The following is a 71,547-nucleotide window of genomic DNA, read 5'->3' on the forward strand; positions in this document are numbered from 1 at the left end:
TCCTGATCCATGCGGAATTTCAGCAGGCAGCCGGGCACTCCAGGCCGCAAGGCCCTGGACATGAATCATGGTCTTTCTCCAGAGAAACGAATGTCACCGGGTCAGGTTCCTGATGTCAGTTTGCAGGAGGCACATGGCACTGTCAAACCAGCCACAGTTGCCTGTGGGGGCAACTTGCATCTGGGAGGTATCCTCAACCGTGTGAAATTTCAGCAGGCAGCCGGCCACTCCGGGCTGACGGGCCCCGGACAAGAACGATGGCCTTTCCCCAGAGAAACAAAACTTACCCGGCCAGGTTCCTGATGTCAGTTTGCAGGAGGCACTTGGCACTGTCAAACCAGCCACAGTTGCCTATGGTTTTAGTTTCGGTGTGGGAGGTATCCTGATCCGTTCGGAATTTCAGCAGGCTGCTGGCCACTACGGGCCACCAGGCCTCGGAAAAAAATGATGGCCTTTCCCCAGAGAAACAAAAGTCACCAGGCCAGGTTCCTGATGTCAGTTTGCAGGAGGCACTTGGCACTGTCAAACCAGCCACAATTGCCTGTGGGGGCACTTTTCATCTGGGAGGCATCCTGATCCAAGCGGAATTTCAGCAGGCAGCCGGCCACTCCGGGCCACCAGGCCGTGGACATGAACTATGGTCTTTCCCCAGAGAAACAAAAGTCACCAGGCCAGGTTCTTGATGTCAGTTTGCAGGAGGCACTTGGCACTGTCAAACCAGCCACAGGTGCCTGTGGGGGCGCTTTTCATCTGGGAGGCATCGTGATCCATGCGGAATTTCAGCAGGCGGCCGGCCACTCCGGGCCACCAGGCCCTGGACAAGAACCACGGCTTTTCCCTAGGGAAACAAAAGTCACCCGGCCAGGTTCCTGATGTCAGTTTGCAGGAGGCACTTGGCACTGTCAAACCAGCCACAGTTGCCTCTGGGGGCACTTTCCATCTGGGAGGCATCCCGATCCATGCGGAATTTCAGCAGGCAGCCGGGCACTCCAGGCCGCAAGGCCCTGGACATGAATCATGGTCTTTCCCCAGAGAAAGGAAAGTCACAAGGCCAGGTTCCTGATGTCATTTTGCAGGAGGCACATGGCACTGTCAAACCAGCCACAGTTGCCTGTGGGGGCACCTTGCATCTGGGAGGTATCCTTAACCGTGTGGAATTTCAGCAGGCAGCCGGCCACTCCGGGCCGGCGGGCCCCGGACAAGAACGATTGCCTTTCCCCAGAGAAACAAAACTTACCAGGCCAGGTTCCTGATGTCAGTTTGCAGGAGGCACTTGGCACTGTCAAACCAGCCACAGCGGCCTATGATTTTAGTTTCGGTCTGGGAGGTATCCTGATCCGTGCGGAATTTCAGCAGGCTGCCGGCCACTCCGGGCCACCAGGCCGTGGTCATGAACCATGGCCTTTCCCCAGAGAAACAAAAGTCACCAGGCCAGGTTCCTGATGTCAGTTTGCAGGAGGCACTTGGCACTGTCAAACCAGCCACAGGTGCCTGTGGGGGCACGTTGCATCTCAGCGGCATCCTGATCCATGCAGAATTCCAGCAGGCAGCCGGCCACTCCAGGACTACGGGTCCAGGATATAAACCATGGCCTTTCCCCAGAGAAACAAAAGTCACCAGGCCAGGTTCCTGATGTCTGATTGCAGGAGGCACTTGGCACTGTCAAACCAGCCACAGTTGCCTGTGGGGGCTCCTTTCATCTGGGAGCTATCCTGATCTGTGCGGAATTTCAGCAGGCATCCGGCCACTCCGGGACAGCGGGCCCTGGACATGAACCATGGCCTTTCCCCAGAGAAACAAAAGTCACCAGGCCAGGTTCCTGATGTCAGTTTGCAGGAGGCACTTGGCACTGTCAAACCAGCCACAGTTGCCTGTGGCGGCACCTTGAACCTGGGAGGTATCCTGATCCATGCGGAATTTCAGCAGGCAGCCGGCCACTCCGAGCCACCGGGCTCTGAACAAGAATAATAACCTTTCCCCAGAGAAACAAAAGTCACCAGGCCAGGTTCCTGAAGTCAATTTGCAGGACGCACTTGGCACTCTCAAACCAGCCAAAGTTGCCTGTGGGGGCACCTTGCATCTGGGAGGTATCCGGATCCGTGTGGAATTACAGCAGGCAGCAGGCAACTGTGAGCCACCGGGCCCTGGACGTGAACCATGGCCTTTCCCCTGAGAAAGAAAATCACCAGGCCAGGTTTCTGATGTCAGTTTGCAGGAAGCACTTGGCACTGTCAAACCAGCCACAGTGCCTCTGGGGGCACCTTGCATCTTGGCGGCATCCTGGTCCGTCCAGAATTTTAGCAGGCCGACGGCCACTCCAGGACACCAGGCTAAGGATACCAACCATGGCCTTTCCCCAGAGAAACAAAAGTCACCAGGCCAGGTTCTTGATGTCAGTTTGCAGGAGGCACTTGGCACTGTCAAACCAGCCACAGTTTCCCGTGGGGCACCTTGCATCTGGGAGGAATCCTGACCCGTGCGGAATTTCAGCAGGCAGCGGGCCACTCTGGTCCACAGTTTGTAAAATATGAACCATGGCCTTTCCCCAGAGAAACAAAAATCACCAGGCCAGGTTCCTGATGTCAGTTTGCAGGAGGCACTTGGCACTGTCAAACCAGCCACAGTTGCCTGTGGTGGCACCTTGCATCTGGGAGGTATCCTGATCCGTGCGGAATTTCAGCAGGCAGCCGGCCACGCTGGGCCACAGTTTGTAGTATATGAACCATGGCCTTTCCCCAGAGAAACAAAAGTCACCAGGCCAGGTTCCTGATGTCAGTTTGCAGGAGGCACTTGGCACTGTCAAACCAGCCACAGGTGCCTGTGGGGGCACCTTGCATCTCGGCTGCATCCTGATCCATGCAGAATTCCAGCAAGCAGCCGGCCACTCCGGGCCACTAGGCCTTGGACACGTACAATGGCCTTTCCCCAGAGAAATAAATGTCACCAGGCCAGGTTCCTGATGTCAGTTTGCAGGAGGCACTTGGCACTGTCAAACCAGCCACAATTGCCTCTGGGGGCACTTTGCATCTGGGAGGCATCCTGATCCGTTCGGAATTTCAGCAGGCAGCCGGCCACTCCGGGACTACGGGTCCAGGATATGAACCATGGCCTTTCCCCAGAGAAACAAAAGTGACCTGGCCAGGTTCCTGATGACAGTTTGCAGGAGGCACATGGCACTGTCAAACCTGCCACAGTTGCCTGTGGGGGCGCCTTGCATCTGGGAGGTAGCCTCAACCTTGTGGAATTTCAGCAGACAGCCGGCCACTCCGGGCCGGCGGGCCCCGGACAAGAACGATGGCCTTTCCCCAGAGAAACAAAAGTCACCCGGCCAGGTTCCTGATGTCAGTTTGCAGGAGGCACTTGGCACTGTCAAACCAGCCACAGGTGCCTGTGGTGGCACCTTGCATCTGGGAGGTATCCTGATCCGTGCGGAATTTCAGCAGGCAGCCGGCCACGCTGGGCCACAGTTTGTAGTATATGAACCATGGCCTTTCCCCAGAGAAACAAAAGTCACCAGGCCAGGTTGCTGATGTCAGTTTGCAGGAGGCACTTGGCACTGTCAAACCAGCCACAGGTGCCTGTGGGGGCACCTTGCATCTCGGCGGCATCCTGATCCATGCAGAATTCCAGCAAGCAGCCGGCCACTCCGGGCCACTAGGCCTTGGACACGTACAATGGCCTTTCCCCAGAGAAATAAATGTCACCAGGCCAGGTTCCTGATGTCAGTTTGCAGGAGGCACTTGGCACTGTCAAACCAGCCACAGTTGCCTGTGGTGGCACCTTGCATCTGGGAGGTATCCTGATCCGTGCGGAATTTCAGCAGGCAGTCGGCCGCTCCGGGCCAGGGGGCACTGGACATCATCTATGGCCTTTCCCCAGAGAAACAAAAGTCACCAGGCCAGGTTCCTGATGTCAGTTTGCAGGAGGCACTTGGCACTGTCAAACCAGCCACAGTTGGCTGTGGGGGCACTTTCCATCTGGGAGGCATCCTGATCCATGCGGAATTTCAGCAGGCAGCCGGGCACTCCAGGCCGCAAGGCCCTGGACATGAATCATGGTCTTTCTCCAGAGAAACGAATGTCACCGGGTCAGGTTCCTGATGTCAGTTTGCAGGAGGCACATGGCACTGTCAAACCAGCCACAGTTGCCTGTGGGGGCAACTTGCATCTGGGAGGTATCCTCAACCGTGTGAAATTTCAGCAGGCAGCCAGCCACTCCGGGCTGACGGGCCCCGGACAAGAACGATGGCCTTTCCCCAGAGAAACAAAACTTACCCGGCCAGGTTCCTGATGTCAGTTTGCAGGAGGCACTTGGCCCTGTCAAACCAGCCACAGTTGCCTATGGTTTTAGTTTCGGTGTGGGAGGTATCCTGATCCGTTCGGAATTTCAGCAGGCTGCTGGCCACTACGGGCCACCAGGCCTCGGAAAAAAATGATGGCCTTTCCCCAGAGAAACAAAAGTCACCAGGCCAGGTTCCTGATGTCAGTTTGCAGGAGGCACTTGGCACTGTCAAACCAGCCACAATTGCCTGTGGGGGCACTTTTCATCTGGGAGGCATCCTGATCCAAGCGGAATTTCAGCAGGCAGCCGGCCACTCCGGGCCACCAGGCCGTGGACATGAACTATGGTCTTTCCCCAGAGAAACAAAAGTCACCAGGCCAGGTTCTTGATGTCAGTTTGCAGGAGGCACTTGGCACTGTCAAACCAGCCACAGGTGCCTGTGGGGGCGCTTTTCATCTGGGAGGCATCGTGATCCATGCGGAATTTCAGCAGGCGGCCGGCCACTCCGGGCCACCAGGCCCTGGACAAGAAGCACGGCTTTTCCCTAGGGAAACAAAAGTCACCCGGCCAGGTTCCTGATGTCAGTTTGCAGGAGGCACTTGGCACTGTCAAACCAGCCACAGTTGCCTCTGGGGGCACTTTCCATCTGGGAGGCATCCCGATCCATGCGGAATTTCAGCAGGCAGCCGGGCACTCCAGGCCGCAAGGCCCTGGACATGAATCATGGTCTTTCCCCAGAGAAAGGAAAGTCACAAGGCCAGGTTCCTGATGTCATTTTGCAGGAGGCACATGGCACTGTCAAACCAGCCACAGTTGCCTGTGGGGGCACCTTGCATCTGGGAGGTATCCTTAACCGTGTGGAATTTCAGCAGGCAGCCGGCCACTCCGGGCCGGCGGGCCCCGGACAAGAACGATTGCCTTTCCCCAGAGAAACAAAACTTACCAGGCCAGGTTCCTGATGTCAGTTTGCAGGAGGCACTTGGCACTGTCAAACCAGCCACAGCGGCCTATGATTTTAGTTTCGGTCTGGGAGGTATCCTGATCCGTGCGGAATTTCAGCAGGCTGCCGGCCACTCCGGGCCACCAGGCCGTGGTCATGAACCATGGCCTTTCCCCAGAGAAACAAAAGTCACCAGGCCAGGTTCCTGATGTCAGTTTGCAGGAGGCACTTGGCACTGTCAAACCAGCCACAGGTGCCTGTGGGGGCACGTTGCATCTCAGCGGCATCCTGATCCATGCAGAATTCCAGCAGGCAGCCGGCCACTCCAGGACTACGGGTCCAGGATATAAACCATGGCCTTTCCCCAGAGAAACAAAAGTCACCAGGCCAGGTTCCTGATGTCTGATTGCAGGAGGCACTTGGCACTGTCAAACCAGCCACAGTTGCCTGTGGGGGCTCCTTTCATCTGGGAGCTATCCTGATCTGTGCGGAATTTCAGCAGGCATCCGGCCACTCCGGGACAGCGGGCCCTGGACATGAACCATGGCCTTTCCCCAGAGAAACAAAAGTCACCAGGCCAGGTTGCTGATGTCAGTTTGCAGGAGGCACTTGGCACTGTCAAACCAGCCACAGTTGCCTGTGGCGGCACCTTGAACCTGGGAGGTATCCTGATCCATGCGGAATTTCAGCAGGCAGCCGGCCACTCCGAGCCACCGGGCTCTGAACAAGAATAATAACCTTTCCCCAGAGAAACAAAAGTCACCAGGCCAGGTTCCTGAAGTCAATTTGCAGGACGCACTTAGCACTCTCAAACCAGCCAAAGTTGCCTGTGGGGGCACCTTGCATCTGGGAGGTATCCGGATCCGTGTGGAATTACAGCAGGCAGCAGGCAACTGTGAGCCACCGGGCCCTGGACGTGAACCATGGCCTTTCCCCTGAGAAAGAAAATCACCAGGCCAGGTTTCTGATGTCAGTTTGCAGGAAGCACTTGGCACTGTCAAACCAGCCACAGTGCCTCTGGGGGCACCTTGCATCTTGGCGGCATCCTGGTCCGTCCAGAATTTTAGCAGGCCGACGGCCACTCCAGGACACCAGGCTAAGGATACCAACCATGGCCTTTCCCCAGAGAAACAAAAGTCACCAGGCCAGGTTCTTGATGTCAGTTTGCAGGAGGCACTTGGCACTGTCAAACCAGCCACAGTTTCCCGTGGGGCACCTTGCATCTGGGAGGAATCCTGACCCGTGCGGAATTTCAGCAGGCAGCGGGCCACTCTGGTCCACAGTTTGTAGTATATGAACCATGGCCTTTCCCCAGAGAAACAAAAATCACCAGGCCAGGTTCCTGATGTCAGTTTGCAGGAGGCACTTGGCACTGTCAAACCAGCCACAGTTGCCTGTGGTGGCACCTTGCATCTGGGAGGTATCCTGATCCGTGCGGAATTTCAGCAGGCAGCCGGCCACGCTGGGCCACAGTTTGTAGTATATGAACCATGGCCTTTCCCCAGAGAAACAAAAGTCACCAGGCCAGGTTGCTGATGTCAGTTTGCAGGAGGCACTTGGCACTGTCAAACCAGCCACAGGTGCCTGTGGGGGCACCTTGCATCTCGGCGGCATCCTGATCCATGCAGAATTCCAGCAAGCAGCCGGCCACTCCGGGCCACTAGGCCTTGGACACGTACAATGGCCTTTCCCCAGAGAAATAAATGTCACCAGGCCAGGTTCCTGATGTCAGTTTGCAGGAGGCACTTGGCACTGTCAAACCAGCCACAATTGCCTCTGGGGGCACTTTGCATCTGGGAGGCATCCTGATCCGTTCGGAATTTCAGCAGGCAGCCGGCCACTCCGGGACTACGGGTCCAGGATATGAACCATGGCCTTTCCCCAGAGAAACAAAAGTGACCTGGCCAGGTTCCTGATGACAGTTTGCAGGAGGCACATGGCACTGTCAAACCTGCCACAGTTGCCTGTGGGGGCGCCTTGCATCTGGGAGGTAGCCTCAACCTTGTGGAATTTCAGCAGACAGCCGGCCACTCCGGGCCGGCGGGCCCCGGACAAGAACGATGGCCTTTCCCCAGAGAAACAAAAGTCACCCGGCCAGGTTCCTGATGTCAGTTTGCAGGAGGCACTTGGCACTGTCAAACCAGCCACAGTTGCCTGTGGTGGCACCTTGCATCTGGGAGGTATCCTGATCCGTGCGGAATTTCAGCAGGCAGCCGGCCACGCTGGGCCACAGTTTGTAGTATATGAACCATGGCCTTTCCCCAGAGAAACAAAAGTCACCAGGCCAGGTTGCTGATGTCAGTTTGCAGGAGGCACTTGGCACTGTCAAACCAGCCACAGGTGCCTGTGGGGGCACCTTGCATCTCGGCGGCATCCTGATCCATGCAGAATTCCAGCAAGCAGCCGGCCACTCCGGGCCACTAGGCCTTGGACACGTACAATGGCCTTTCCCCAGAGAAATAAATGTCACCAGGCCAGGTTCCTGATGTCAGTTTGCAGGAGGCACTTGGCACTGTCAAACCAGCCACAGTTGCCTGTGGTGGCACCTTGCATCTGGGAGGTATCCTGATCCGTGCGGAATTTCAGCAGGCAGTCGGCCGCTCCGGGCCAGGGGGCACTGGACATCATCTATGGCCTTTCCCCAGAGAAACAAAAGTGACCTGGCCAGGTTCCTGATGTCAGTTTGCAGGAGGCACTTGGCACTGTCAAACCAGCCACAGTTGGCTGTGGGGGCACTTTCCATCTGGGAGGCATCCTGATCCATGCGGAATTTCAGCAGGCAGCCGGGCACTCCAGGCCGCAAGGCCCTGGACATGAATCATGGTCTTTCTCCAGAGAAACGAATGTCACCGGGTCAGGTTCCTGATGTCAGTTTGCAGGAGGCACATGGCACTGTCAAACCAGCCACAGTTGCCTGTGGGGGCAACTTGCATCTGGGAGGTATCCTCAACCGTGTGAAATTTCAGCAGGCAGCCGGCCACTCCGGGCTGACGGGCCCCGGACAAGAACGATGGCCTTTCCCCAGAGAAACAAAACTTACCCGGCCAGGTTCCTGATGTCAGTTTGCAGGAGGCACTTGGCACTGTCAAACCAGCCACAGTTGCCTATGGTTTTAGTTTCGGTGTGGGAGGTATCCTGATCCGTTCGGAATTTCAGCAGGCTGCTGGCCACTACGGGCCACCAGGCCTCGGAAAAAAATGATGGCCTTTCCCCAGAGAAACAAAAGTCACCAGGCCAGGTTCCTGATGTCAGTTTGCAGGAGGCACTTGGCACTGTCAAACCAGCCACAATTGCCTGTGGGGGCACTTTTCATCTGGGAGGCATCCTGATCCAAGCGGAATTTCAGCAGGCAGCCGGCCACTCCGGGCCACCAGGCCGTGGACATGAACTATGGTCTTTCCCCAGAGAAACAAAAGTCACCAGGCCAGGTTCTTGATGTCAGTTTGCAGGAGGCACTTGGCACTGTCAAACCAGCCACAGGTGCCTGTGGGGGCGCTTTTCATCTGGGAGGCATCGTGATCCATGCGGAATTTCAGCAGGCGGCCGGCCACTCCGGGCCACCAGGCCCTGGACAAGAACCACGGCTTTTCCCTAGGGAAACAAAAGTCACCCGGCCAGGTTCCTGATGTCAGTTTGCAGGAGGCACTTGGCACTGTCAAACCAGCCACAGTTGCCTCTGGGGGCACTTTCCATCTGGGAGGCATCCCGATCCATACGGAATTTCAGCAGGCAGCCGGGCACTCCAGGCCGCAAGGCCCTGGACATGAATCATGGTCTTTCCCCAGAGAAAGGAAAGTCACAAGGCCAGGTTCCTGATGTCATTTTGCAGGAGGCACATGGCACTGTCAAACCAGCCACAGTTGCCTGTGGTGGCACCTTGCATCTGGGAGGTATCCTTAACCGTGTGGAATTTCAGCAGGCAGCCGGCCACTCCGGGCCGGCGGGCCCCGGACAAGAACGATTGCCTTTCCCCAGAGAAACAAAACTTACCAGGCCAGGTTCCTGATGTCAGTTTGCAGGAGGCACTTGGCACTGTCAAACCAGCCACAGCGGCCTATGGTTTTAGTTTCGGTGTGGGAGGTATCCTGATCCGTGCGGAATTTCAGCAGGCTGCCGGCCACTCCGGGCCACCAGGCCGTGGTCATGAACCATGGCCTTTCCCCAGAGAAACAAAAGTCACCAGGCCAGGTTCCTGATGTCAGTTTGCAGGAGGCACTTGGCACTGTCAAACCAGCCACAGGTGCCTGTGGGGGCACGTTGCATCTCAGCGGCATCCTGATCCATGCAGAATTCCAGCAGGCAGCCGGCCACTCCAGGACTACGGGTCCAGGATATAAACCATGGCCTTTCCCCAGAGAAACAAAAGTCACCAGGCCAGGTTCCTGATGTCTGATTGCAGGAGGCACTTGGCACTGTCAAACCAGCCACAGGTGCCTGTGGGGGCACGTTGCATCTCAGCGGCATCCTGATCCATGCAGAATTCCAGCAGGCAGCCGGCCACTCCAGGACTACGGGTCCAGGATATAAACCATGGCCTTTCCCCAGAGAAACAAAAGTCACCAGGCCAGGTTCCTGATGTCAGTTTGCAGGAGGCACTTGGCACTGTCAAACCAGCCACAGTTGCCTGTGGCGGCACCTTGAACCTGGGAGGTATCCTGATCCATGCGGAATTTCAGCAGGCAGCCGGCCACTCCGAGCCACCGGGCTCTGAACAAGAATAATAACCTTTCCCCAGAGAAACAAAAGTCACCAGGCCAGGTTCCTGAAGTCAATTTGCAGGACGCACTTGGCACTCTCAAACCAGCCAAAGTTGCCTGTGGGGGCACCTTGCATCTGGGAGGTATCCGGATCCGTGTGGAATTACAGCAGGCAGCAGGCAACTGTGAGCCACCGGGCCCTGGACGTGAACCATGGCCTTTCCCCTGAGAAAGAAAATCACCAGGCCAGGTTTCTGATGTCAGTTTGCAGGAAGCACTTGGCACTGTCAAACCAGCCACAGTGCCTCTGGGGGCACCTTGCATCTTGGCGGCATCCTGGTCCGTCCAGAATTTTAGCAGGCCGACGGCCACTCCAGGACACCAGGCTAAGGATACCAACCATGGCCTTTCCCCAGAGAAACAAAAGTCACCAGGCCAGGTTCTTGATGTCAGTTTGCAGGAGGCACTTGGCACTGTCAAACCAGCCACAGTTTCCCGTGGGGCACCTTGCATCTGGGAGGAATCCTGACCCGTGCGGAATTTCAGCAGGCAGCGGGCCACTCTGGTCCACAGTTTGTAGTATATGAACCATGGCCTTTCCCCAGAGAAACAAAAGTCACCAGGCCAGGTTGCTGATGTCAGTTTGCAGGAGGCACTTGGCACTGTCAAACCAGCCACAGGTGCCTGTGGGGGCACCTTGCATCTCGGCGGCATCCTGATCCATGCAGAATTCCAGCAAGCAGCCGGCCACTCCGGGCCACTAGGCCTTGGACACGTACAATGGCGTTTCCCCAGAGAAATAAATGTCACCAGGCCAGGTTCCTGATGTCAGTTTGCAGGAGGCACTTGGCACTGTCAAACCAGCCACAATTGCCTCTGGGGGCACTTTGCATCTGGGAGGCATCCTGATCCGTTCGGAATTTCAGCAGGCAGCCGGCCACTCCGGGACTACGGGTCCAGGATATGAACCATGGCCTTTCCCCAGAGAAACAAAAGTGACCTGGCCAGGTTCCTGATGACAGTTTGCAGGAGGCACATGGCACTGTCAAACCTGCCACAGTTGCCTGTGGGGGCGCCTTGCATCTGGGAGGTAGCCTCAACCTTGTGGAATTTCAGCAGACAGCCGGCCACTCCGGGCCGGCGGGCCCCGGACAAGAACGATGGCCTTTCCCCAGAGAAACAAAAGTCACCCGGCCAGGTTCCTGATGTCAGTTTGCAGGAGGCACTTGGCACTGTCAAACCAGCCACAGTTGCCTGTGGTGGCACCTTGCATCTGGGAGGTATCCTGATCCGTGCGGAATTTCAGCAGGCAGCCGGCCACGCTGGGCCACAGTTTGTAGTATATGAACCATGGCCTTTCCCCAGAGAAACAAAAGTCACCAGGCCAGGTTGCTGATGTCAGTTTGCAGGAGGCACTTGGCACTGTCAAACCAGCCACAGGTGCCTGTGGGGGCACCTTGCATCTCGGCGGCATCCTGATCCATGCAGAATTCCAGCAAGCAGCCGGCCACTCCGGGCCACTAGGCCTTGGACACGTACAATGGCCTTTCCCCAGAGAAATAAATGTCACCAGGCCAGGTTCCTGATGTCAGTTTGCAGGAGGCACTTGGCACTGTCAAACCAGCCACAGTTGCCTGTGGTGGCACCTTGCATCTGGGAGGTATCCTGATCCGTGCGGAATTTCAGCAGGCAGTCGGCCGCTCCGGGCCAGGGGGCACTGGACATCATCTATGGCCTTTCCCCAGAGAAACAAAAGTCACCAGGCCAGGTTCCTGATGTCAGTTTGCAGGAGGCACTTGGCACTGTCAAACCAGCCACAGTTGGCTGTGGGGGCACTTTCCATCTGGGAGGCATCCTGATCCATGCGGAATTTCAGCAGGCAGCCGGGCACTCCAGGCCGCAAGGCCCTGGACATGAATCATGGTCTTTCTCCAGAGAAACGAATGTCACCGGGTCAGGTTCCTGATGTCAGTTTGCAGGAGGCACATGGCACTGTCAAACCAGCCACAGTTGCCTGTGGGGGCAACTTGCATCTGGGAGGTATCCTCAACCGTGTGAAATTTCAGCAGGCAGCCGGCCACTCCGGGCTGACGGGCCCCGGACAAGAACGATGGCCTTTCCCCAGAGAAACAAAACTTACCCGGCCAGGTTCCTGATGTCAGTTTGCAGGAGGCACTTGGCACTGTCAAACCAGCCACAGTTGCCTATGGTTTTAGTTTCGGTGTGGGAGGTATCCTGATCCGTTCGGAATTTCAGCAGGCTGCTGGCCACTACGGGCCACCAGGCCTCGGAAAAAAATGATGGCCTTTCCCCAGAGAAACAAAAGTCACCAGGCCAGGTTCCTGATGTCAGTTTGCAGGAGGCACTTGGCACTGTCAAACCAGCCACAATTGCCTGTGGGGGCACTTTTCATCTGGGAGGCATCCTGATCCAAGCGGAATTTCAGCAGGCAGCCGGCCACTCCGGGCCACCAGGCCGTGGACATGAACTATGGTCTTTCCCCAGAGAAACAAAAGTCACCAGGCCAGGTTCTTGATGTCAGTTTGCAGGAGGCACTTGGCACTGTCAAACCAGCCACAGGTGCCTGTGGGGGCGCTTTTCATCTGGGAGGCATCGTGATCCATGCGGAATTTCAGCAGGCGGCCGGCCACTCCGGGCCACCAGGCCCTGGACAAGAACCACGGCTTTTCCCTAGGGAAACAAAAGTCACCCGGCCAGGTTCCTGATGTCAGTTTGCAGGAGGCACTTGGCACTGTCAAACCAGCCACAGTTGCCTCTGGGGGCACTTTCCATCTGGGAGGCATCCCGATCCATGCGGAATTTCAGCAGGCAGCCGGGCACTCCAGGCCGCAAGGCCCTGGACATGAATCATGGTCTTTCCCCAGAGAAAGGAAAGTCACAAGGCCAGGTTCCTGATGTCATTTTGCAGGAGGCACATGGCACTGTCAAACCAGCCACAGTTGCCTGTGGGGGCACCTTGCATCTGGGAGGTATCCTTAACCGTGTGGAATTTCAGCAGGCAGCCGGCCACTCCGGGCCGGCGGGCCCCGGACAAGAACGATTGCCTTTCCCCAGAGAAACAAAACTTACCAGGCCAGGTTCCTGATGTCAGTTTGCAGGAGGCACTTGGCACTGTCAAACCAGCCACAGCGGCCTATGATTTTAGTTTCGGTCTGGGAGGTATCCTGATCCGTGCGGAATTTCAGCAGGCTGCCGGCCACTCCGGGCCACCAGGCCGTGGTCATGAACCATGGCCTTTCCCCAGAGAAACAAAAGTCACCAGGCCAGGTTCCTGATGTCAGTTTGCAGGAGGCACTTGGCACTGTCAAACCAGCCACAGGTGCCTGTGGGGGCACGTTGCATCTCAGCGGCATCCTGATCCATGCAGAATTCCAGCAGGCAGCCGGCCACTCCAGGACTACGGGTCCAGGATATAAACCATGGCCTTTCCCCAGAGAAACAAAAGTCACCAGGCCAGGTTCCTGATGTCTGATTGCAGGAGGCACTTGGCACTGTCAAACCAGCCACAGTTGCCTGTGGGGGCTCCTTTCATCTGGGAGCTATCCTGATCTGTGCGGAATTTCAGCAGGCATCCGGCCACTCCGGGACAGCGGGCCCTGGACATGAACCATGGCCTTTCCCCAGAGAAACAAAAGTCACCAGGCCAGGTTCCTGATGTCAGTTTGCAGGAGGCACTTGGCACTGTCAAACCAGCCACAGTTGCCTGTGGCGGCACCTTGAACCTGGGAGGTATCCTGATCCATGCGGAATTTCAGCAGGCAGCCGGCCACTCCGAGCCACCGGGCTCTGAACAAGAATAATAACCTTTCCCCAGAGAAACAAAAGTCACCAGGCCAGGTTCCTGAAGTCAATTTGCAGGACGCACTTGGCACTCTCAAACCAGCCAAAGTTGCCTGTGGGGGCACCTTGCATCTGGGAGGTATCCGGATCCGTGTGGAATTACAGCAGGCAGCAGGCAACTGTGAGCCACCGGGCCCTGGACGTGAACCATGGCCTTTCCCCTGAGAAAGAAAATCACCAGGCCAGGTTTCTGATGTCAGTTTGCAGGAAGCACTTGGCACTGTCAAACCAGCCACAGTGCCTCTGGGGGCACCTTGCATCTTGGCGGCATCCTGGTCCGTCCAGAATTTTAGCAGGCCGACGGCCACTCCAGGACACCAGGCTAAGGATACCAACCATGGCCTTTCCCCAGAGAAACAAAAGTCACCAGGCCAGGTTCTTGATGTCAGTTTGCAGGAGGCACTTGGCACTGTCAAACCAGCCACAGTTTCCCGTGGGGCACCTTGCATCTGGGAGGAATCCTGACCCGTGCGGAATTTCAGCAGGCAGCGGGCCACTCTGGTCCACAGTTTGTAAAATATGAACCATGGCCTTTCCCCAGAGAAACAAAAATCACCAGGCCAGGTTCCTGATGTCAGTTTGCAGGAGGCACTTGGCACTGTCAAACCAGCCACAGTTGCCTGTGGTGGCACCTTGCATCTGGGAGGTATCCTGATCCGTGCGGAATTTCAGCAGGCAGCCGGCCACGCTGGGCCACAGTTTGTAGTATATGAACCATGGCCTTTCCCCAGAGAAACAAAAGTCACCAGGCCAGGTTCCTGATGTCAGTTTGCAGGAGGCACTTGGCACTGTCAAACCAGCCACAGGTGCCTGTGGGGGCACCTTGCATCTCGGCGGCATCCTGATCCATGCAGAATTCCAGCAAGCAGCCGGCCACTCCGGGCCACTAGGCCTTGGACACGTACAATGGCCTTTCCCCAGAGAAATAAATGTCACCAGGCCAGGTTCCTGATGTCAGTTTGCAGGAGGCACTTGGCACTGTCAAACCAGCCACAATTGCCTCTGGGGGCACTTTGCATCTGGGAGGCATCCTGATCCGTTCGGAATTTCAGCAGGCAGCCGGCCACTCCGGGACTACGGGTCCAGGATATGAACCATGGCCTTTCCCCAGAGAAACAAAAGTGACCTGGCCAGGTTCCTGATGACAGTTTGCAGGAGGCACATGGCACTGTCAAACCTGCCACAGTTGCCTGTGGGGGCGCCTTGCATCTGGGAGGTAGCCTCAACCTTGTGGAATTTCAGCAGACAGCCGGCCACTCCGGGCCGGCGTGCCCCGGACAAGAACGATGGCCTTTCCCCAGAGAAACAAAAGTCACCCGGCCAGGTTCCTGATGTCAGTTTGCAGGAGGCACTTGGCACTGTCAAACCAGCCACAGTTGCCTGTGGTGGCACCTTGCATCTGGGAGGTATCCTGATCCGTGCGGAATTTCAGCAGGCAGCCGGCCACGCTGGGCCACAGTTTGTAGTATATGAACCATGGCCTTTCCCCAGAGAAACAAAAGTCACCAGGCCAGGTTCCTGATGTCAGTTTGCAGGAGGCACTTGGCACAGTCAAACCAGCCACAGGTGCCTGTGGGGGCACCTTGCATCTCGGCGGCATCCTGATCCATGCAGAATTCCAGCAAGCAGCCGGCCACTCCGGGCCACTAGGCCTTGGACACGTACAATGGCCTTTCCCCAGAGAAATAAATGTCACCAGGCCAGGTTCCTGATGTCAGTTTGCAGGAGGCACTTGGCACTGTCAAACCAGCCACAGTTGCCTGTGGTGGCACCTTGCATCTGGGAGGTATCCTGATCCGTGCGGAATTTCAGCAGGCAGTCGGCCGCTCCGGGCCAGGGGGCACTGGACATCATCTATGGCCTTTCCCCAGAGAAACAAAAGTCACCAGGCCAGGTTCCTGATGTCAGTTTGCAGGAGGCACTTGGCACTGTCAAACCAGCCACAGTTGGCTGTGGGGGCACTTTCCATCTGGGAGGCATCCTGATCCATGCGGAATTTCAGCAGGCAGCCGGGCACTCCAGGCCGCAAGGCCCTGGACATGAATCATGGTCTTTCTCCAGAGAAACGAATGTCACCGGGTCAGGTTCCTGATGTCAGTTTGCAGGAGGCACATGGCACTGTCAAACCAGCCACAGTTGCCTGTGGGGGCAACTTGCATCTGGGAGGTATCCTCAACCGTGTGAAATTTCAGCAGGCAGCCGGCCACTCCGGGCTGACGGGCCCCGGACAAGAACGATGGCCTTTCCCCAGAGAAACAAAACTTACCCGGCCAGGTTCCTGATGTCAGTTTGCAGGAGGCACTTGGCACTGTCAAACCAGCCACAGTTGCCTATGGTTTTAGTTTCGGTGTGGGAGGTATCCTGATCCGTTCGGAATTTCAGCAGGCTGCTGGCCACTACGGGCCACCAGGCCTCGGAAAAAAATGATGGCCTTTCCCCAGAGAAACAAAAGTCACCTGGCCAGGTTCCTGATGTCAGTTTGCAGGAGGCACTTGGCACTGTCAAACCAGCCACAATTGCCTGTGGGGGCACTTTTCATCTGGGAGGCATCCTGATCCAAGCGGAATTTCAGCAGGCAGCCGGCCACTCCGGGCCACCAGGCCGTGGACATGAACTATGGTCTTTCCCCAGAGAAACAAAAGTCACCAGGCCAGGTTCTTGATGTCAGTTTGCAGGAGGCACTTGGCACTGTCAAACCAGCCACAGGTGCCTGTGGGGGCGCTTTTCATCTGGGAGGCATCGTGATCCATGCGGAATTTCAGCAGGCGGCCGGCCACTCCGGGCCACCAGGCCCTGGACAAGAACCACGGCTTTTCCCTAGGGAAACAAAAGTCACCCGGCCAGGTTCCTGATGTCAGTTTGCAGGAGGCACTTGGCACTGTCAAACCAGCCACAGTTGCCTCTGGGGGCACTTTCCATCTGGGAGGCATCCCGATCCATGCGGAATTTCAGCAGGCAGCCGGGCACTCCAGGCCGCAAGGCCCTGGACATGAATCATGGTCTTTCCCCAGAGAAAGGAAAGTCACAAGGCCAGGTTCCTGATGTCATTTTGCAGGAGGCACATGGCACTGTCAAACCAGCCACAGTTGCCTGTGGGGGCACCTTGCATCTGGGAGGTATCCTTAACCGTGTGGAATTTCAGCAGGCAGCCGGCCACTCCGGGCCGGCGGGCCCCGGACAAGAACGATTGCCTTTCCCCAGAGAAACAAAACTTACCAGGCCAGGTTCCTGATGTCAGTTTGCAGGAGGCACTTGGCACTGTCAAACCAGCCACAGCGGCCTATGATTTTAGTTTCGGTCTGGGAGGTATCCTGATCCGTGCGGAATTTCAGCAGGCTGCCGGCCACTCCGGGCCACCAGGCCGTGGTCATGAACCATGGCCTTTCCCCAGAGAAACAAAAGTCACCAGGCCAGGTTCCTGATGTCAGTTTGCAGGAGGCACTTGGCACTGTCAAACCAGCCACAGGTGCCTGTGGGGGCACCTTGCATCTCGGCGGCATCCTGATCCATGCAGAATTCCAGCAAGCAGCCGGCCACTCCGGGCCACTAGGCCTTGGACACGTACAATGGCCTTTCCCCAGAGAAATAAATGTCACCAGGCCAGGTTCCTGATGTCAGTTTGCAGGAGGCACTTGGCACTGTCAAACCAGCCACAGTTGCCTGTGGTGGCACCTTGCATCTGGGAGGTATCCTGATCCGTGCGGAATTTCAGCAGGCAGTCGGCCGCTCCGGGCCAGGGGGCACTGGACATCATCTATGGCCTTTCCCCAGAGAAACAAAAGTCACCAGGCCAGGTTCCTGATGTCAGTTTGCAGGAGGCACTTGGCACTGTCAAACCAGCCACAGTTGCCTCTGGGGGCACTTTCCATCTGGGAGGCATCCTGATCCATGCGGAATTTCAGCAGGCAGCCGGGCACTCCAGGCCGCAAGGCCCTGGACATGAATCATGGTCTTTCTCCAGAGAAACGAATGTCACCGGGTCAGGTTCCTGATGTAAGTTTGCAGGAGGCACATGGCACTGTCAAACCAGCCACAGTTGCCTGTGGGGGCAACTTGCATCTGGGAGGTATCCTCAACCGTGTGAAATTTCAGCAGGCAGCCGGCCACTCCGGGCTGACGGGCCCCGGACAAGAACGATGGCCTTTCCCCAGAGAAACAAAACTTACCAGGCCAGGTTCCTGATGTCAGTTTGCAGGAGGCACTTGGCACTGTCAAACCAGCCACAATTGCCTGTGGGGGCACTTTTCATCTGGGAGGCATCCTGATCCAAGCGGAATTTCAGCAGGCAGCCGGCCACTCCGGGCCACCAGGCCGTGGACATGAACTATGGTCTTTCCCCAGAGAAACAAAAGTCACCAGGCCAGGTTCCTGATGTCAGTTTGCAGGAGGCACTTGGCACTGTCAAACCAGCCACAGGTGCCTGTGGGGGCGCTTTTCATCTGGGAGGCATCGTGATCCATGCGGAATTTCAGCAGGCGGCCGGCCACTCCGGGCCACCAGGCCCTGGACAAGAACCACGGCTTTTCCCTAGGGAAACAAAAGTCACCCGGCCAGGTTCCTGATGTCAGTTTGCAGGAGGCACTTGGCACTGTCAAACCAGCCACAGTTGCCTCTGGGGGCACTTTCCATCTGGGAGGCATCCCGATCCATGCGGAATTTCAGCAGGCAGCCGGGCACTCCAGGCCGCAAGGCCCTGGACATGAATCATGGTCTTTCCCCAGAGAAAGGAAAGTCACAAGGCCAGGTTCCTGATGTCATTTTGCAGGAGGCACATGGCACTGTCAAACCAGCCACAGTTGCCTGTGGGGGCACCTTGCATCTGGGAGGTATCCTTAACCGTGTGGAATTTCAGCAGGCAGCCGGCCACTCCGGGCCGGCGGGCCCCGGACAAGAACGATTGCCTTTCCCCAGAGAAACAAAACTTACCAGGCCAGGTTCCTGATGTCAGTTTGCAGGAGGCACTTGGCACTGTCAAACCAGCCACAGCGGCCTATGATTTTAGTTTCGGTCTGGGAGGTATCCTGATCCGTGCGGAATTTCAGCAGGCTGCCGGCCACTCCGGGCCACCAGGCCGTGGTCATGAACCATGGCCTTTCCCCAGAGAAACAAAAGTCACCAGGCCAGGTTCCTGATGTCAGTTTGCAGGAGGCACTTGGCACTGTCAAACCAGCCACAGGTGCCTGTGGGGGCACGTTGCATCTCAGCGGCATCCTGATCCATGCAGAATTCCAGCAGGCAGCCGGCCACTCCAGGACTACGGGTCCAGGATATAAACCATGGCCTTTCCCCAGAGAAACAAAAGTCACCAGGCCAGGTTCCTGATGTCTGATTGCAGGAGGCACTTGGCACTGTCAAACCAGCCACAGTTGCCTGTGGGGGCTCCTTTCATCTGGGAGCTATCCTGATCTGTGCGGAATTTCAGCAGGCATCCGGCCACTCCGGGACAGCGGGCCCTGGACATGAACCATGGCCTTTCCCCAGAGAAACAAAAGTCACCAGGCCAGGTTCCTGATGTCAGTTTGCAGGAGGCACTTGGCACTGTCAAACCAGCCACAGTTGCCTGTGGCGGCACCTTGAACCTGGGAGGTATCCTGATCCATGCGGAATTTCAGCAGGCAGCCGGCCACTCCGAGCCACCGGGCTCTGAACAAGAATAATAACCTTTCCCCAGAGAAACAAAAGTCACCAGGCCAGGTTCCTGAAGTCAATTTGCAGGACGCACTTGGCACTCTCAAACCAGCCAAAGTTGCCTGTGGGGGCACCTTGCATCTGGGAGGTATCCGGATCCGTGTGGAATTACAGCAGGCAGCAGGCAACTGTGAGCCACCGGGCCCTGGACGTGAACCATGGCCTTTCCCCTGAGAAAGAAAATCACCAGGCCAGGTTTCTGATGTCAGTTTGCAGGAAGCACTTGGCACTGTCAAACCAGCCACAGTGCCTCTGGGGGCACCTTGCATCTTGGCGGCATCCTGGTCCGTCCAGAATTTTAGCAGGCCGACGGCCACTCCAGGACACCAGGCTAAGGATACCAACCATGGCCTTTCCCCAGAGAAACAAAAGTCACCAGGCCAGGTTCTTGATGTCAGTTTGCAGGAGGCACTTGGCACTGTCAAACCAGCCACAGTTTCCCGTGGGGCACCTTGCATCTGGGAGGAATCCTGACCCGTGCGGAATTTCAGCAGGCAGCGGGCCACTCTGGTCCACAGTTTGTAAAATATGAACCATGGCCTTTCCCCAGAGAAACAAAAATCACCAGGCCAGGTTCCTGATGTCAGTTTGCAGGAGGCACTTGGCACTGTCAAACCAGCCACAGTTGCCTGTGGTGGCACCTTGCATCTGGGAGGTATCCTGATCCGTGCGGAATTTCAGCAGGCAGCCGGCCACGCTGGGCCACAGTTTGTAGTATATGAACCATGGCCTTTCCCCAGAGAAACAAAAGTCACCAGGCCAGGTTGCTGATGTCAGTTTGCAGGAGGCACTTGGCACTGTCAAACCAGCCACAGGTGCCTGTGGGGGCACCTTGCATCTCGGCGGCATCCTGATCCATGCAGAATTCCAGCAAGCAGCCGGCCACTCCGGGCCACTAGGCCTTGGACACGTACAATGGCCTTTCCCCAGAGAAATAAATGTCACCAGGCCAGGTTCCTGATGTCAGTTTGCAGGAGGCACTTGGCACTGTCAAACCAGCCACAATTGCCTCTGGGGGCACTTTGCATCTGGGAGGCATCCTGATCCGTTCGGAATTTCAGCAGGCAGCCGGCCACTCCGGGACTACGGGTCCAGGATATGAACCATGGCCTTTCCCCAGAGAAACAAAAGTGACCTGGCCAGGTTCCTGATGACAGTTTGCAGGAGGCACATGGCACTGTCAAACCTGCCACAGTTGCCTGTGGGGGCGCCTTGCATCTGGGAGGTAGCCTCAACCTTGTGGAATTTCAGCAGACAGCCGGCCACTCCGGGCCGGCGGGCCCCGGACAAGAACGATGGCCTTTCCCCAGAGAAACAAAAGTCACCCGGCCAGGTTCCTGATGTCAGTTTGCAGGAGGCACTTGGCACTGTCAAACCAGCCACAGTTGCCTGTGGTGGCACCTTGCATCTGGGAGGTATCCTGATCCGTGCGGAATTTCAGCAGGCAGCCGGCCACGCTGGGCCACAGTTTGTAGTATATGAACCATGGCCTTTCCCCAGAGAAACAAAAGTCACCAGGCCAGGTTGCTGATGTCAGTTTGCAGGAGGCACTTGGCACTGTCAAACCAGCCACAGGTGCCTGTGGGGGCACCTTGCATCTCGGCGGCATCCTGATCCATGCAGAATTCCAGCAAGCAGCCGGCCACTCCGGGCCACTAGGCCTTGGACACGTACAATGGCCTTTCCCCAGAGAAATAAATGTCACCAGGCCAGGTTCCTGATGTCAGTTTGCAGGAGGCACTTGGCACTGTCAAACCAGCCACAGTTGCCTGTGGTGGCACCTTGCATCTGGGAGGTATCCTGATCCGTGCGGAATTTCAGCAGGCAGTCGGCCGCTCCGGGCCAGGGGGCACTGGACATCATCTATGGCCTTTCCCCAGAGAAACAAAAGTCACCAGGCCAGGTTCCTGATGTCAGTTTGCAGGAGGCACTTGGCACTGTCAAACCAGCCACAGTTGGCTGTGGGGGCACTTTCCATCTGGGAGGCATCCTGATCCGTTCGGAATTTCAGCAGGCAGCCGGGCACTCCAGGCCGCAAGGCCCTGGACATGAATCATGGTCTTTCTCCAGAGAAACGAATGTCACCGGGTCAGGTTCCTGATGTCAGTTTGCAGGAGGCACATGGCACTGTCAAACCAGCCACAGTTGCCTGTGGGGGCAACTTGCATCTGGGAGGTATCCTCAACCGTGTGAAATTTCAGCAGGCAGCCGGCCACTCCGGGCTGACGGGCCCCGGACAAGAACGATGGCCTTTCCCCAGAGAAACAAAACTTACCCGGCCAGGTTCCTGATGTCAGTTTGCAGGAGGCACTTGGCACTGTCAAACCAGCCACAGTTGCCTATGGTTTTAGTTTCGGTGTGGGAGGTATCCTGATCCGTTCGGAATTTCAGCAGGCTGCTGGCCACTACGGGCCACCAGGCCTCGGAAAAAAATGATGGCCTTTCCCCAGAGAAACAAAAGTCACCAGGCCAGGTTCCTGATGTCAGTTTGCAGGAGGCACTTGGCACTGTCAAACCAGCCACAATTGCCTGTGGGGGCACTTTTCATCTGGGAGGCATCCTGATCCAAGCGGAATTTCAGCAGGCAGCCGGCCACTCCGGGCCACCAGGCCGTGGACATGAACTATGGTCTTTCCCCAGAGAAACAAAAGTCACCAGGCCAGGTTCCTGATGTCAGTTTGCAGGAGGCACTTGGCACTGTCAAACCAGCCACAGGTGCCTGTGGGGGCGCTTTTCATCTGGGAGGCATCGTGATCCATGCGGAATTTCAGCAGGCGGCCGGCCACTCCGGGCCACCAGGCCCTGGACAAGAACCACGGCTTTTCCCTAGGGAAACAAAAGTCACCCGGCCAGGTTCCTGATGTCAGTTTGCAGGAGGCACTTGGCACTGTCAAACCAGCCACAGTTGCCTCTGGGGGCACTTTCCATTTGGGAGGCATCCCGATCCATGCGGAATTTCAGCAGGCAGCCGGGCACTCCAGGCCGCAAGGCCCTGGACATGAATCATGGTCTTTCCCCAGAGAAAGGAAAGTCACAAGGCCAGGTTCCTGATGTCATTTTGCAGGAGGCACATGGCACTGTCAAACCAGCCACAGTTGCCTGTGGGGGCACCTTGCATCTGGGAGGTATCCTTAACCGTGTGGAATTTCAGCAGGCAGCCGGCCACTCCGGGCCGGCGGGCCCCGGACAAGAACGATTGCCTTTCCCCAGAGAAACAAAACTTACCAGGCCAGGTTCCTGATGTCAGTTTGCAGGAGGCACTTGGCACTGTCAAACCAGCCACAGCGGCCTATGATTTTAGTTTCGGTCTGGGAGGTATCCTGATCCGTGCGGAATTTCAGCAGGCTGCCGGCCACTCCGGGCCACCAGGCCGTGGTCATGAACCATGGCCTTTCCCCAGAGAAACAAAAGTCACCAGGCCAGGTTCCTGATGTCAGTTTGCAGGAGGCACTTGGCACTGTCAAACCAGCCACAGGTGCCTGTGGGGGCACGTTGCATCTCAGCGGCATCCTGATCCATGCAGAATTCCAGCAGGCAGCCGGCCACTCCAGGACTACGGGTCCAGGATATAAACCATGGCCTTTCCCCAGAGAAACAAAAGTCACCAGGCCAGGTTCCTGATGTCTGATTGCAGGAGGCACTTGGCACTGTCAAACCAGCCACAGTTGCCTGTGGGGGCTCCTTTCATCTGGGAGCTATCCTGATCTGTGCGGAATTTCAGCAGGCATCCGGCCACTCCGGGACAGCGGGCCCTGGACATGAACCATGGCCTTTCCCCAGAGAAACAAAAGTCACCAGGCCAGGTTCCTGATGTCAGTTTGCAGGAGGCACTTGGCACTGTCAAACCAGCCACAGTTGCCTGTGGCGGCACCTTGAACCTGGGAGGTATCCTGATCCATGCGGAATTTCAGCAGGCAGCCGGCCACTCCGAGCCACCGGGCTCTGAACAAGAATAATAACCTTTCCCCAGAGAAACAAAAGTCACCAGGCCAGGTTCCTGAAGTCAATTTGCAGGACGCACTTGGCACTCTCAAACCAGCCAAAGTTGCCTGTGGGGGCACCTTGCATCTGGGAGGTATCCGGATCCGTGTGGAATTACAGCAGGCAGCAGGCAACTGTGAGCCACCGGGCCCTGGACGTGAACCATGGCCTTTCCCCTGAGAAAGAAAATCACCAGGCCAGGTTTCTGATGTCAGTTTGCAGGAAGCACTTGGCACTGTCAAACCAGCCACAGTGCCTCTGGGGGCACCTTGCATCTTGGCGGCATCCTGGTCCGTCCAGAATTTTAGCAGGCCGACGGCCACTCCAGGACACCAGGCTAAGGATACCAACCATGGCCTTTCCCCAGAGAAACAAAAGTCACCAGGCCAGGTTCTTGATGTCAGTTTGCAGGAGGCACTTGGCACTGTCAAACCAGCCACAGTTTCCCGTGGGGCACCTTGCATCTGGGAGGAATCCTGACCCGTGCGGAATTTCAGCAGGCAGCGGGCCACTCTGGTCCACAGTTTGTAAAATATGAACCATGGCCTTTCCCCAGAGAAACAAAAATCACCAGGCCAGGTTCCTGATGTCAGTTTGCAGGAGGCACTTGGCACTGTCAAACCAGCCACAGTTGCCTGTGGTGGCACCTTGCATCTGGGAGGTATCCTGATCCGTGCGGAATTTCAGCAGGCAGCCGGCCACGCTGGGCCACAGTTTGTAGTATATGAACCATGGCCTTTCCCCAGAGAAACAAAAGTCACCAGGCCAGGTTGCTGATGTCAGTTTGCAGGAGGCACTTGGCACTGTCAAACCAGCCACAGGTGCCTGTGGGGGCACCTTGCATCTCGGCGGCATCCTGATCCATGCAGAATTCCAGCAAGCAGCCGGCCACTCCGGGCCACTAGGCCTTGGACACGTACAATGGCCTTTCCCCAGAGAAATAAATGTCACCAGGCCAGGTTCCTGATGTCAGTTTGCAGGAGGCACTTGGCACTGTCAAACCAGCCACAATTGCCTCTGGGGGCACTTTGCATCTGGGAGGCATCCTGATCCGTTCGGAATTTCAGCAGGCAGCCGGCCACTCCGGGACTACGGGTCCAGGATATGAACCATGGCCTTTCCCCAGAGAAACAAAAGTGACCTGGCCAGGTTCCTGATGACAGTTTGCAGGAGGCACATGGCACTGTCAAACCTGCCACAGTTGCCTGTGGGGGCGCCTTGCATCTGGGAGGTAGCCTCAACCTTGTGGAATTTCAGCAGACAGCCGGCCACTCCGGGCCGGCGGGCCCCGGACAAGAACGATGGCCTTTCCCCAGAGAAACAAAAGTCACCCGGCCAGGTTCCTGATGTCAGTTTGCAGGAGGCACTTGGCACTGTCAAACCAGCCACAGTTGCCTGTGGTGGCACCTTGCATCTGGGAGGTATCCTGATCCGTGCGGAATTTCAGCAGGCAGCCGGCCACGCTGGGCCACAGTTTGTAGTATATGAACCATGGCCTTTCCCCAGAGAAACAAAAGTCACCAGGCCAGGTTCCTGATGTCAGTTTGCAGGAGGCACTTGGCACTGTCAAACCAGCCACAGGTGCCTGTGGGGGCACCTTGCATCTCGGCGGCATCCTGATCCATGCAGAATTCCAGCAAGCAGCCGGCCACTCCGGGCCACTAGGCCTTGGACACGTACAATGGCCTTTCCCCAGAGAAATAAATGTCACCAGGCCAGGTTCCTGATGTCAGTTTGCAGGAGGCACTTGGCACTGTCAAACCAGCCACAGTTGCCTGTGGTGGCACCTTGCATCTGGGAGGTATCCTGATCCGTGCGGAATTTCAGCAGGCAGTCGGCCGCTCCGGGCCAGGGGGCACTGGACATCATCTATGGCCTTTCCCCAGAGAAACAAAAGTCACCAGGCCAGGTTCCTGATGTCAGTTTGCAGGAGGCACTTGGCACTGTCAAACCAGCCACAGTTGGCTGTGGGGGCACTTTCCATCTGGGAGGCATCCTGATCCGTTCGGAATTTCAGCAGGCAGCCGGGCACTCCAGGCCGCAAGGCCCTGGACATGAATCATGGTCTTTCTCCAGAGAAACGAATGTCACCGGGTCAGGTTCCTGATGTCAGTTTGCAGGAGGCACATGGCACTGTCAAACCAGCCACAGTTGCCTGTGGGGGCAACTTGCATCTGGGAGGTATCCTCAACCGTGTGAAATTTCAGCAGGCAGCCGGCCACTCCGGGCTGACGGGCCCCGGACAAGAACGATGGCCTTTCCCCAGAGAAACAAAACTTACCCGGCCAGGTTCCTGATGTCAGTTTGCAGGAGGCACTTGGCACTGTCAAACCAGCCACAGTTGCCTATGGTTTTAGTTTCGGTGTGGGAGGTATCCTGATCCGTTCGGAATTTCAGCAGGCTGCTGGCCACTACGGGCCACCAGGCCTCGGAAAAAAATGATGGCCTTTCCCCAGAGAAACAAAAGTCACCAGGCCAGGTTCCTGATGTCAGTTTGCAGGAGGCACTTGGCACTGTCAAACCAGCCACAATTGCCTGTGGGGGCACTTTTCATCTGGGAGGCATCCTGATCCAAGCGGAATTTCAGCAGGCAGCCGGCCACTCCGGGCCACCAGGCCGTGGACATGAACTATGGTCTTTCCCCAGAGAAACAAAAGTCACCAGGCCAGGTTCTTGATGTCAGTTTGCAGGAGGCACTTGGCACTGTCAAACCAGCCACAGGTGCCTGTGGGGGCGCTTTTCATCTGGGAGGCATCGTGATCCATGCGGAATTTCAGCAGGCGGCCGGCCACTCCGGGCCACCAGGCCCTGGACAAGAACCACGGCTTTTCCCTAGGGAAACAAAAGTCACCCGGCCAGGTTCCTGATGTCAGTTTGCAGGAGGCACTTGGCACTGTCAAACCAGCCACAGTTGCCTCTGGGGGCACTTTCCATCTGGGAGGCATCCCGATCCATGCGGAATTTCAGCAGGCAGCCGGGCACTCCAGGCCGCAAGGCCCTGGACATGAATCATGGTCTTTCCCCAGAGAAAGGAAAGTCACAAGGCCAGGTTCCTGATGTCATTTTGCAGGAGGCACATGGCACTGTCAAACCAGCCACAGTTGCCTGTGGGGGCACCTTGCATCTGGGAGGTATCCTTAACCGTGTGGAATTTCAGCAGGCAGCCGGCCACTCCGGGCCGGCGGGCCCCGGACAAGAACGATTGCCTTTCCCCAGAGAAACAAAACTTACCAGGCCAGGTTCCTGATGTCAGTTTGCAGGAGGCACTTGGCACTGTCAAACCAGCCACAGCGGCCTATGATTTTAGTTTCGGTCTGGGAGGTATCCTGATCCGTGCGGAATTTCAGCAGGCTGCCGGCCACTCCGGGCCACCAGGCCGTGGTCATGAACCATGGCCTTTCCCCAGAGAAACAAAAGTCACCAGGCCAGGTTCCTGATGTCAGTTTGCAGGAGGCACTTGGCACTGTCAAACCAGCCACAGGTGCCTGTGGGGGCACCTTGCATCTCGGCGGCATCCTGATCCATGCAGAATTCCAGCAAGCAGCCGGCCACTCCGGGCCACTAGGCCTTGGACACGTACAATGGCCTTTCCCCAGAGAAATAAATGTCACCAGGCCAGGTTCCTGATGTCAGTTTGCAGGAGGCACTTGGCACTGTCAAACCAGCCACAGTTGCCTGTGGTGGCACCTTGCATCTGGGAGGTATCCTGATCCGTGCGGAATTTCAGCAGGCAGTCGGCCGCTCCGGGCCAGGGGGCACTGGACATCATCTATGGCCTTTCCCCAGAGAAACAAAAGTCACCAGGCCAGGTTCCTGATGTCAGTTTGCAGGAGGCACTTGGCACTGTCAAACCAGCCACAGTTGCCTCTGGGGGCACTTTCCATCTGGGAGGCATCCTGATCCATGCGGAATTTCAGCAGGCAGCCGGGCACTCCAGGCCGCAAGGCCCTGGACATGAATCATGGTCTTTCTCCAGAGAAACGAATGTCACCGGGTCAGGTTCCTGATGTCAGTTTGCAGGAGGCACATGGCACTGTCAAACCAGCCACAGTTGCCTGTGGGGGCAACTTGCATCTGGGAGGTATCCTCAACCGTGTGAAATTTCAGCAGGCAGCCGGCCACTCCGGGCTGACGGGCCCCGGACAAGAACGATGGCCTTTCCCCAGAGAAACAAAACTTACCAGGCCAGGTTCCTGATGTCAGTTTGCAGGAGGCACTTGGCACTGTCAAACCAGCCACAGTTGCCTATGGTTTTAGTTTCGGTGTGGGAGGTATCCTGATCCGTTCGGAATTTCAGCAGGCTGCTGGCCACTACGGGCCACCAGGCCTCGGAAAAAAATGATGGCCTTTCCCCAGAGAAACAAAAGTCACCAGGCCAGGTTCCTGATGTCAGTTTGCAGGAGGCACTTGGCACTGTCAAACCAGCCACAATTGCCTGTGGGGGCACTTTTCATCTGGGAGGCATCCTGATCCAAGCGGAATTTCAGCAGGCAGCCGGCCACTCCGGGCCACCAGGCCGTGGACATGAACTATGGTCTTTCCCCAGAGAAACAAAAGTCACCAGGCCAGGTTCTTGATGTCAGTTTGCAGGAGGCACTTGGCACTGTCAAACCAGCCACAGGTGCCTGTGGGGGCGCTTTTCATCTGGGAGGCATCGTGATCCATGCGGAATTTCAGCAGGCGGCCGGCCACTCCGGGCCACCAGGCCCTGGACAAGAAGCACGGCTTTTCCCTAGGGAAACAAAAGTCACCCGGCCAGGTTCCTGATGTCAGTTTGCAGGAGGCACTTGGCACTGTCAAACCAGCCACAGTTGCCTCTGGGGGCACTTTCCATTTGGGAGGCATCCCGATCCATGCGGAATTTCAGCAGGCAGCCGGGCACTCCAGGCCGCAAGGCCCTGGACATGAATCATGGTCTTTCCCCAGAGAAAGGAAAGTCACAAGGCCAGGTTCCTGATGTCATTTTGCAGGAGGCACATGGCACTGTCAAACCAGCCACAGTTGCCTGTGGGGGCACCTTGCATCTGGGAGGTATCCTTAACCGTGTGGAATTTCAGCAGGCAGCCGGCCACGCTGGGCCACAGTTTGTAGTATATGAACCATGGCCTTTCCCCAGAGAAACAAAAGTCACCAGGCCAGGTTCCTGATGTCAGTTTGCAGGAGGCACTTGGCACTGTCAAACCAGCCACAGTTGCCTGTGGTGGCACCTTGCATCTGGGAGGTATCCTGATCCGTGCGGAATTTCAGCAGGCAGCCGGCCACGCTGGGCCACAGTTTGTAGTATATGAACCATGGCCTTTCCCCAGAGAAACAAAAGTCACCAGGCCAGGTTCCTGATGTCAGTTTGCAGGAGGCACTTGGCACTGTCAAACCAGCCACAGGTGCCTGTGGGGGCACCTTGCATCTCGGTGGCATCCTGATCCATGCAGAATTCCAGCAAGCAGCCGGCCACTCCGGGCCACTAGGCCTTGGACACGTACAATGGCCTTTCCCCAGAGAAATAAATGTCACCAGGCCAGGTTCCTGATGTCAGTTTGCAGGAGGCACTTGGCACTGTCAAACCAGCCACAATTGCCTCTGGGGGCACTTTGCATCTGGGAGGCATCCTGATCCGTTCGGAATTTCAGCAGGCAGCCGGCCACTCCGGGACTACGGGTCCAGGATATGAACCATGGCCTTTCCCCAGAGAAACAAAAGTGACCTGGCCAGGTTCCTGATGACAGTTTGCAGGAGGCACATGGCACTGTCAAACCTGCCACAGTTGCCTGTGGGGGCGCCTTGCATCTGGGAGGTAGCCTCAACCTTGTGGAATTTCAGCAGACAGCCGGCCACTCCGGGCCGGCGGGCCCCGGACAAGAACGATGGCCTTTCCCCAGAGAAACAAAAGTCACCCGGCCAGGTTCCTGATGTCAGTTTGCAGGAGGCACTTGGCACTGTCAAACCAGCCACAGTTGCCTGTGGTGGCACCTTGCATCTGGGAGGTATCCTGATCCGTGCGGAATTTCAGCAGGCAGCCGGCCACGCTGGGCCACAGTTTGTAGTATATGAACCATGGCCTTTCCCCAGAGAAACAAAAGTCACCAGGCCAGGTTGCTGATGTCAGTTTGCAGGAGGCACTTGGCACTGTCAAACCAGCCACAGGTGCCTGTGGGGGCACCTTGCATCTCGGCGGCATCCTGATCCATGCAGAATTCCAGCAAGCAGCCGGCCACTCCGGGCCACTAGGCCTTGGACACGTACAATGGCCTTTCCCCAGAGAAATAAATGTCACCAGGCCAGGTTCCTGATGTCAGTTTGCAGGAGGCACTTGGCACTGTCAAACCAGCCACAGTTGCCTGTGGTGGCACCTTGCATCTGGGAGGTATCCTGATCCGTGCGGAATTTCAGCAGGCAGTCGGCCGCTCCGGGCCAGGGGGCACTGGACATCATCTATGGCCTTTCCCCAGAGAAACAAAAGTCACCAGGCCAGGTTCCTGATGTCAGTTTGCAGGAGGCACTTGGCACTGTCAAACCAGCCACAGTTGGCTGTGGGGGCACTTTCCATCTGGGAGGCATCCTGATCCATGCGGAATTTCAGCAGGCAGCCGGGCACTCCAGGCCGCAAGGCCCTGGACATGAATCATGGTCTTTCTCCAGAGAAACGAATGTCACCGGGTCAGGTTCCTGATGTCAGTTTGCAGGAGGCACATGGCACTGTCAAACCAGCCACAGTTGCCTGTGGGGGCAACTTGCATCTGGGAGGTATCCTCAACCGTGTGAAATTTCAGCAGGCAGCCGGCCACTCCGGGCTGACGGGCCCCGGACAAGAACGATGGCCTTTCCCCAGAGAAACAAAACTTACCCGGCCAGGTTCCTGATGTCAGTTTGCAGGAGGCACTTGGCACTGTCAAACCAGCCACAGTTGCCTATGGTTTTAGTTTCGGTGTGGGAGGTATCCTGATCCGTTCGGAATTTCAGCAGGCTGCTGGCCACTACGGGCCACCAGGCCTCGGAAAAAAATGATGGCCTTTCCCCAGAGAAACAAAAGTCACCAGGCCAGGTTCCTGATGTCAGTTTGCAGGAGGCACTTGGCACTGTCAAACCAGCCACAATTGCCTGTGGGGGCACTTTTCATCTGGGAGGCATCCTGATCCAAGCGGAATTTCAGCAGGCAGCCGGCCACTCCGGGCCACCAGGCCGTGGACATGAACTATGGTCTTTCCCCAGAGAAACAAAAGTCACCAGGCCAGGTTCTTGATGTCAGTTTGCAGGAGGCACTTGGCACTGTCAAACCAGCCACAGGTGCCTGTGGGGGCGCTTTTCATCTGGGAGGCATCGTGATCCATGCGGAATTTCAGCAGGCGGCCGGCCACTCCGGGCCACCAGGCCCTGGACAAGAACCACGGCTTTTCCCTAGGGAAACAAAAGTCACCCGGCCAGGTTCCTGATGTCAGTTTGCAGGAGGCACTTGGCACTGTCAAACCAGCCACAGTTGCCTCTGGGGGCACTTTCCATCTGGGAGGCATCCCGATCCATGCGGAATTTCAGCAGGCAGCCGGGCACTCCAGGCCGCAAGGCCCTGGACATGAATCATGGTCTTTCCCCAGAGAAAGGAAAGTCACAAGGCCAGGTTCCTGATGTCATTTTGCAGGAGGCACATGGCACTGTCAAACCAGCCACAGTTGCCTGTGGGGGCACCTTGCATCTGGGAGGTATCCTTAACCGTGTGGAATTTCAGCAGGCAGCCGGCCACTCCGGGCCGGCGGGCCCCGGACAAGAACGATTGCCTTTCCCCAGAGAAACAAAACTTACCAGGCCAGGTTCCTGATGTCAGTTTGCAGGAGGCACTTGGCACTGTCAAACCAGCCACAGCGGCCTATGATTTTAGTTTCGGTCTGGGAGGTATCCTGATCCGTGCGGAATTTCAGCAGGCTGCCGGCCACTCCGGGCCACCAGGCCGTGGTCATGAACCATGGCCTTTCCCCAGAGAAACAAAAGTCACCAGGCCAGGTTCCTGATGTCAGTTTGCAGGAGGCACTTGGCACTGTCAAACCAGCCACAGGTGCCTGTGGGGGCACGTTGCATCTCAGCGGCATCCTGATCCATGCAGAATTCCAGCAGGCAGCCGGCCACTCCAGGACTACGGGTCCAGGATATAAACCATGGCCTTTCCCCAGAGAAACAAAAGTCACCAGGCCAGGTTCCTGATGTCTGATTGCAGGAGGCACTTGGCACTGTCAAACCAGCCACAGTTGCCTGTGGGGGCTCCTTTCATCTGGGAGCTATCCTGATCTGTGCGGAATTTCAGCAGGCATCCGGCCACTCCGGGACAGCGGGCCCTGGACATGAACCATGGCCTTTCCCCAGAGAAACAAAAGTCACCAGGCCAGGTTCCTGATGTCAGTTTGCAGGAGGCACTTGGCACTGTCAAACCAGCCACAGTTGCCTGTGGCGGCACCTTGAACCTGGGAGGTATCCTGATCCATGCGGAATTTCAGCAGGCAGCCGGCCACTCCGAGCCACCGGGCTCTGAACAAGAATAATAACCTTTCCCCAGAGAAACAAAAGTCACCAGGCCAGGTTCCTGAAGTCAATTTGCAGGACGCACTTGGCACTCTCAAACCAGCCAAAGTTGCCTGTGGGGGCACCTTGCATCTGGGAGGTATCCGGATCCGTGTGGAATTACAGCAGGCAGCAGGCAACTGTGAGCCACCGGGCCCTGGACGTGAACCATGGCCTTTCCCCTGAGAAAGAAAATCACCAGGCCAGGTTTCTGATGTCAGTTTGCAGGAAGCACTTGGCACTGTCAAACCAGCCACAGTGCCTCTGGGGGCACCTTGCATCTTGGCGGCATCCTGGTCCGTCCAGAATTTTAGCAGGCCGACGGCCACTCCAGGACACCAGGCTAAGGATACCAACCATGGCCTTTCCCCAGAGAAACAAAAGTCACCAGGCCAGGTTCTTGATGTCAGTTTGCAGGAGGCACTTGGCACTGTCAAACCAGCCACAGTTTCCCGTGGGGCACCTTGCATCTGGGAGGAATCCTGACCCGTGCGGAATTTCAGCAGGCAGCGGGCCACTCTGGTCCACAGTTTGTAAAATATGAACCATGGCCTTTCCCCAGAGAAACAAAAATCACCAGGCCAGGTTGCTGATGTCAGTTTGCAGGAGGCACTTGGCACTGTCAAACCAGCCACAGTTGCCTGTGGTGGCACCTTGCATCTGGGAGGTATCCTGATCCGTGCGGAATTTCAGCAGGCAGCCGGCCACGCTGGGCCACAGTTTGTAGTATATGAACCATGGCCTTTCCCCAGAGAAACAAAAGTCACCAGGCCAGGTTCCTGATGTCAGTTTGCAGGAGGCACTTGGCACTGTCAAACCAGCCACAGGTGCCTGTGGGGGCACCTTGCATCTCGGCGGCATCCTGATCCATGCAGAATTCCAGCAAGCAGCCGGCCACTCCGGGCCACTAGGCCTTGGACACGTACAATGGCCTTTCCCCAGAGAAATAAATGTCACCAGGCCAGGTTCCTGATGTCAGTTTGCAGGAGGCACTTGGCACTGTCAAACCAGCCACAATTGCCTCTGGGGGCACTTTGCATCTGGGAGGCATCCTGATCCGTTCGGAATTTCAGCAGGCAGCCGGCCACTCCGGGACTACGGGTCCAGGATATGAACCATGGCCTTTCCCCAGAGAAACAAAAGTGACCTGGCCAGGTTCCTGATGACAGTTTGCAGGAGGCACATGGCACTGTCAAACCTGCCACAGTTGCCTGTGGGGGCGCCTTGCATCTGGGAGGTAGCCTCAACCTTGTGGAATTTCAGCAGACAGCCGGCCACTCCGGGCCGGCGGGCCCCGGACAAGAACGATGGCCTTTCCCCAGAGAAACAAAAGTCACCCGGCCAGGTTCCTGATGTCAGTTTGCAGGAGGCACTTGGCACTGTCAAACCAGCCACAGTTGCCTGTGGTGGCACCTTGCATCTGGGAGGTATCCTGATCCGTGCGGAATTTCAGCAGGCAGCCGGCCACGCTGGGCCACAGTTTGTAGTATATGAACCATGGCCTTTCCCCAGAGAAACAAAAGTCACCAGGCCAGGTTCCTGATGTCAGTTTGCAGGAGGCACTTGGCACTGTCAAACCAGCCACAGGTGCCTGTGGGGGCACCTTGCATCTCGGCGGCATCCTGATCCATGCAGAATTCCAGCAAGCAGCCGGCCACTCCGGGCCACTAGGCCTTGGACACGTACAATGGCCTTTCCCCAGAGAAATAAATGTCACCAGGCCAGGTTCCTGATGTCAGTTTGCAGGAGGCACTTGGCACTGTCAAACCAGCCACAGTTGCCTGTGGTGGCACCTTGCATCTGGGAGGTATCCTGATCCGTGCGGAATTTCAGCAGGCAGTCGGCCGCTCCGGGCCAGGGGGCACTGGACATCATCTATGGCCTTTCCCCAGAGAAACAAAAGTCACCAGGCCAGGTTCCTGATGTCAGTTTGCAGGAGGCACTTGGCACTGTCAAACCAGCCACAGTTGCCTCTGGGGGCACTTTCCATCTGGGAGGCATCCTGATCCATGCGGAATTTCAGCAGGCAGCCGGGCACTCCAGGCTGCAAGGCCCTGGACATGAATCATGGTCTTTCTCCAGAGAAACGAATGTCACCGGGTCAGGTTCCTGATGTCAGTTTGCAGGAGGCACATGGCACTGTCAAACCAGCCACAGTTGCCTGTGGGGGCAACTTGCATCTGGGAGGTATCCTCAACCGTGTGAAATTTCAGCAGGCAGCCGGCCACTCCGGGCTGACGGGCCCCGGACAAGAACGATGGCCTTTCCCCAGAGAAACAAAACTTACCCGGCCAGGTTCCTGATGTCAGTTTGCAGGAGGCACTTGGCACTGTCAAACCAGCCACAGTTGCCTATGGTTTTAGTTTCGGTGTGGGAGGTATCCTGATCCGTTCGGAATTTCAGCAGGCTGCTGGCCACTACGGGCCACCAGGCCTCGGAAAAAAATGATGGCCTTTCCCCAGAGAAACAAAAGTCACCAGGCCAGGTTCCTGATGTCAGTTTGCAGGAGGCACTTGGCACTGTCAAACCAGCCACAATTGCCTGTGGGGGCACTTTTCATCTGGGAGGCATCCTGATCCAAGCGGAATTTCAGCAGGCAGCCGGCCACTCCGGGCCACCAGGCCGTGGACATGAACTATGGTCTTTCCCCAGAGAAACAAAAGTCACCAGGCCAGGTTCTTGATGTCAGTTTGCAGGAGGCACTTGGCACTGTCAAACCAGCCACAGGTGCCTGTGGGGGCGCTTTTCATCTGGGAGGCATCGTGATCCATGCGGAATTTCAGCAGGCGGCCGGCCACTCCGGGCCACCAGGCCCTGGACAAGAACCACGGCTTTTCCCTAGGGAAACAAAAGTCACCCGGCCAGGTTCCTGATGTCAGTTTGCAGGAGGCACTTGGCACTGTCAAACCAGCCACAGTTGCCTCTGGGGGCACTTTCCATCTGGGAGGCATCCCGATCCATGCGGAATTTCAGCAGGCAGCCGGGCACTCCAGGCCGCAAGGCCCTGGACATGAATCATGGTCTTTCCCCAGAGAAAGGAAAGTCACAAGGCCAGGTTCCTGATGTCATTTTGCAGGAGGCACATGGCACTGTCAAACCAGCCACAGTTGCCTGTGGGGGCACCTTGCATCTGGGAGGTATCCTTAACCGTGTGGAATTTCAGCAGGCAGCCGGCCACTCCGGGCCGGCGGGCCCCGGACAAGAACGATTGCCTTTCCCCAGAGAAACAAAACTTACCAGGCCAGGTTCCTGATGTCAGTTTGCAGGAGGCACTTGGCACTGTCAAACCAGCCACAGCGGCCTATGATTTTAGTTTCGGTCTGGGAGGTATCCTGATCCGTGCGGAATTTCAGCAGGCTGCCGGCCACTCCGGGCCACCAGGCCGTGGTCATGAACCATGGCCTTTCCCCAGAGAAACAAAAGTCACCAGGCCAGGTTCCTGATGTCAGTTTGCAGGAGGCACTTGGCACTGTCAAACCAGCCACAGGTGCCTGTGGGGGCACGTTGCATCTCAGCGGCATCCTGATCCATGCAGAATTCCAGCAGGCAGCCGGCCACTCCAGGACTACGGGTCCAGGATATAAACCATGGCCTTTCCCCAGAGAAACAAAAGTCACCAGGCCAGGTTCCTGATGTCTGATTGCAGGAGGCACTTGGCACTGTCAAACCAGCCACAGTTGCCTGTGGGGGCTCCTTTCATCTGGGAGCTATCCTGATCTGTGCGGAATTTCAGCAGGCATCCGGCCACTCCGGGACAGCGGGCCCTGGACATGAACCATGGCCTTTCCCCAGAGAAACAAAAGTCACCAGGCCAGGTTCCTGATGTCAGTTTGCAGGAGGCACTTGGCACTGTCAAACCAGCCACAGTTGCCTGTGGCGGCACCTTGAACCTGGGAGGTATCCTGATCCATGCGGAATTTCAGCAGGCAGCCGGCCACTCCGAGCCACCGGGCTCTGAACAAGAATAATAACCTTTCCCCAGAGAAACAAAAGTCACCAGGCCAGGTTCCTGAAGTCAATTTGCAGGACGCACTTGGCACTCTCAAACCAGCCAAAGTTGCCTGTGGGGGCACCTTGCATCTGGGAGGTATCCGGATCCGTGTGGAATTACAGCAGGCAGCAGGCAACTGTGAGCCACAGGGCCCTGGACGTGAACCATGGCCTTTCCCCTGAGAAAGAAAATCACCAGGCCAGGTTTCTGATGTCAGTTTGCAGGAAGCACTTGGCACTGTCAAACCAGCCACAGTGCCTCTGGGGGCACCTTGCATCTTGGCGGCATCCTGGTCCGTCCAGAATTTTAGCAGGCCGACGGCCACTCCAGGACACCAGGCTAAGGATACCAACCATGGCCTTTCCCCAGAGAAACAAAAGTCACCAGGCCAGGTTCTTGATGTCAGTTTGCAGGAGGCACTTGGCACTGTCAAACCAGCCACAGTTTCCCGTGGGGCACCTTGCATCTGGGAGGAATCCTGACCCGTGCGGAATTTCAGCAGGCAGCGGGCCACTCTGGTCCACAGTTTGTAAAATATGAACCATGGCCTTTCCCCAGAGAAACAAAAATCACCAGGCCAGGTTCCTGATGTCAGTTTGCAGGAGGCACTTGGCACTGTCAAACCAGCCACAGTTGCCTGTGGTGGCACCTTGCATCTGGGAGGTATCCTGATCCGTGCGGAATTTCAGCAGGCAGCCGGCCACGCTGGGCCACAGTTTGTAGTATATGAACCATGGCCTTTCCCCAGAGAAACAAAAGTCACCAGGCCAGGTTCCTGATGTCAGTTTGCAGGAGGCACTTGGCACTGTCAAACCAGCCACAGGTGCCTGTGGGGGCACCTTGCATCTCGGCGGCATCCTGATCCATGCAGAATTCCAGCAAGCAGCCGGCCACTCCAGGCCACTAGGCCTTGGACACGTACAATGGCCTTTCCCCAGAGAAATAAATGTCACCAGGCCAGGTTCCTGATGTCAGTTTGCAGGAGGCACTTGGCACTGTCAAACCAGCCACAATTGCCTCTGGGGGCACTTTGCATCTGGGAGGCATCCTGATCCGTTCGGAATTTCAGCAGGCAGCCGGCCACTCCGGGACTACGGGTCCAGGATATGAACCATGGCCTTTCCCCAGAGAAACAAAAGTGACCTGGCCAGGTTCCTGATGACAGTTTGCAGGAGGCACATGGCACTGTCAAACCTGCCACAGTTGCCTGTGGGGGCGCCTTGCATCTGGGAGGTAGCCTCAACCTTGTGGAATTTCAGCAGACAGCCGGCCACTCCGGGCCGGCGGGCCCCGGACAAGAACGATGGCCTTTCCCCAGAGAAACAAAAGTCACCCGGCCAGGTTCCTGATGTCAGTTTGCAGGAGGCACTTGGCACTGTCAAACCAGCCACAGTTGCCTGTGGTGGCACCTTGCATCTGGGAGGTATCCTGATCCGTGCGGAATTTCAGCAGGCAGCCGGCCACGCTGGGCCACAGTTTGTAGTATATGAACCATGGCCTTTCCCCAGAGAAACAAAAGTCACCAGGCCAGGTTGCTGATGTCAGTTTGCAGGAGGCACTTGGCACTGTCAAACCAGCCACAGGTGCCTGTGGGGGCACCTTGCATCTCGGCGGCATCCTGATCCATGCAGAATTCCAGCAAGCAGCCGGCCACTCCGGGCCACTAGGCCTTGGACACGTACAATGGCCTTTCCCCAGAGAAATAAATGTCACCAGGCCAGGTTCCTGATGTCAGTTTGCAGGAGGCACTTGGCACTGTCAAACCAGCCACAGTTGCCTGTGGTGGCACCTTGCATCTGGGAGGTATCCTGATCCGTGCGGAATTTCAGCAGGCAGTCGGCCGCTCCGGGCCAGGGGGCACTGGACATCATCTATGGCCTTTCCCCAGAGAAACAAAAGTCACCAGGCCAGGTTCCTGATGTCAGTTTGCAGGAGGCACTTGGCACTGTCAAACCAGCCACAGTTGCCTCTGGGGGCACTTTCCATCTGGGAGGCATCCTGATCCATGCGGAATTTCAGCAGGCAGCCGGGCACTCCAGGCCGCAAGGCCCTGGACATGAATCATGGTCTTTCTCCAGAGAAACGAATGTCACCGGGTCAGGTTCCTGATGTCAGTTTGCAGGAGGCACATGGCACTGTCAAACCAGCCACAGTTGCCTGTGGGGGCAACTTGCATCTGGGAGGTATCCTCAACCGTGTGAAATTTCAGCAGGCAGCCGGCCACTCCGGGCTGACGGGCCCCGGACAAGAACGATGGCCTTTCCCCAGAGAAACAAAACTTACCCGGCCAGGTTCCTGATGTCAGTTTGCAGGAGGCACTTGGCACTGTCAAACCAGCCACAGTTGCCTATGGTTTTAGTTTCGGTGTGGGAGGTATCCTGATCCGTTCGGAATTTCAGCAGGCTGCTGGCCACTACGGGCCACCAGGCCTCGGAAAAAAATGATGGCCTTTCCCCAGAGAAACAAAAGTCACCAGGCCAGGTTCCTGATGTCAGTTTGCAGGAGGCACTTGGCACTGTCAAACCAGCCACAATTGCCTGTGGGGGCACTTTTCATCTGGGAGGCATCCTGATCCAAGCGGAATTTCAGCAGGCAGCCGGCCACTCCGGGCCACCAGGCCGTGGACATGAACTATGGTCTTTCCCCAGAGAAACAAAAGTCACCAGGCCAGGTTCTTGATGTCAGTTTGCAGGAGGCACTTGGCACTGTCAAACCAGCCACAGGTGCCTGTGGGGGCGCTTTCCATCTGGGAGGCATCCCGATCCATGCGGAATTTCAGCAGGCGGCCGGCCACTCCGGGCCACCAGGCCCTGGACAAGAACCACGGCTTTTCCCTAGGGAAACAAAAGTCACCCGGCCAGGTTCCTGATGTCAGTTTGCAGGAGGCACTTGGCACTGTCAAACCAGCCACAGTTGCCTCTGGGGGCACTTTCCATTTGGGAGGCATCCCGATCCATGCGGAATTTCAGCAGGCAGCCGGGCACTCCAGGCCGCAAGGCCCTGGACATGAATCATGGTCTTTCCCCAGAGAAAGGAAAGTCACAAGGCCAGGTTCCTGATGTCATTTTGCAGGAGGCACATGGCACTGTCAAACCAGCCACAGTTGCCTGTGGGGGCACTTTGCATCTGGGAGGTATCCTTAACCGTGTGGAATTTCAGCAGGCAGCCGGCCACTCCGGGCCGGCGGGCCCCGGACAAGAACGATTGCCTTTCCCCAGAGAAACAAAACTTACCAGGCCAGGTTCCTGATGTCAGTTTGCAGGAGGCACTTGGCACTGTCAAACCAGCCACAGCGGCCTATGATTTTAGTTTCGGTCTGGGAGGTATCCTGATCCGTGCGGAATTTCAGCAGGCTGCCGGCCACTCCGGGCCACCAGGCCGTGGTCATGAACCATGGCCTTTCCCCAGAGAAACAAAAGTCACCAGGCCAGGTTCCTGATGTCAGTTTGCAGGAGGCACTTGGCACTGTCAAACCAGCCACAGGTGCCTGTGGGGGCACGTTGCATCTCAGCGGCATCCTGATCCATGCAGAATTCCAGCAGGCAGCCGGCCACTCCAGGACTACGGGTCCAGGATATAAACCATGGCCTTTCCCCAGAGAAACAAAAGTCACCAGGCCAGGTTCCTGATGTCTGATTGCAGGAGGCACTTGGCACTGTCAAACCAGCCACAGTTGCCTGTGGGGGCTCCTTTCATCTGGGAGCTATCCTGATCTGTGCGGAATTTCAGCAGGCATCCGGCCACTCCGGGACAGCGGGCCCTGGACATGAACCATGGCCTTTCCCCAGAGAAACAAAAGTCACCAGGCCAGGTTCCTGATGTCAGTTTGCAGGAGGCACTTGGCACTGTCAAACCAGCCACAGTTGCCTGTGGCGGCACCTTGAACCTGGGAGGTATCCTGATCCATGCGGAATTTCAGCAGGCAGCCGGCCACTCCGAGCCACCGGGCTCTGAACAAGAATAATAACCTTTCCCCAGAGAAACAAAAGTCACCAGGCCAGGTTCCTGAAGTCAATTTGCAGGACGCACTTGGCACTCTCAAACCAGCCAAAGTTGCCTGTGGGGGCACCTTGCATCTGGGAGGTATCCTGATCCGTGCGGAATTTCAGCAGGCAGCCGGCCACGCTGGGCCACAGTTTGTAGTATATGAACCATGGCCTTTCCCCAGAGAAACAAAAGTCACCAGGCCAGGTTCCTGATGTCAGTTTGCAGGAGGCACTTGGCACTGTCAAACCAGCCACAGGTGCCTGTGGGGGCACCTTGCATCTCGGCGGCATCCTGATCCATGCAGAATTCCAGCAAGCAGCCGGCCACTCCGGGCCACTAGGCCTTGGACACGTACAATGGCCTTTCCCCAGAGAAATAAATGTCACCAGGCCAGGTTCCTGATGTCAGTTTGCAGGAGGCACTTGGCACTGTCAAACCAGCCACAATTGCCTCTGGGGGCACTTTGCATCTGGGAGGCATCCTGATCCGTTCGGAATTTCAGCAGGCAGCCGGCCACTCCGGGACTACGGGTCCAGGATATGAACCATGGCCTTTCCCCAGAGAAACAAAAGTGACCTGGCCAGGTTCCTGATGACAGTTTGCAGGAGGCACATGGCACTGTCAAACCTGCCACAGTTGCCTGTGGGGGCGCCTTGCATCTGGGAGGTAGCCTCAACCTTGTGGAATTTCAGCAGACAGCCGGCCACTCCGGGCCGGCGGGCCCCGGACAAGAACGATGGCCTTTCCCCAGAGAAACAAAAGTCACCCGGCCAGGTTCCTGATGTCAGTTTGCAGGAGGCACTTGGCACTGTCAAACCAGCCACAGTTGCCTGTGGTGGCACCTTGCATCTGGGAGGTATCCTGATCCGTGCGGAATTTCAGCAGGCAGCCGGCCACGCTGGGCCACAGTTTGTAGTATATGAACCATGGCCTTTCCCCAGAGAAACAAAAGTCACCAGGCCAGGTTCCTGATGTCAGTTTGCAGGAGGCACTTGGCACTGTCAAACCAGCCACAGGTGCCTGTGGGGGCACCTTGCATCTCGGCGGCATCCTGATCCATGCAGAATTCCAGCAAGCAGCCGGCCACTCCGGGCCACTAGGCCTTGGACACGTACAATGGCCTTTCCCCAGAGAAATAAATGTCACCATACCAGGTTCCTGATGTCAGTTTGCAGGAGGCACTTGGCACTGTCAAACCAGCCACAGTTGCCTGTGGTGGCACCTTGCATCTGGGAGGTATCCTGATCCGTGCGGAATTTCAGCAGGCAGTCGGCCGCTCCGGGCCAGGGGGCACTGGACATCATCTATGGCCTTTCCCCAGAGAAACAAAAGTCACCAGGCCAGGTTCCTGATGTCAGTTTGCAGGAGGCACTTGGCACTGTCAAACCAGCCACAGTTGGCTGTGGGGGCACTTTCCATCTGGGAGGCATCCTGATCCATGCGGAATTTCAGCAGGCAGCCGGGCACTCCAGGCCGCAAGGCCCTGGACATGAATCATGGTCTTTCTCCAGAGAAACGAATGTCACCGGGTCAGGTTCCTGATGTCAGTTTGCAGGAGGCACATGGCACTGTCAAACCAGCCACAGTTGCCTGTGGGGGCAACTTGCATCTGGGAGGTATCCTCAACCGTGTGAAATTTCAGCAGGCAGCCGGCCACTCCGGGCTGACGGGCCCCGGACAAGAACGATGGCCTTTCCCCAGAGAAACAAAACTTACCTGGCCAGGTTCCTGATGTCAGTTTGCAGGAGGCACTTGGCACTGTCAAACCAGCCACAGTTGCCTATGGTTTTAGTTTCGGTGTGGGAGGTATCCTGATCCGTTCGGAATTTCAGCAGGCTGCTGGCCACTACGGGCCACCAGGCCTCGGAAAAAAATGATGGCCTTTCCCCAGAGAAACAAAAGTCACCAGGCCAGGTTCCTGATGTCAGTTTGCAGGAGGCACTTGGCACTGTCAAACCAGCCACAATTGCCTGTGGGGGCACTTTTCATCTGGGAGGCATCCTGATCCAAGCGGAATTTCAGCAGGCAGCCGGCCACTCCGGGCCACCAGGCCGTGGACATGAACTATGGTCTTTCCCCAGAGAAACAAAAGTCACCAGGCCAGGTTCTTGATGTCAGTTTGCAGGAGGCACTTGGCACTGTCAAACCAGCCACAGGTGCCTGTGGGGGCGCTTTTCATCTGGGAGGCATCGTGATCCATGCGGAATTTCAGCAGGCGGCCGGCCACTCCGGGCCACCAGGCCCTGGACAAGAACCACGGCTTTTCCCTAGGGAAACAAAAGTCACCCGGCCAGGTTCCTGATGTCAGTTTGCAGGAGGCACTTGGCACTGTCAAACCAGCCACAGTTGCCTCTGGGGGCACTTTCCATCTGGGAGGCATCCCGATCCATGCGGAATTTCAGCAGGCAGCCGGGCACTCCAGGCCGCAAGGCCCTGGACATGAATCATGGTCTTTCCCCAGAGAAAGGAAAGTCACAAGGCCAGGTTCCTGATGTCATTTTGCAGGAGGCACATGGCACTGTCAAACCAGCCACAGTTGCCTGTGGGGGCACCTTGCATCTGGGAGGTATCCTTAACCGTGTGGAATTTCAGCAGGCAGCCGGCCACTCCGGGCCGGCGGGCCCCGGACAAGAACGATTGCCTTTCCCCAGAGAAACAAAACTTACCAGGCCAGGTTCCTGATGTCAGTTTGCAGGAGGCACTTGGCACTGTCAAACCAGCCACAGCGGCCTATGATTTTAGTTTCGGTCTGGGAGGTATCCTGATCCGTGCGGAATTTCAGCAGGCTGCCGGCCACTCCGGGCCACCAGGCCGTGGTCATGAACCATGGCCTTTCCCCAGAGAAACAAAAGTCACCAGGCCAGGTTCCTGATGTCAGTTTGCAGGAGGCACTTGGCACTGTCAAACCAGCCACAGGTGCCTGTGGGGGCACGTTGCATCTCAGCGGCATCCTGATCCATGCAGAATTCCAGCAGGCAGCCGGCCACTCCAGGACTACGGGTCCAGGATATAAACCATGGCCTTTCCCCAGAGAAACAAAAGTCACCAGGCCAGGTTCCTGATGTCTGATTGCAGGAGGCACTTGGCACTGTCAAACCAGCCACAGTTGCCTGTGGGGGCTCCTTTCATCTGGGAGCTATCCTGATCTGTGCGGAATTTCAGCAGGCATCCGGCCACTCCGGGACAGCGGGCCCTGGACATGAACCATGGCCTTTCCCCAGAGAAACAAAAGTCACCAGGCCAGGTTCCTGATGTCAGTTTGCAGGAGGCACTTGGCACTGTCAAACCAGCCACAGTTGCCTGTGGCGGCACCTTGAACCTGGGAGGTATCCTGATCCATGCGGAATTTCAGCAGGCAGCCGGCCACTCCGAGCCACCGGGCTCTGAACAAGAATAATAACCTTTCCCCAGAGAAACAAAAGTCACCAGGCCAGGTTCCTGAAGTCAATTTGCAGGACGCACTTGGCACTCTCAAACCAGCCAAAGTTGCCTGTGGGGGCACCTTGCATCTGGGAGGTATCCGGATCCGTGTGGAATTACAGCAGGCAGCAGGCAACTGTGAGCCACCGGGCCCTGGACGTGAACCATGGCCTTTCCCCTGAGAAAGAAAATCACCAGGCCAGGTTTCTGATGTCAGTTTGCAGGAAGCACTTGGCACTGTCAAACCAGCCACAGTGCCTCTGGGGGCACCTTGCATCTTGGCGGCATCCTGGTCCGTCCAGAATTTTAGCAGGCCGACGGCCACTCCAGGACACCAGGCTAAGGATACCAACCATGGCCTTTCCCCAGAGAAACAAAAGTCACCAGGCCAGGTTCTTGATGTCAGTTTGCAGGAGGCACTTGGCACTGTCAAACCAGCCACAGTTTCCCGTGGGGCACCTTGCATCTGGGAGGAATCCTGACCCGTGCGGAATTTCAGCAGGCAGCGGGCCACTCTGGTCCACAGTTTGTAAAATATGAACCATGGCCTTTCCCCAGAGAAACAAAAATCACCAGGCCAGGTTCCTGATGTCAGTTTGCAGGAGGCACTTGGCACTGTCAAACCAGCCACAGTTGCCTGTGGTGGCACCTTGCATCTGGGAGGTATCCTGATCCGTGCGGAATTTCAGCAGGCAGCCGGCCACGCTGGGCCACAGTTTGTAGTATATGAACCATGGCCTTTCCCCAGAGAAACAAAAGTCACCAGGCCAGGTTGCTGATGTCAGTTTGCAGGAGGCACTTGGCACTGTCAAACCAGCCACAGGTGCCTGTGGGGGCACCTTGCATCTCGGCGGCATCCTGATCCATGCAGAATTGCAGCAAGCAGCCGGCCACTCCGGGCCACTAGGCCTTGGACACGTACAATGGCCTTTCCCCAGAGAAATAAATGTCACCAGGCCAGGTTCCTGATGTCAGTTTGCAGGAGGCACTTGGCACTGTCAAACCAGCCACAATTGCCTCTGGGGGCACTTTGCATCTGGGAGGCATCCTGATCCGTTCGGAATTTCAGCAGGCAGCCGGCCACTCCGGGCCGGCGGGCCCCGGACAAGAACGATGGCCTTTCCCCAGAGAAACAAAAGTCACCCGGCCAGGTTCCTGATGTCAGTTTGCAGGAGGCACTTGGCACTGTCAAACCAGCCACAGTTGCCTGTGGTGGCACCTTGCATCTGGGAGGTATCCTGATCCGTGCGGAATTTCAGCAGGCAGCCGGCCACGCTGGGCCACAGTTTGTAGTATATGAACCATGGCCTTTCCCCAGAGAAACAAAAGTCACCAGGCCAGGTTGCTGATGTCAGTTTGCAGGAGGCACTTGGCACTGTCAAACCAGCCACAGGTGCCTGTGGGGGCACCTTGCATCTCGGCGGCATCCTGATCCATGCAGAATTCCAGCAAGCAGCCGGCCACTCCGGGCCACTAGGCCTTGGACACGTACAATGGCCTTTCCCCAGAGAAATAAATGTCACCAGGCCAGGTTCCTGATGTCAGTTTGCAGGAGGCACTTGGCACTGTCAAACCAGCCACAGTTGCCTGTGGTGGCACCTTGCATCTGGGAGGTATCCTGATCTGTGCGGAATTTCAGCAGGCAGTCGGCCGCTCCGGGCCAGGGGGCACTGGACATCATCTATGGCCTTTCCCCAGAGAAACAAAAGTCACCAGGCCAGGTTCCTGATGTCAGTTTGCAGGAGGCACTTGGCACTGTCAAACCAGCCACAGTTGGCTGTGGGGGCACTTTCCATCTGGGAGGCATCCTGATCCATGCGGAATTTCAGCAGGCAGCCGGGCACTCCAGGCCGCAAGGCCCTGGACATGAATCATGGTCTTTCTCCAGAGAAACGAATGTCACCGGGTCAGGTTCCTGATGTCAGTTTGCAGGAGGCACATGGCACTGTCAAACCAGCCACAGTTGCCTGTGGGGGCAACTTGCATCTGGGAGGTATCCTCAACCGTGTGAAATTTCAGCAGGCAGCCGGCCACTCCGGGCTGACGGGCCCCGGACAAGAACGATGGCCTTTCCCCAGAGAAACAAAACTTACCCGGCCAGGTTCCTGATGTCAGTTTGCAGGAGGCACTTGGCACTGTCAAACCAGCCACAGTTGCCTATGGTTTTAGTTTCGGTGTGGGAGGTATCCTGATCCGTTCGGAATTTCAGCAGGCTGCTGGCCACTACGGGCCACCAGGCCTCGGAAAAAAATGATGGCCTTTCCCCAGAGAAACAAAAGTCACCAGGCCAGGTTCCTGATGTCAGTTTGCAGGAGGCACTTGGCACTGTCAAACCAGCCACAATTGCCTGTGGGGGCACTTTTCATCTGGGAGGCATCCTGATCCAAGCGGAATTTCAGCAGGCAGCCGGCCACTCCGGGCCACCAGGCCGTGGACATGAACTATGGTCTTTCCCCAGAGAAACAAAAGTCACCAGGCCAGGTTCTTGATGTCAGTTTGCAGGAGGCACTTGGCACTGTCAAACCAGCCACAGGTGCCTGTGGGGGCGCTTTTCATCTGGGAGGCATCGTGATCCATGCGGAATTTCAGCAGGCGGCCGGCCACTCCGGGCCACCAGGCCCTGGACAAGAACCACGGCTTTTCCCTAGGGAAACAAAAGTCACCCGGCCAGGTTCCTGATGTCAGTTTGCAGGAGGCACTTGGCACTGTCAAACCAGCCACAGTTGCCTCTGGGGGCACTTTCCATCTGGGAGGCATCCCGATCCATGCGGAATTTCAGCAGGCAGCCGGGCACTCCAGGCCGCAAGGCCCTGGACATGAATCATGGTCTTTCCCCAGAGAAAGGAAAGTCACAAGGCCAGGTTCCTGATGTCATTTTGCAGGAGGCACATGGCACTGTCAAACCAGCCACAGTTGCCTGTGGGGGCACCTTGCATCTGGGAGGTATCCTTAACCGTGTGGAATTTCAGCAGGCAGCCGGCCACTCCGGGCCGGCGGACCCCGGACAAGAACGATTGCCTTTCCCCAGAGAAACAAAACTTACCAGGCCAGGTTCCTGATGTCAGTTTGCAGGAGGCACTTGGCACTGTCAAACCAGCCACAGCGGCCTATGATTTTAGTTTCGGTCTGGGAGGTATCCTGATCCGTGCGGAATTTCAGCAGGCTGCCGGCCACTCCGGGCCACCAGGCCGTGGTCATGAACCATGGCCTTTCCCCAGAGAAACAAAAGTCACCAGGCCAGGTTCCTGATGTCAGTTTGCAGGAGGCACTTGGCACTGTCAAACCAGCCACAGGTGCCTGTGGGGGCACGTTGCATCTCAGCGGCATCCTGATCCATGCAGAATTCCAGCAGGCAGCCGGCCACTCCAGGACTACGGGTCCAGGATATAAACCATGGCCTTTCCCCAGAGAAACAAAAGTCACCAGGCCAGGTTCCTGATGTCTGATTGCAGGAGGCACTTGGCACTGTCAAACCAGCCACAGTTGCCTGTGGGGGCTCCTTTCATCTGGGAGCTATCCTGATCTGTGCGGAATTTCAGCAGGCATCCGGCCACTCCGGGACAGCGGGCCCTGGACATGAACCATGGCCTTTCCCCAGAGAAACAAAAGTCACCAGGCCAGGTTCCTGATGTCAGTTTGCAGGAGGCACTTGGCACTGTCAAACCAGCCACAGTTGCCTGTGGCGGCACCTTGAACCTGGGAGGTATCCTGATCCATGCGGAATTTCAGCAGGCAGCCGGCCACTCCGAGCCACCGGGCTCTGAACAAGAATAATAACCTTTCCCCAGAGAAACAAAAGTCACCAGGCCAGGTTCCTGAAGTCAATTTGCAGGACGCACTTGGCACTCTCAAACCAGCCAAAGTTGCCTGTGGGGGCACCTTGCATCTGGGAGGTATCCGGATCCGTGTGGAATTACAGCAGGCAGCAGGCAACTGTGAGCCACCGGGCCCTGGACGTGAACCATGGCCTTTCCCCTGAGAAAGAAAATCACCAGGCCAGGTTTCTGATGTCAGTTTGCAGGAAGCACTTGGCACTGTCAAACCAGCCACAGTGCCTCTGGGGGCACCTTGCATCTTGGCGGCATCCTGGTCCGTCCAGAATTTTAGCAGGCCGACGGCCACTCCAGGACACCAGGCTAAGGATACCAACCATGGCCTTTCCCCAGAGAAACAAAAGTCACCAGGCCAGGTTCTTGATGTCAGTTTGCAGGAGGCACTTGGCACTGTCAAACCAGCCACAGTTTCCCGTGGGGCACCTTGCATCTGGGAGGAATCCTGACCCGTGCGGAATTTCAGCAGGCAGCGGGCCACTCTGGTCCACAGTTTGTAAAATATGAACCATGGCCTTTCCCCAGAGAAACAAAAATCACCAGGCCAGGTTCCTGATGTCAGTTTGCAGGAGGCACTTGGCACTGTCAAACCAGCCACAGTTGCCTGTGGTGGCACCTTGCATCTGGGAGGTATCCTGATCCGTGCGGAATTTCAGCAGGCAGCCGGCCACGCTGGGCCACAGTTTGTAGTATATGAACCATGGCCTTTCCCCAGAGAAACAAAAGTCACCAGGCCAGGTTCCTGATGTCAGTTTGCAGGAGGCACTTGGCACTGTCAAACCAGCCACAGGTGCCTGTGGGGGCACCTTGCATCTCGGCGGCATCCTGATCCATGCAGAATTCCAGCAAGCAGCCGGCCACTCCGGGCCACTAGGCCTTGGACACGTACAATGGCCTTTCCCCAGAGAAATAAATGTCACCAGGCCAGGTTCCTGATGTCAGTTTGCAGGAGGCACTTGGCACTGTCAAACCAGCCACAATTGCCTCTGGGGGCACTTTGCATCTGGGAGGCATCCTGATCCGTTCGGAATTTCAGCAGGCAGCCGGCCACTCCGGGACTACGGGTCCAGGATATGAACCATGGCCTTTCCCCAGAGAAACAAAAGTGACCTGGCCAGGTTCCTGATGACAGTTTGCAGGAGGCACATGGCACTGTCAAACCTGCCACAGTTGCCTGTGGGGGCGCCTTGCATCTGGGAGGTAGCCTCAACCTTGTGGAATTTCAGCAGACAGCCGGCCACTCCGGGCCGGCGGGCCCCGGACAAGAACGATGGCCTTTCCCCAGAGAAACAAAAGTCACCCGGCCAGGTTCCTGATGTCAGTTTGCAGGAGGCACTTGGCACTGTCAAACCAGCCACAGTTGCCTGTGGTGGCACCTTGCATCTGGGAGGTATCCTGATCCGTGCGGAATTTCAGCAGGCAGCCGGCCACGCTGGGCCACAGTTTGTAGTATATGAACCATGGCCTTTCCCCAGAGAAACAAAAGTCACCAGGCCAGGTTCCTGATGTCAGTTTGCAGGAGGCACTTGGCACTGTCAAACCAGCCACAGCGGCCTATGATTTTAGTTTCGGTCTGGGAGGTATCCTGATCCGTGCGGAATTTCAGCAGGCTGCCGGCCACTCCGGGCCACCAGGCCGTGGTCATGAACCATGGCCTTTCCCCAGAGAAACAAAAGTCACCAGGCCAGGTTCCTGATGTCAGTTTGCAGGAGGCACTTGGCACTGTCAAACCAGCCACAGGTGCCTGTGGGGGCACCTTGCATCTCGGCGGCATCCTGATCCATGCAGAATTCCAGCAAGCAGCCGGCCACTCCGGGCCACTAGGCCTTGGACACGTACAATGGCCTTTCCCCAGAGAAATAAATGTCACCAGGCCAGGTTCCTGATGTCAGTTTGCAGGAGGCACTTGGCACTGTCAAACCAGCCACAGTTGCCTGTGGTGGCACCTTGCATCTGGGAGGTATCCTGATCCGTGCGGAATTTCAGCAGGCAGTCGGCCGCTCCGGGCCAGGGGGCACTGGACATCATCTATGGCCTTTCCCCAGAGAAACAAAAGTCACCAGGCCAGGTTCCTGATGTCAGTTTGCAGGAGGCACTTGGCACTGTCAAACCAGCCATAGTTGGCTGTGGGGGCACTTTCCATCTGGGAGGCATCCTGATCCATGCGGAATTTCAGCAGGCAGCCGGGCACTCCAGGCCGCAAGGCCCTGGACATGAATCATGGTCTTTCTCCAGAGAAACGAATGTCACCGGGTCAGGTTCCTGATGTCAGTTTGCAGGAGGCACATGGCACTGTCAAACCAGCCACAGTTGCCTGTGGGGGCAACTTGCATCTGGGAGGTATCCTCAACCGTGTGAAATTTCAGCAGGCAGCCGGCCACTCCGGGCTGACGGGCCCCGGACAAGAACGATGGCCTTTCCCCAGAGAAACAAAACTTACCAGGCCAGGTTCCTGATGTCAGTTTGCAGGAGGCACTTGGCACTGTCAAACCAGCCACAGTTGCCTATGGTTTTAGTTTCGGTGTGGGAGGTATCCTGATCCGTTCGGAATTTCAGCAGGCTGCTGGCCACTACGGGCCACCAGGCCTCGGAAAAAAATGATGGCCTTTCCCCAGAGAAACAAAAGTCACCAGGCCAGGTTCCTGATGTCAGTTTGCAGGAGGCACTTGGCACTGTCAAACCAGCCACAATTGCCTGTGGGGGCACTTTTCATCTGGGAGGCATCCTGATCCAAGCGGAATTTCAGCAGGCAGCCGGCCACTCCGGGCCACCAGGCCGTGGACATGAACTATGGTCTTTCCCCAGAGAAACAAAAGTCACCAGGCCAGGTTCTTGATGTCAGTTTGCAGGAGGCACTTGGCACTGTCAAACCAGCCACAGGTGCCTGTGGGGGCGCTTTTCATCTGGGAGGCATCGTGATCCATGCGGAATTTCAGCAGGCGGCCGGCCACTCCGGGCCACCAGGCCCTGGACAAGAACCACGGCTTTTCCCTAGGGAAACAAAAGTCACCCGGCCAGGTTCCTGATGTCAGTTTGCAGGAGGCACTTGGCACTGTCAAACCAGCCACAGTTGCCTCTGGGGGCACTTTCCATCTGGGAGGCATCCCGATCCATGCGGAATTTCAGCAGGCAGCCGGGCACTCCAGGCCGCAAGGCCCTGGACATGAATCATGGTCTTTCCCCAGAGAAAGGAAAGTCACAAGGCCAGGTTCCTGATGTCATTTTGCAGGAGGCACATGGCACTGTCAAACCAGCCACAGTTGCCTGTGGGGGCACCTTGCATCTGGGAGGTATCCTTAACCGTGTGGAATTTCAGCAGGCAGCCGGCCACTCCGGGCCGGCGGGCCCCGGACAAGAACGATTGCCTTTCCCCAGAGAAACAAAACTTACCAGGCCAGGTTCCTGATGTCAGTTTGCAGGAGGCACTTGGCACTGTCAAACCAGCCACAGCGGCCTATGATTTTAGTTTCGGTCTGGGAGGTATCCTGATCCGTGCGGAATTTCAGCAGGCTGCCGGCCACTCCGGGCCACCAGGCCGTGGTCATGAACCATGGCCTTTCCCCAGAGAAACAAAAGTCACCAGGCCAGGTTCCTGATGTCAGTTTGCAGGAGGCACTTGGCACTGTCAAACCAGCCACAGGTGCCTGTGGGGGCACCTTGCATCTCGGCGGCATCCTGATCCATGCAGAATTCCAGCAAGCAGCCGGCCACTCCGGGCCACTAGGCCTTGGACACGTACAATGGCCTTTCCCCAGAGAAATAAATGTCACCAGGCCAGGTTCCTGATGTCAGTTTGCAGGAGGCACTTGGCACTGTCAAACCAGCCACAGTTGCCTGTGGTGGCACCTTGCATCTGGGAGGTATCCTGATCCGTGCGGAATTTCAGCAGGCAGTCGGCCGCTCCGGGCCAGGGGGCACTGGACATCATCTATGGCCTTTCCCCAGAGAAACAAAAGTCACCAGGCCAGGTTCCTGATGTCAGTTTGCAGGAGGCACTTGGCACTGTCAAACCAGCCACAGTTGGCTGTGGGGGCACTTTCCATCTGGGAGGCATCCTGATCCATGCGGAATTTCAGCAGGCAGCCGGGCACTCCAGGCCGCAAGGCCCTGGACATGAATCATGGTCTTTCTCCAGAGAAACGAATGTCACCGGGTCAGGTTCCTGATGTCAGTTTGCAGGAGGCACATGGCACTGTCAAACCAGCCACAGTTGCCTGTGGGGGCAACTTGCATCTGGGAGGTATCCTCAACCGTGTGAAATTTCAGCAGGCAGCCGGCCACTCCGGGCTGACGGGCCCCGGACAAGAACGATGGCCTTTCCCCAGAGAAACAAAACTTACCCGGCCAGGTTCCTGATGTCAGTTTGCAGGAGGCACTTGGCACTGTCAAACCAGCCACAGTTGCCTATGGTTTTAGTTTCGGTGTGGGAGGTATCCTGATCCGTTCGGAATTTCAGCAGGCTGCTGGCCACTACGGGCCACCAGGCCTCGGAAAAAAATGATGGCCTTTCCCCAGAGAAACAAAAGTCACCAGGCCAGGTTCCTGATGTCAGTTTGCAGGAGGCACTTGGCACTGTCAAACCAGCCACAATTGCCTGTGGGGGCACTTTTCATCTGGGAGGCATCCTGATCCAAGCGGAATTTCAGCAGGCAGCCGGCCACTCCGGGCCACCAGGCCGTGGACATGAACTATGGTCTTTCCCCAGAGAAACAAAAGTCACCAGGCCAGGTTCTTGATGTCAGTTTGCAGGAGGCACTTGGCACTGTCAAACCAGCCACAGGTGCCTGTGGGGGCGCTTTTCATCTGGGAGGCATCGTGATCCATGCGGAATTTCAGCAGGCGGCCGGCCACTCCGGGCCACCAGGCCCTGGACAAGAACCACGGCTTTTCCCTAGGGAAACAAAAGTCACCCGGCCAGGTTCCTGATGTCAGTTTGCAGGAGGCACTTGGCACTGTCAAACCAGCCACAGTTGCCTCTGGGGGCACTTTCCATCTGGGAGGCATCCCGATCCATGCGGAATTTCAGCAGGCAGCCGGGCACTCCAGGCCGCAAGGCCCTGGACATGAATCATGGTCTTTCCCCAGAGAAAGGAAAGTCACAAGGCCAGGTTCCTGATGTCATTTTGCAGGAGGCACATGGCACTGTCAAACCAGCCACAGTTGCCTGTGGGGGCACCTTGCATCTGGGAGGTATCCTTAACCGTGTGGAATTTCAGCAGGCAGCCGGCCACTCCGGGCCGGCGGGCCCCGGACAAGAACGATTGCCTTTCCCCAGAGAAACAAAACTTACCAGGCCAGGTTCCTGATGTCAGTTTGCAGGAGGCACTTGGCACTGTCAAACCAGCCACAGCGGCCTATGATTTTAGTTTCGGTCTGGGAGGTATCCTGATCCGTGCGGAATTTCAGCAGGCTGCCGGCCACTCCGGGCCACCAGGCCGTGGTCATGAACCATGGCCTTTCCCCAGAGAAACAAAAGTCACCAGGCCAGGTTCCTGATGTCAGTTTGCAGGAGGCACTTGGCACTGTCAAACCAGCCACAGGTGCCTGTGGGGGCACCTTGCATCTCGGCGGCATCCTGATCCATGCAGAATTCCAGCAAGCAGCCGGCCACTCCGGGCCACTAGGCCTTGGACACGTACAATGGCCTTTCCCCAGAGAAATAAATGTCACCAGGCCAGGTTCCTGATGTCAGTTTGCAGGAGGCACTTGGCACTGTCAAACCAGCCACAGTTGCCTGTGGTGGCACCTTGCATCTGGGAGGTATCCTGATCCGTGCGGAATTTCAGCAGGCAGTCGGCCGCTCCGGGCCAGGGGGCACTGGACATCATCTATGGCCTTTCCCCAGAGAAACAAAAGTCACCAGGCCAGGTTCCTGATGTCAGTTTGCAGGAGGCACTTGGCACTGTCAAACCAGCCACAGTTGGCTGTGGGGGCACTTTCCATCTGGGAGGCATCCTGATCCATGCGGAATTTCAGCAGGCAGCCGGGCACTCCAGGCCGCAAGGCCCTGGACATGAATCATGGTCTTTCTCCAGAGAAACGAATGTCACCGGGTCAGGTTCCTGATGTCAGTTTGCAGGAGGCACATGGCACTGTCAAACCAGCCACAGTTGCCTGTGGGGGCAACTTGCATCTGGGAGGTATCCTCAACCGTGTGAAATTTCAGCAGGCAGCCGGCCACTCCGGGCTGACGGGCCCCGGACAAGAACGATGGCCTTTCCCCAGAGAAACAAAACTTACCAGGCCAGGTTCCTGATGTCAGTTTGCAGGAGGCACTTGGCACTGTCAAACCAGCCACAGTTGCCTATGGTTTTAGTTTCGGTGTGGGAGGTATCCTGATCCGTTCGGAATTTCAGCAGGCTGCTGGCCACTACGGGCCACCAGGCCTCGGAAAAAAATGATGGCCTTTCCCCAGAGAAACAAAAGTCACCAGGCCAGGTTCCTGATGTCAGTTTGCAGGAGGCACTTGGCACTGTCAAACCAGCCACAATTGCCTGTGGGGGCACTTTTCATCTGGGAGGCATCCTGATCCAAGCGGAATTTCAGCAGGCAGCCGGCCACTCCGGGCCACCAGGCCGTGGACATGAACTATGGTCTTTCCCCAGAGAAACAAAAGTCACCAGGCCAGGTTCTTGATGTCAGTTTGCAGGAGGCACTTGGCACTGTCAAACCAGCCACAGGTGCCTGTGGGGGCGCTTTTCATCTGGGAGGCATCGTGATCCATGCGGAATTTCAGCAGGCGGCCGGCCACTCCGGGCCACCAGGCCCTGGACAAGAACCATGGCTTTTCCCTAGGGAAACAAAAGTCACCCGGCCAGGTTCCTGATGTCAGTTTGCAGGAGGCACTTGGCACTGTCAAACCAGCCACAGTTGCCTCTGGGGGCACTTTCCATCTGGGAGGCATCCCGATCCATGCGGAATTTCAGCAGGCAGCCGGGCACTCCAGGCCGCAAGGCCCTGGACATGAATCATGGTCTTTCCCCAGAGAAAGGAAAGTCACAAGGCCAGGTTCCTGATGTCATTTTGCAGGAGGCACATGGCACTGTCAAACCAGCCACAGTTGCCTGTGGGGGCACCTTGCATCTGGGAGGTATCCTTAACCGTGTGGAATTTCAGCAGGCAGCCGGCCACTCCGGGCCGGCGGGCCCCGGACAAGAACGATTGCCTTTCCCCAGAGAAACAAAACTTACCAGGCCAGGTTCCTGATGTCAGTTTGCAGGAGGCACTTGGCACTGTCAAACCAGCCACAGCGGCCTATGATTTTAGTTTCGGTCTGGGAGGTATCCTGATCCGTGCGGAATTTCAGCAGGCTGCCGGCCACTCCGGGCCACCAGGCCGTGGTCATGAACCATGGCCTTTCCCCAGAGAAACAAAAGTCACCAGGCCAGGTTCCTGATGTCAGTTTGCAGGAGGCACTTGGCACTGTCAAACCAGCCACAGGTGCCTGTGGGGGCACGTTGCATCTCAGCGGCATCCTGATCCATGCAGAATTCCAGCAGGCAGCCGGCCACTCCAGGACTACGGGTCCAGGATATAAACCATGGCCTTTCCCCAGAGAAACAAAAGTCACCAGGCCAGGTTCCTGATGTCTGATTGCAGGAGGCACTTGGCACTGTCAAACCAGCCACAGTTGCCTGTGGGGGCTCCTTTCATCTGGGAGCTATCCTGATCTGTGCGGAATTTCAGCAGGCATCCGGCCACTCCGGGACAGCGGGCCCTGGACATGAACCATGGCCTTTCCCCAGAGAAACAAAAGTCACCAGGCCAGGTTCCTGATGTCAGTTTGCAGGAGGCACTTGGCACTGTCAAACCAGCCACAGTTGCCTGTGGCGGCACCTTGAACCTGGGAGGTATCCTGATCCATGCGGAATTTCAGCAGGCAGCCGGCCACTCCGAGCCACCGGGCTCTGAACAAGAATAATAACCTTTCCCCAGAGAAACAAAAGTCACCAGGCCAGGTTCCTGAAGTCAATTTGCAGGACGCACTTGGCACTCTCAAACCAGCCAAAGTTGCCTGTGGGGGCACCTTGCATCTGGGAGGTATCCGGATCCGTGTGGAATTACAGCAGGCAGCAGGCAACTGTGAGCCACCGGGCCCTGGACGTGAACCATGGCCTTTCCCCTGAGAAAGAAAATCACCAGGCCAGGTTTCTGATGTCAGTTTGCAGGAAGCACTTGGCACTGTCAAACCAGCCACAGTGCCTCTGGGGGCACCTTGCATCTTGGCGGCATCCTGGTCCGTCCAGAATTTTAGCAGGCCGACGGCCACTCCAGGACACCAGGCTAAGGATACCAACCATGGCCTTTCCCCAGAGAAACAAAAGTCACCAGGCCAGGTTCTTGATGTCAGTTTGCAGGAGGCACTTGGCACTGTCAAACCAGCCACAGTTTCCCGTGGGGCACCTTGCATCTGGGAGGAATCCTGACCCGTGCGGAATTTCAGCAGGCAGCGGGCCACTCTGGTCCACAGTTTGTAAAATATGAACCATGGCCTTTCCCCAGAGAAACAAAAATCACCAGGCCAGGTTCCTGATGTCAGTTTGCAGGAGGCACTTGGCACTGTCAAACCAGCCACAGTTGCCTGTGGTGGCACCTTGCATCTGGGAGGTATCCTGATCCGTGCGGAATTTCAGCAGGCAGCCGGCCACGCTGGGCCACAGTTTGTAGTATATGAACCATGGCCTTTCCCCAGAGAAACAAAAGTCACCAGGCCAGGTTCCTGATGTCAGTTTGCAGGAGGCACTTGGCACTGTCAAACCAGCCACAGGTGCCTGTGGGGGCACCTTGCATCTCGGCGGCATCCTGATCCATGCAGAATTCCAGCAAGCAGCCGGCCACTCCGGGCCACTAGGCCTTGGACACGTACAATGGCCTTTCCCCAGAGAAATAAATGTCACCAGGCCAGGTTCCTGATGTCAGTTTGCAGGAGGCACTTGGCACTGTCAAACCAGCCACAATTGCCTCTGGGGGCACTTTGCATCTGGGAGGCATCCTGATCCGTTCGGAATTTCAGCAGGCAGCCGGCCACTCCGGGACTACGGGTCCAGGATATGAACCATGGCCTTTCCCCAGAGAAACAAAAGTGACCTGGCCAGGTTCCTGATGACAGTTTGCAGGAGGCACATGGCACTGTCAAACCTGCCACAGTTGCCTGTGGGGGCGCCTTGCATCTGGGAGGTAGCCTCAACCTTGTGGAATTTCAGCAGACAGCCGGCCACTCCGGGCCGGCGGGCCCCGGACAAGAACAATGGCCTTTCCCCAGAGAAACAAAAGTCACCCGGCCAGGTTCCTGATGTCAGTTTGCAGGAGGCACTTGGCACTGTCAAACCAGCCACAGTTGCCTGTGGTGGCACCTTGCATCTGGGAGGTATCCTGATCCGTGCGGAATTTCAGCAGGCAGCCGGCCACGCTGGGCCACAGTTTGTAGTATATGAACCATGGCCTTTCCCCAGAGAAACAAAAGTCACCAGGCCAGGTTGCTGATGTCAGTTTGCAGGAGGCACTTGGCACTGTCAAACCAGCCACAGGTGCCTGTGGGGGCACCTTGCATCTCGGCGGCATCCTGATCCATGCAGAATTCCAGCAAGCAGCCGGCCACTCCGGGCCACTAGGCCTTGGACACGTACAATGGCCTTTCCCCAGAGAAATAAATGTCACCAGGCCAGGTTCCTGATGTCAGTTTGCAGGAGGCACTTGGCACTGTCAAACCAGCCACAGTTGCCTGTGGTGGCACCTTGCATCTGGGAGGTATCCTGATCCGTGCGGAATTTCAGCAGGCAGTCGGCCGCTCCGGGCCAGGGGGCACTGGACATCATCTATGGCCTTTCCCCAGAGAAACAAAAGTCACCAGGCCAGGTTCCTGATGTCAGTTTGCAGGAGGCACTTGGCACTGTCAAACCAGCCACAGTTGGCTGTGGGGGCACTTTCCATCTGGGAGGCATCCTGATCCATGCGGAATTTCAGCAGGCAGCCGGGCACTCCAGGCCGCAAGGCCCTGGACATGAATCATGGTCTTTCTCCAGAGAAACGAATGTCACCGGGTCAGGTTCCTGATGTCAGTTTGCAGGAGGCACATGGCACTGTCAAACCAGCCACAGTTGCCTGTGGGGGCAACTTGCATCTGGGAGGTATCCTCAACCGTGTGAAATTTCAGCAGGCAGCCGGCCACTCCGGGCTGACGGGCCCCGGACAAGAACGATGGCCTTTCCCCAGAGAAACAAAACTTACCCGGCCAGGTTCCTGATGTCAGTTTGCAGGAGGCACTTGGCACTGTCAAACCAGCCACAGTTGCCTATGGTTTTAGTTTCGGTGTGGGAGGTATCCTGATCCGTTCGGAATTTCAGCAGGCTGCTGGCCACTACGGGCCACCAGGCCTCGGAAAAAAATGATGGCCTTTCCCCAGAGAAACAAAAGTCACCAGGCCAGGTTCCTGATGTCAGTTTGCAGGAGGCACTTGGCACTGTCAAACCAGCCACAATTGCCTGTGGGGGCACTTTTCATCTGGGAGGCATCCTGATCCAAGCGGAATTTCAGCAGGCAGCCGGCCACTCCGGGCCACCAGGCCGTGGACATGAACTATGGTCTTTCCCCAGAGAAACAAAAGTCACCAGGCCAGGTTCTTGATGTCAGTTTGCAGGAGGCACTTGGCACTGTCAAACCAGCCACAGGTGCCTGTGGGGGCGCTTTTCATCTGGGAGGCATCGTGATCCATGCGGAATTTCAGCAGGCGGCCGGCCACTCCGGGCCACCAGGCCCTGGACAAGAAGCACGGCTTTTCCCTAGGGAAACAAAAGTCACCCGGCCAGGTTCCTGATGTCAGTTTGCAGGAGGCACTTGGCACTGTCAAACCAGCCACAGTTGCCTCTGGGGGCACTTTCCATCTGGGAGGCATCCCGATCCATGCGGAATTTCAGCAGGCAGCCGGGCACTCCAGGCCGCAAGGCCCTGGACATGAATCATGGTCTTTCCCCAGAGAAAGGAAAGTCACAAGGCCAGGTTCCTGATGTCATTTTGCAGGAGGCACATGGCACTGTCAAACCAGCCACAGTTGCCTGTGGGGGCACCTTGCATCTGGGAGGTATCCTTAACCGTGTGGAATTTCAGCAGGCAGCCGGCCACTCCGGGCCGGCGGGCCCCGGACAAGAACGATTGCCTTTCCCCAGAGAAACAAAACTTACCAGGCCAGGTTCCTGATGTCAGTTTGCAGGAGGCACTTGGCACTGTCAAACCAGCCGCAGCGGCCTATGATTTTAGTTTCGGTCTGGGAGGTATCCTGATCCGTGCGGAATTTCAGCAGGCTGCCGGCCACTCCGGGCCACCAGGCCGTGGTCATGAACCATGGCCTTTCCCCAGAGAAACAAAAGTCACCAGGCCAGGTTCCTGATGTCAGTTTGCAGGAGGCACTTGGCACTGTCAAACCAGCCACAGGTGCCTGTGGGGGCACCTTGCATCTCGGCGGCATCCTGATCCATGCAGAATTCCAGCAAGCAGCCGGCCACTCCGGGCCACTAGGCCTTGGACACGTACAATGGCCTTTCCCCAGAGAAATAAATGTCACCAGGCCAGGTTCCTGATGTCAGTTTGCAGGAGGCACTTGGCACTGTCAAACCAGCCACAGTTGCCTGTGGTGGCACCTTGCATCTGGGAGGTATCCTGATCCGTGCGGAATTTCAGCAGGCAGTCGGCCGCTCCGGGCCAGGGGGCACTGGACATCATCTATGGCCTTTCCCCAGAGAAACAAAAGTCACCAGGCCAGGTTCCTGATGTCAGTTTGCAGGAGGCACTTGGCACTGTCAAACCAGCCACAGTTGCCTCTGGGGGCACTTTCCATCTGGGAGGCATCCTGATCCATGCGGAATTTCAGCAGGCAGCCGGGCACTCCAGGCCGCAAGGCCCTGGACATGAATCATGGTCTTTCTCCAGAGAAACGAATGTCACCGGGTCAGGTTCCTGATGTCAGTTTGCAGGAGGCACATGGCACTGTCAAACCAGCCACAGTTGCCTGTGGGGGCAACTTGCATCTGGGAGGTATCCTCAACCGTGTGAAATTTCAGCAGGCAGCCGGCCACTCCGGGCTGACGGGCCCCGGACAAGAACGATGGCCTTTCCCCAGAGAAACAAAACTTACCAGGCCAGGTTCCTGATGTCAGTTTGCAGGAGGCACTTGGCACTGTCAAACCAGCCACAGTTGCCTATGGTTTTAGTTTCGGTGTGGGAGGTATCCTGATCCGTTCGGAATTTCAGCAGGCTGCTGGCCACTACGGGCCACCAGGCCTCGGAAAAAAATGATGGCCTTTCCCCAGAGAAACAAAAGTCACCAGGCCAGGTTCCTGATGTCAGTTTGCAGGAGGCACTTGGCACTGTCAAACCAGCCACAATTGCCTGTGGGGGCACTTTTCATCTGGGAGGCATCCTGATCCAAGCGGAATTTCAGCAGGCAGCCGGCCACTCCGGGCCACCAGGCCGTGGACATGAACTATGGTCTTTCCCCAGAGAAACAAAAGTCACCAGGCCAGGTTCTTGATGTCAGTTTGCAGGAGGCACTTGGCACTGTCAAACCAGCCACAGGTGCCTGTGGGGGCGCTTTTCATCTGGGAGGCATCGTGATCCATGCGGAATTTCAGCAGGCGGCCGGCCACTCCGGGCCACCAGGCCCTGGACAAGAACCACGGCTTTTCCCTAGGGAAACAAAAGTCACCCGGCCAGGTTCCTGATGTCAGTTTGCAGGAGGCACTTGGCACTGTCAAACCAGCCACAGTTGCCTCTGGGGGCACTTTCCATTTGGGAGGCATCCCGATCCATGCGGAATTTCAGCAGGCAGCCGGGCACTCCAGGCTGCAAGGCCCTGGACATGAATCATGGTCTTTCCCCAGAGAAAGGAAAGTCACAAGGCCAGGTTCCTGATGTCATTTTGCAGGAGGCACATGGCACTGTCAAACCAGCCACAGTTGCCTGTGGGGGCACCTTGCATCTGGGAGGTATCCTTAACCGTGTGGAATTTCAGCAGGCAGCCGGCCACTCCGGGCCGGCGGGCCCCGGACAAGAACGATTGCCTTTCCCCAGAGAAACAAAACTTACCAGGCCAGGTTCCTGATGTCAGTTTGCAGGAGGCACTTGGCACTGTCAAACCAGCCACAGCGGCCTATGATTTTAGTTTCGGTCTGGGAGGTATCCTGATCCGTGCGGAATTTCAGCAGGCTGCCGGCCACTCCGGGCCACCAGGCCGTGGTCATGAACCATGGCCTTTCCCCAGAGAAACAAAAGTCACCAGGCCAGGTTCCTGATGTCAGTTTGCAGGAGGCACTTGGCACTGTCAAACCAGCCACAGGTGCCTGTGGGGGCACGTTGCATCTCAGCGGCATCCTGATCCATGCAGAATTCCAGCAGGCAGCCGGCCACTCCAGGACTACGGGTCCAGGATATAAACCATGGCCTTTCCCCAGAGAAACAAAAGTCACCAGGCCAGGTTCCTGATGTCTGATTGCAGGAGGCACTTGGCACTGTCAAACCAGCCACAGTTGCCTGTGGGGGCTCCTTTCATCTGGGAGCTATCCTGATCTGTGCGGAATTTCAGCAGGCATCCGGCCACTCCGGGACAGCGGGCCCTGGACATGAACCATGGCCTTTCCCCAGAGAAACAAAAGTCACCAGGCCAGGTTCCTGATGTCAGTTTGCAGGAGGCACTTGGCACTGTCAAACCAGCCACAGTTGCCTGTGGCGGCACCTTGAACCTGGGAGGTATCCTGATCCATGCGGAATTTCAGCAGGCAGCCGGCCACTCCGAGCCACCGGGCTCTGAACAAGAATAATAACCTTTCCCCAGAGAAACAAAAGTCACCAGGCCAGGTTCCTGAAGTCAATTTGCAGGACGCACTTGGCACTCTCAAACCAGCCAAAGTTGCCTGTGGGGGCACCTTGCATCTGGGAGGTATCCGGATCCGTGTGGAATTACAGCAGGCAGCAGGCAACTGTGAGCCACCGGGCCCTGGACGTGAACCATGGCCTTTCCCCTGAGAAAGAAAATCACCAGGCCAGGTTTCTGATGTCAGTTTGCAGGAAGCACTTGGCACTGTCAAACCAGCCACAGTGCCTCTGGGGGCACCTTGCATCTTGGCGGCATCCTGGTCCGTCCAGAATTTTAGCAGGCCGACGGCCACTCCAGGACACCAGGCTAAGGATACCAACCATGGCCTTTCCCCAGAGAAACAAAAGTCACCAGGCCAGGTTCTTGATGTCAGTTTGCAGGAGGCACTTGGCACTGTCAAACCAGCCACAGTTTCCCGTGGGGCACCTTGCATCTGGGAGGAATCCTGACCCGTGCGGAATTTCAGCAGGCAGCGGGCCACTCTGGTCCACAGTTTGTAAAATATGAACCATGGCCTTTCCCCAGAGAAACAAAAATCACCAGGCCAGGTTCCTGATGTCAGTTTGCAGGAGGCACTTGGCACTGTCAAACCAGCCACAGTTGCCTGTGGTGGCACCTTGCATCTGGGAGGTATCCTGATCCGTGCGGAATTTCAGCAGGCAGCCGGCCACGCTGGGCCACAGTTTGTAGTATATGAACCATGGCCTTTCCCCAGAGAAACAAAAGTCACCAGGCCAGGTTCCTGATGTCAGTTTGCAGGAGGCACTTGGCACTGTCAAACCAGCCACAGGTGCCTGTGGGGGCACCTTGCATCTCGGCGGCATCCTGATCCATGCAGAATTCCAGCAAGCAGCCGGCCACTCCGGGCCACTAGGCCTTGGACACGTACAATGGCCTTTCCCCAGAGAAATAAATGTCACCAGGCCAGGTTCCTGATGTCAGTTTGCAGGAGGCACTTGGCACTGTCAAACCAGCCACAATTGCCTCTGGGGGCACTTTGCATCTGGGAGGCATCCTGATCCGTTCGGAATTTCAGCAGGCAGCCGGCCACTCCGGGACTACGGGTCCAGGATATGAACCATGGCCTTTCCCCAGAGAAACAAAAGTGACCTGGCCAGGTTCCTGATGACAGTTTGCAGGAGGCACATGGCACTGTCAAACCTGCCACAGTTGCCTTTGGGGGCGCCTTGCATCTGGGAGGTAGCCTCAACCTTGTGGAATTTCAGCAGACAGCCGGCCACTCCGGGCCGGCGGGCCCCGGACAAGAACGATGGCCTTTCCCCAGAGAAACAAAAGTCACCCGGCCAGGTTCCTGATGTCAGTTTGCAGGAGGCACTTGGCACTGTCAAACCAGCCACAGTTGCCTGTGGTGGCACCTTGCATCTGGGAGGTATCCTGATCCGTGCGGAATTTCAGCAGGCAGCCGGCCACGCTGGGCCACAGTTTGTAGTATATGAACCATGGCCTTTCCCCAGAGAAACAAAAGTCACCAGGCCAGGTTCCTGATGTCAGTTTGCAGGAGGCACTTGGCACTGTCAAACCAGCCACAGGTGCCTGTGGGGGCACCTTGCATCTCGGCGGCATCCTGATCCATGCAGAATTCCAGCAAGCAGCCGGCCACTCCGGGCCACTAGGCCTTGGACACGTACAATGGCCTTTCCCCAGAGAAATAAATGTCACCAGGCCAGGTTCCTGATGTCAGTTTGCAGGAGGCACTTGGCACTGTCAAACCAGCCACAATTGCCTCTGGGGGCACTTTGCATCTGGGAGGCATCCTGATCCGTGCGGAATTTCAGCAGGCTGCCGGCCACTCCGGGACTACGGGTCCAGGATATGAACCATGGCCTTTCCCCAGAGAAACAAAAGTCACCAGGCCAGGTTCCTGATGTCAGTTTGCAGGAGGCACTTGGCACTGTCAAACCAGCCACAGTTGCCTGTGGTGGCACCTTGCATCTGGGAGGTATCCTGATCCGTGCGGAATTTCAGCAGGCAGTCGGCCGCTCCGGGCCAGGGGGCACTGGACATCATCTATGGCCTTTCCCCAGAGAAACAAAAGTCACCAGGCCAGGTTCCTGATGTCAGTTTGCAGGAGGCACTTGGCACTGTCAAACCAGCCACAGTTGGCTGTGGGGGCACTTTCCATCTGGGAGGCATCCTGATCCATGCGGAATTTCAGCAGGCAGCCGGGCACTCCAGGCCGCAAGGCCCTGGACATGAATCATGGTCTTTCTCCAGAGAAACGAATGTCACCGGGTCAGGTTCCTGATGTCAGTTTGCAGGAGGCACATGGCACTGTCAAACCAGCCACAGTTGCCTGTGGGGGCAACTTGCATCTGGGAGGTATCCTCAACCGTGTGAAATTTCAGCAGGCAGCCGGCCACTCCGGGCTGACGGGCCCCGGACAAGAACGATGGCCTTTCCCCAGAGAAACAAAACTTACCAGGCCAGGTTCCTGATGTCAGTTTGCAGGAGGCACTTGGCACTGTCAAACCAGCCACAGTTGCCTATGGTTTTAGTTTCGGTGTGGGAGGTATCCTGATCTGTTCGGAATTTCAGCAGGCTGCTGGCCACTACGGGCCACCAGGCCTCGGAAAAAAATGATGGCCTTTCCCCAGAGAAACAAAAGTCACCAGGCCAGGTTCCTGATGTCAGTTTGCAGGAGGCACTTGGCACTGTCAAACCAGCCACAATTGCCTGTGGGGGCACTTTTCATCTGGGAGGCATCCTGATCCAAGCGGAATTTCAGCAGGCAGCCGGCCACTCCGGGCCACCAGGCCGTGGACATGAACTATGGTCTTTCCCCAGAGAAACAAAAGTCACCAGGCCAGGTTCCTGATGTCAGTTTGCAGGAGGCACTTGGCACTGTCAAACCAGCCACAGGTGCCTGTGGGGGCGCTTTTCATCTGGGAGGCATCGTGATCCATGCGGAATTTCAGCAGGCGGCCGGCCACTCCGGGCCACCAGGCCCTGGACAAGAACCACGGCTTTTCCCTAGGGAAACAAAAGTCACCCGGCCAGGTTCCTGATGTCAGTTTGCAGGAGGCACTTGGCACTGTCAAACCAGCCACAGTTGCCTCTGGGGGCACTTTCCATCTGGGAGGCATCCCGATCCATGCGGAATTTCAGCAGGCAGCCGGGCACTCCAGGCCGCAAGGCCCTGGACATGAATCATGGTCTTTCCCCAGAGAAAGGAAAGTCACAAGGCCAGGTTCCTGATGTCATTTTGCAGGAGGCACATGGCACTGTCAAACCAGCCACAGTTGCCTGTGGGGGCACCTTGCATCTGGGAGGTATCCTTAACCGTGTGGAATTTCAGCAGGCAGCCGGCCACTCCGGGCCGGCGGGCCCCGGACAAGAACGATTGCCTTTCCCCAGAGAAACAAAACTTACCAGGCCAGGTTCCTGATGTCAGTTTGCAGGAGGCACTTGGCACTGTCAAACCAGCCACAGCGGCCTATGATTTTAGTTTCGGTCTGGGAGGTATCCTGATCCGTGCGGAATTTCAGCAGGCTGCCGGCCACTCCGGGCCACCAGGCCGTGGTCATGAACCATGGCCTTTCCCCAGAGAAACAAAAGTCACCAGGCCAGGTTCCTGATGTCAGTTTGCAGGAGGCACTTGGCACTGTCAAACCAGCCACAGGTGCCTGTGGGGGCACGTTGCATCTCAGCGGCATCCTGATCCATGCAGAATTCCAGCAGGCAGCCGGCCACTCCAGGACTACGGGTCCAGGATATAAACCATGGCCTTTCCCCAGAGAAACAAAAGTCACCAGGCCAGGTTCCTGATGTCTGATTGCAGGAGGCACTTGGCACTGTCAAACCAGCCACAGTTGCCTGTGGGGGCTCCTTTCATCTGGGAGGCATCCTGATCTGTGCGGAATTTCAGCAGGCATCCGGCCACTCCGGGACAGCGGGCCCTGGACATGAACCATGGCCTTTCCCCAGAGAAACAAAAGTCACCAGGCCAGGTTCCTGATGTCAGTTTGCAGGAGGCACTTGGCACTGTCAAACCAGCCACAGTTGACTGTGCTGGTACCTTTGGTCTGGCAGGCATCCTGATCCGTGCGGAATTTCAGCAGGCAGCTGGCCACTCCGGGACACACGGCCCTGTACATTAACCATGACCTTTCCCCAGAGAAACAAAAGTCACCAGGCCAGGTTCCTGATGTCAGTTTGCAGGAGGCACTTGGCACTGTCAAACCAGCCACAGTTGGCTGTGGCGGCACCTTGAACCTGGGAGGTATCCTGATCCATGCGGAATTTCAGCAGGCAGCCGGCCACTCCGAGCCACCGGGCTCTGAACAAGAATAATAACCTTTCCCCAGAGAAACAAAAGTCACCAGGCCAGGTTCCTGAAGTCAATTTGCAGGACGCACTTGGCACTCTCAAACCAGCCAAAGTTGCCTGTGGGGGCACCTTGCATCTGGGAGGTATCCGGATCCGTGTGGAATTACAGCAGGCAGCAGGCAACTGCGAGCCACCGGGCCCTGGACATGAACCATGGCCTTTCCCCTGAGAAAGAAAATCACCAGGCCAGGTTTCTGATGTCAGTTTGCAGGAAGCACTTGGCACTGTCAAACTAGCCACAGTGCCTCTGGGGGCACCTTCCATCTTGGCGGCATCCTGGTCCGTCCAGAATTTTAGCAGGCCGACGGCCACTCCCGGACACCAGGCTCAGGATACCAACCATGGCCTTTCCCCGGAGAAACAAAAGTCACCAGGCCAGGTTCTTGATGTCAGTTGGCAGGAGGCACTTGGCACTGTCAAACCAGCCACAGTTTCCCGTGGGGCACCTTGCATCTGGGAGGAATCCTGACCCGTGCGGAATTTCAGCAGGCAGCGGGCCACTCTGGTCCACAGTTTGTAAAATATGAACCATGGCCTTTCCCCAGAGAAACAAAAATCACCAGGCCAGGTTCCTGATGTCAGTTTGCAGGAGGCACTTGGCACTGTCAAACCAGCCACAGTTGCCTGTGGGGGCACTTTTCATCTGGGAGGCATCCTGATCCAAGCGGAATTTCAGCAGGCAGCGGCCACTCCGGGCCACCAGGCCGTGGACATGAACTATGGTCTTTCCGCAGAGAAACAAAAGTCACAAGGCCAGGTTCCTGATGTCAGTTTGCAGGAGGCACTTGGCACTGTCAAACCAGCCACAGGTGCCTGTGGGGGCGCTTTTCATCTGGGAGGCATCGTGATCCATGCGGAATTTCAGCAGGCCTGGAGACCCTGAGTTTAGGTTACAAATGCATTATATACTTTTCTCTGCTGAGCATCTTAATATAGTAGAACCAATCTATACCTTAACTTTTATCTACAGCCTATCATAACTAATACAATTACCATATTCATGTTAGTATTCTCCAATCACTAAAGGTTAGTACATTACAGTTTAAGCTAGAAGTTGTTCTTCAGTTTTCTTGCAGTGGAAAATTCTGAGACCTTTTTTCTACTTGCAACATTTGCTGACTTGTTTGCCTGTGCTATCTTTCTGCTTGGTAAAAACATCTTCTTGTTTGAGGTGGGTTTATCCTTTGTTCTAAGTCATAAAAACCCCCTTCTAACTAACATACCCTTTGACTCCTTGGTTATCCAGTAAGACTGGCTCAGCAATTCTTTTCTTCTGTATCAAAACTTGCTTCCATCTCTATTCCTTCCTCAGCTTCTACATTCAAAAATCTTTCTGCTAAGCATACATATCTGTGAGACTTTCTTGTCAAACTTTCATCCTTCCCAACATCTCCCCCGTTCTGATGAACAACAAAGATGCTAGAAACTGTCTTATTCATCATTCTTTGCACACACTGAAGTGCACAGGGTACTACTAACACAATTGCGATTATCACCACTAACACAATCAAGCCTAACTTACAAAGTTCCTTCAGCCAAGGTGCAAAGCTCCAACCATCAAACAAATTGTCTAACCAAGATGATTCATCTGTTGTAATTTGGTTAGCTAAATCTCTTAAATTTTGCAGCTGTTTATGAACAGAAGCAGAATGATCAGACAAATTCATACAACACAATCCTTCAAAACCTTCACAACCATGTCCATGTGCTAGTAAAAGAAAGTCAATAGCTGCTCTGTTTTGCAAGGTGGCATGTCTGACTGCCTCCTCATCTGTCAGCAAATCACTAATTATTGTAGAGGTGGCATTCACTTCTTTACTGAGCCAACACCCTAATTTGTTTAACTGTTTTAGTGCAATTGCAGAACTTAACTGAGGTAAAAAAATGCTTGTAACAATTGAATTTCCAGAGTTCCAAGGGTGAAACTCACTATCACAGTTGCTCTCATAATGATGCCCTAAGGAAGATCTTATTTTTCTATTTTTCTTTTTCATTGCTTTTTTGATACTGGGGGCAATTATTGTAAGTTGTCCCAGAGCACAAGGGCCGCCGTCTAGCTTTGAGGGAATACCTTGCCAAGCCCTGTCTCCACATATGAGCCAAATTCCTTTAGGAAATCGAATTGGAAGTTTGTTAAAACGATCTGCATAAGGTTCATCATATATAAGAAGCTTAGTTTGATTACACCAAGAAGTCATATTGTTGTAAACTGGGTGATAAGGAGTAACATTTAAATGTGGCCCATTTTGTCCTATAAAATGAAACAAATAACAAGTGTCCATAGTTAATGAGCCTAAAATTTCTAATTCTTGAAGATCAGATTTATCAACTTTAAAATTATCAATATAAGTTTGGTGTCTTGGGCTGGGAGTTGGAGAAATGTGGTGATCATCATATGGCCAATATTTCTCAAAAGTAGCATTATCAAAACCTTCTGGGAAAGGCACTCCAACTAAACAAGTTGAAAAAGGTTTATCAGGGCTAGTGTTAGATAAGCAAATGGTGTCAGAGCCTGCAGACTTGGCTAAAGAACACAAACATTTGTTTTTGGTTGAGTTACAGGTAAAGCTTCACTGCAAAGATAAAAACAAAAGGTTAAAAGTAACATACACCCGCGCAAATTATAATACAACTCCATTCTCTTCTTGAACAGTTTCTGGCAGACAGTTTTCTCTGGGTGATCCTGTGTAGATCACGTTTGCGTGCCTGTCTCTCGGCTTCCACTCGCAGGGTCACTGGCTGCTGCGGAAGCGTCCACGGGCTTTGAGGGGTGGTACGGTTTCACGTTTTTTGCTGGAATCCACTTGAGTCCTGTATCTGTAGAAACACATGCAAACCCCTTGCCCCATGTAATAAGATCAAATGGTCCCTCTATTTTTCCTGATTCTAGATTTTTAATTAAAACTGGAGGGTGTTCCTTCAGTTTTGCTTTTTTGTTGTTCTTGAAATGTCTGTAAATGGGAGGATCTGGCTCTTCTGCAGAGCTATTCAAAAAGTTATAAACATACAAAGCCTTATTCAACATTCTTTGAGGTGTATCCTGGACTCTCCCCCCTTCTTGTTGATCTAAAATGCGTTTTAGAGTTTGATGTGTTCTTTCTACCACTCCCTGACCTGTAGGAGAATAGGGAATACCAAATGTATGGTGAAAACCCCAGTCATTTAAAAATGTGGCCAATTCTTGTGAAGCATATGAAGGACCATTATCAGTTTTGATTTCTTGAGGGACACCTAATGAAGAAAATGCTTGTGAAAAATGCTGGCAAACATGCTTAGCTGTTTCTCCTGTATGTATAGACGCAAAAACTGCTTTTGAAAATGTATCAATAGAGACATGGATATTTTTAAATTTCCCAAAAGAAGAGTACTTTGTGACATCTGTTTGCCACTTTTGCAAACTTTCCAACCCCCTTGGGTTGGTTGCTCCCGTAGAAGGGATAGGCTGAACAAGCTGGCAGTCAGAGCAAGCCCGTACAATGGCTTGTGCCTGCTCTAGGGAGATGTGAAAATCTCGTCTGAGCGCCTGTGCATTTTGGTGAAAAAAGGTATGACTCAATTTAGCTTGTTCAACAATGTTAGGTAAGGTAGCTGCAGGAAGCACAGAAGTGCAATCTTTAATTTCTCTTTCAGTTCCCTCATCACACGCTGCTGATGCCAATGCATCAGCTCGTGCATTCCCTTCTGCCATAAATCCTGGGAGACCAGAGTGAGCTCTAATGTGAGCAACAAAGTAAGGATTAGTTCTGTGTAACAAAATTTGATAAAGACAGGTAAGCCAAAGACACAATGTGTCATTGCTAATGTCTTTTAAAACAGACCCTTCAATTCTCTTAACAACATTAGCAACATATGCAGAATCAGTGACTAAGTTAAAGGGCTCTGGAAAGAGCTGAAATGCTCTTACTACTGCAGCCAATTCAACAATCTGAGGAGAACCCTCAACTTTTTGAACATCTCGCTCCCAAGATTTAGTGTTCTTATTCTGCCATGTAATCACTGCTTTGTGTGTTTGTCCTGACCCATCAGTGAAAAGAGTGACTGCATCTAATGGTTCTTCACTGATAAGGGGCTTCTCTTTGTAGCACAATTTAGCTTTGATCAGTTTGTGTGCTGGGTAATGAATGGAGCAAACACCTGAAAAATCTAACAAGGCATAGAGCAAATCTTCTGACTTTTGCATGGCCCAATCAAAATACGATTTAATCATAGGTAAATAGATGATTTCAAATTCGCAACCTGCTATAGAAAGAAGCCTTGCTCTGCCCTTAATGATAATTTGAGAAATCATCTCTAAAGGTGTGAAGATTGTCTTTGGTGACCTGTAAGAAAGAAAAACCCATTCAATTATTAACAAAGGATCATTTTGAGAGGAATCCCATTGGAAAATGAGGCCATACTGTCTCAGCGCTTCTCCTAGAACTGCAAGGAAAAAAGGTTTACGTGGAATATAGCAATGAGCTTGTCTATTTTGCAGAACATCGGCAATGTTCTCCAAAGCTTTGCTAGTTTTAGGAGTAGGAGATCTGGGGGATGATTTTTTGGCTCCCTCAGTGGTTGTTGGTGCCAGTGGCGACCTGCGCAGCAATGAGATGCAGGTCCCGCTGCCTCTGAGGAGTCATCTTCTGGCTCTCGTCTTGGTCCTTTTCGACCGCCTTGGGTGCCTCGATGGCGGGCAGCACCCGGCGGGCCGCGGTGCCCGAGCCGCGGCTGGAGTGGCCAGGCCGGACCCCGCAGGGCTCCCGGCTCCAGGGCACCTTGGGCATGGAGCCCACGCCGGCGCCGCTGCACAGGGATAGGTGCTGGGCCGTGGAGGATGCTCTTGTGTAAAACTGGTTCTTTAATTTCGTGAGGGGGGATGGGAACCCCCATTCTGGGACTGCTGGGCTGCTGGAAATTTGATCCCTGTGGGGATTCTTCCGAACCAGGAGGCAGCGCCGGAGAATTCCCTGGGCTAGGTATTTCTTTCTGGGTTGAAAAATCTCCATTCCCGGGGCAAGACCTGGCGTTATTTGGAAATATTTCTACTTGGTTCTCGGGGTTTCCTGGCTTTGGAATAAAGCAATTCCCCTCTCTCTCCGAGATATCGTTAGTTTCGTCTGCCTCTCCTGCTGCATGGGCAGTTGGTGTTTTCTTCTCCCCCTCCTCCCCTTCCCTTGCGGTTGGAGAGGCCGGCCGGGCCCGCTCGGAGGGACGCGGCTGCGAGGGTGCGGGTGGAATGGGGCTGGGGCAGGGGCGCGGCGGTGGGGCATTCATGGCGAAGATTTCTACAAGGACTCGGCAAGCGGGGAGAAGTTCCGCTGCTGTTTTATTGCGCTGAGAGATAGCATTGTATAATTTAACCCCCACAGATTCCCAAAAGTCTCTGGTATAGAAGGCTTCAGAGTCAGCATTTGGGATACGAGTTATAGTCCATTTAAAAAGCTCTTTGAGCTCTCGCTTAGGCAAGGATTTTGGACTTGATTTAACTAATAATTTTAAATGCTGATACACATCTCTCCGAGGAACAGACTTATTCTGCCCCATTATTCCCGGTGCTCACCTGCTGTCCAGCTATGCAGCAGGCGCTGTATATAGAGGCTCCGATCCAGGCACTGTCCAGCAGCAGCTTCTGTCCGGGCCCCGGTCACCCTCGTTTCAGGTGCCTAATCCGTGCGGCCGCTTTTTACTGAGTTCACCGAGAGGTCTCTTACTGCTAATAAGTCCGAGTTTGCCAACTAAAACGTGGGCGCCACTGTAAGAGCCTAAATGAGAGATGCGGGATTCCAGGCGGCTCTTCCAAAACGCAGTTTATTGCATGCAAGATGTTCCAGGGTCGTGGGTGACAGAGCCTGTGCCTAGAGCTGTCAGCTGAAGCTGCAGGCAGGCCTGGAGACCCTGAGTTTAGGTTACAAATGCATTATATACTTTTCTCTGCTGAGCATCTTAATACAGTAGAAACAATCTATACCTTAACTTTTATCTACAGCCTATCATAACTAATACAATTACCATATTCATGTTAGTATTCTCCAATCACTACAGGTTAGTAAATTACAGTTTAAGCTAGAAGTTGTTCTTCAGTTTTCTTGCAGTGGAAAATTCTGAGACCTTTTTTCTACTTGCAACATTTGCTGACTTGT

The sequence above is a fragment of the Passer domesticus genome, chromosome 9 (assembly GCF_036417665.1).
Source record: "Passer domesticus isolate bPasDom1 chromosome 9, bPasDom1.hap1, whole genome shotgun sequence".
Classification (NCBI taxonomy): Eukaryota; Metazoa; Chordata; class Aves; order Passeriformes; family Passeridae; genus Passer; species Passer domesticus.